Source organism: Nanorana parkeri, unplaced genomic scaffold, assembly GCF_000935625.1.
Source record: "Nanorana parkeri isolate BGI_ZX_2015 unplaced genomic scaffold, ASM93562v1 scaffold116, whole genome shotgun sequence".
NCBI lineage: Eukaryota > Metazoa > Chordata > Amphibia > Anura > Dicroglossidae > Nanorana > Nanorana parkeri.
In genome coordinates this window covers 957,291-1,021,429 of record NW_017306384.1, presented here as the reverse complement: position 1 = coordinate 1,021,429, position 64,139 = coordinate 957,291, and the positions used below count along the sequence as shown (strand labels likewise).

General features: G+C 41.1%; 2 protein-coding genes across 3 annotated transcripts in view; one reads left to right on the top strand and one right to left on the bottom strand.

The window, feature by feature from the left end:
• The first annotated feature begins 19,704 nt into the window (after positions 1-19,704).
• Positions 19,705-34,818, top strand: AVPR2 (arginine vasopressin receptor 2). 2 transcript variants are annotated; one of them, XM_018553310.1, is made up of 3 exons: positions 19,705-20,581; positions 27,830-27,838; positions 34,090-34,818. In XM_018553310.1, the coding sequence occupies exons 1-3, from the start codon at positions 19,705-19,707 to the stop codon at positions 34,287-34,289; spliced, it is 1,086 nt and encodes a 361-aa protein (XP_018408812.1). In that variant the 3' UTR covers positions 34,290-34,818. The 2 variants fall into 2 exon arrangements, with proteins under 2 accessions (XP_018408812.1, XP_018408813.1); XM_018553311.1 differs by lacking the exon at positions 27,830-27,838 and having other exon boundaries at positions 19,812-20,581.
• Positions 34,819-61,105: 26,287 nt separating this feature from the next.
• Positions 61,106-64,139, bottom strand: part of ZNF628 (zinc finger protein 628) — a 3,331-nt gene continuing 297 nt past the window's right edge. Inside the window, exon 1 of the mRNA XM_018553307.1 lies at positions 61,106-64,139. This exon is cut by the window's right edge and continues 297 nt beyond it. Within this exon, the coding sequence (XP_018408809.1) occupies positions 61,156-64,139 (2,984 nt within the window). The 3' untranslated portion in view covers positions 61,106-61,155.

Sequence of the window (64,139 nt, the reverse complement as noted above, 5' to 3'; positions counted from 1 at the left end):
TATATCAGTAAAAATTTATTTTTTAATTATGGAGCACAATACATAGTTATTGCAAAGACAGTTATTTTCATGACAACTGCCTCATAGTGCTTGTGAAGTGACCCCTTTAATGATGCAAGATCTATGCTACAGCATGCTCCTTGACATGTACCATTAAATGAATCAGCCTAACATCCCAGGTGCCACTTCATTGTATATACTGTTGGCAGTCTAATAGTTTTTGTGGTTCCCTTTTGAGTACTTTACATTATTCTGTCAACGCTGAGACAGATCCTGGATAGTAATGCCTCACAGAGGTTTGGAACTATGCAATGTCCTCTAGCAGCTGTGTATCACCCAGATGAGCCCCTCAGTTAAATTGGACTTTTTACATACTTACTTTAAAACGTGAGATATTCACTAGTACTAAACGTTTGCTAAACACCTAACAGTACCAACTATGTCTAATTAATACATCAATAATATCCAATAATAAAGATAATATTCATATTTTACTTGCTGATAACAGTGAGCAATAAGTAGCTATTAAAAAGTGAACTATTGCTGTATAGATAAAACCCCCCATGAAGAAAAAAGTGTTAAAAAAGTAATAAAACAAATCCATAAATCAATAACAATAAATGTAAAAGCCCCTCTACCCATTCATTTCTAGGTCCCAAAAAAATACACTGGGTGTTTAAATAAAATAGAAATCCCAAACCCATCAAAATGCTGCCTAAATTCTATCAATTTGGAAAACAGCCCATATTTCATAATAAGATCCAATTTTTGAGTCCAATCCTTCTTTTCCATTGTTTCAAGCCCTGAGGAAGGGGGTTGTGTCTGCCCCCAAAATGCGTTGGCTGTTTGGACTCTGGAGCTCTCCATTTCTGTCCAATCTTTGAGTTTCTTCTGGTATCCCCTCTTGAAGTGCCATTCAGCTGCTTAACCTTAAATGGAGCAAGATACCTCCAGACTCAGATCAAGTTTGGTCTATCATAAAGGAGAGCAAGAGACTCCTCCCAGTGCCTCTGAAAAATTCTCATGTTTAGAAACCCATTAAACTGACTGCCATGCTACTTCCTGTCCACCCAAACACATCACAAATCTATCATAACGCAAACAGATTATTTTTTTCCTGTCATGTGGAAATAGGAAAAAGCTTTTCTATTTTACTATGCTACGCAAGACAGGTACGTATATGTTGTCCCTTATTTAAATGATATTGTCTATGACATATTGGAATACCTGGGAATGCATGAATTAAATTTGTAACATTTGTCGGATAAAACGCATATTTTTTCATCCTGATTAAAACCTGCAACATAAAAATTTATGATTGCAAATCTGATACCTAATTAAGAATTATCTAAGTTGAAAGGTATGGAACTGACACATCTGGCTTTTAAAAGTGACACTACACTCAGGAGTTAAATCTTAAAAATACATTCAAGTACCCTAACTATTAACAAAAATGTACCTTATCTGTGTATCAATCAGCTGTAGATCCTCAAATCATTTCTGAATTGGTGCTGACACTGTCCTTCCTTCTGGAGGGAGGCTACTTTTGTTCCCCATGGTACCTGTGAGTGTTGTAAAGTAGGCACCGCTCCAAGCTCACTGCCATGATAGACTATAACTTCAATACAAATTAGTAAACTAAACATTAGATTGTACTCCATCATGCGAGTGAGCTTGGAGCGGTGGATACTTTACAATAAACACAGGAACCATGGTGAACCAAGGGGGCCTTCCAGAAGGAAGGGCATTGTCAGCACAAATTCAGAGATGATTTGAGGCTCTACAGCCGAGTGATACACAAATAATCCATATTTTTGTTAATAGTTAAGGGTCATTGAATGCATTTTTAAGATCTAACTCCTGAGTTTAGTGTCACTTTAACACCTTCATGCCGGCTGTACACATATATGTGTATATATAAGATATATATGTAGGCTTTAACACCAGTTTGTTGCATATATGCATACAGCCGGTGCTGATGTTCTGTGCTAGTGTCATTCAACCTAAAAGACTGAGGACTAAAGGTGCCCATACACTTTACGATTATCGTACGATTTTCGTATGCGATCGTCTTTTCAGCCGATAATCGTATGTGTGCATTGCAATGTCTGACCGACAGTACTGTACAATAGTACGACTTTTGACGGTCAAGCATGTTTGAAAACTTTGCTAGATCGTACGATTTTCGCAAGGTTGCTGGCGTTTCCGTCCTTCAAAAGTCGTACGATCTACACTGTGCTTGCGCTAACGAAAATATGGCAAGTCAATTACCGCATTTTGTCCAGGTGCTTTTTGTTAATTACGGCTAAATTAATCTTGCGATCATCGGGGCAGGATGGGGCTGCCGTACGAAAATCGTACAAATATTCGATCATCGGACAGAAAGTTTCGTCCGATAATCGTAAGGTGTATGGGCACCTTAACTGTGCAAGGTGTTATGGACCTGCCTCCCTAAAGGGTGTCAACAGAATACCCTACACTCACAGCGTAATGATACAGTTCTCGTTGAGAACCGACCACTGCTGGAGACTAGACAAAGAGGAAGAGGACCGTAATTGTCACACTTGCCACAAGCCAGAAGCTATCTGAAAAGGGTGAAAATACTGTGGTGGGGTCCTGCAGGGGAAAAACACTCTGGGAAGGGGGGAGCAGAGTTTGGATTTGGACTTTAAGAAAAAAGTGAAGAAGCTGCTTGTAGCTGTAAAAACTTTTACTTTACTCTCCTTTGTGGGTCTGAAATAGGGATATGCCTAATGAGTAATCCATCTCCGTGTACTTTAGTTTCCAAGCATAAAATAGGCAAGCTGCTCAGAGAAGCTGAAATAGGAAGCATTCCATAGGAGTTGGCCAATTGGCGAGGTCTTCCATGGCAAATTCTCTGTAGTTTCATAATAGTCCCTAAAGTTAAATCTTTTTCTTAAGTGGTGAAAAAAATTAACTCAATATTTTCTACTTGTATAAATGGTTTATATCATCTCTTTATCATAACCTTGTGGTCAGATGTGTTAAGAGAAAATTCTTTCCTTTTCCGGGTTATGTGCAATCACTGAGCATGTATTTCCACTTTCACAGCCAAATTGGAATAACACCTATTTTATAATTGTTACATGTTCCTATTTACATAATATAAGTTACAAATATTTAAAAATGCTTCTTGCAGTTTAAATTGCTTGTACTTGGGTTAGGATTTATTGGCTTCTTAATGGTTCAAATGTCTACTTGCTTCTCCTTCTTTGTAATGATAGGAGGGGCTGTGAGAGGCACAGGGTTTGTTCATTATAATTTGTAAAGTGGATCTAAACACTGCCTGTCCTAACAAAGGATTATAACCATGGCTTCTGCATTATATGTTAATGAAGATAATGGGAGAAACACAATCCTTAAATTTCAGTGCTAAGACTTTCTGTAAGGACAGATGACTGTGAAGGTGCACAGAAAAATCAGGATTTCAACTACCACCATTTTATTCTATAGGGTCTTGGCATTCAGAAAATATATAATGTTGGGGGGTTTTACGTCATTTTCAGGCCTAAAATGTGGAATATAACATGGGTGCAAAAATTGAAAAAAGGGCCTCAGTCCTTAAAAGGGTTAAAGTTGATTACTAAACCCGATTGCTAAATTCTCATAGAAGCTTTACCATTATAATGTAATTTCAAAAGTTGTTTCCAATTTCCTGCTATAAGTTGACAACCACCCCACAATTGTTTTCCTGTGTTTTTACCATGCCACATCTGTCCCTGTTGGTGACTACTGTACCAATGCACCTTGCACAGGCATGATTTACTGGTGCCATTATCAGGAAGCCAGTCTAGTGCAATGATATACAACTGAGGCTGGGGCATGTGCACATAGACAGGAAGTGACTGTAGGAGATCAGCAGCACTGAGATGCAAAAAAGAGTGAAACTGTATTTCACAAAAATAATTTGTCCAAAATTGTTTTTTTTTCCCGTTAAATACTGTTTCACTTTTTTTAATGTCATCCAGTCATGAAGCCGGTCCAGTGCAATGATGTACAGCTGAGGCTGGAGCATGTGCATGTAGACAGGAAGTGGCTGGAGGAGATTAGCAGCCTTGACATGTTTAGCGCTCCCCCTTCCCCAGTCAGCGCCATCCCAATATAGGATAACACTACTGGTGGCTCTGAAGGGGTGCTCTACAATAAGCTGAACTAACAGGTCTTCCTGTCTTTCCTCTATAAGAAACCTCTGCTATGGATCCACAGCACACCAGCACACCTTGAGTTGCTAAGGTCAATTGCTATGGGTTACTACAGCTCCGATTCTTGTCAAGCGGGGTTGTTGCTCACTTTGCCCATCAGCACTTATCGCCCTTTCGTTGAACGATTGAAGTGAGGTCCAGACTGTAGTTGTGATGCTTGAAACAATTATTAAAGAACTTCAAGGAGAGAGGTAGAGGAGGATTAGGATCATCCAGGCAGATGTAGACTCCATGGATTTTCAGAGAGACTGTGGTTACAGCTTCCATGCACCGCAGGCCCAAACACCTGACAGCATTACTTGAGGTAAGAGTTACTGATCTCTGTCTGTAGCAGCAGCAACCACTGAACCTGCTGCCACCAGGCTCTAGGGCAATTCCAAGGCAATTCCCCGGGATTTAAGGCCTGGTCAGCTCAGGCCGTGCAGCGCAGCCTCCCCGCAGGCAGGGTCTGGGGGAGGAAGAGAGAGCTCACATGGCTCACCCCAAGTATTTATCTCCTCTCCCAGCATGAAAGACTGGCTCCTTCAACAGTGATTGGCTGGGAAGGGATATCTACTCCTAGCAATCCCATTGGTTGCTCTGTTCTATCACCAGGGCTCACCCTACAGTACCTCTGGCAGTAGACAGATGGCAAGCAATGATAGATTGTTTAGGGGGAGAACCACATGAACCAAACTACCAATTAATAGCACCCTTTACACTAAGGCGCTACAGATGCAAAAAAAAGTTTTTTGTAAAAAAAAAAAAAAGGTGAAACAGTAAGGTCAATGAACTGGCTGTCCTGTTGGAAGAAGTGCCTAGATCACAAGACTGGCCTAATCAATATTACATTTTAGGGAAGATAGTTCACACATGTATTTGAATCCGGCATTTACAAAATAAAAAGTGAAAAATGTAGTGCTAATTTTTTTCCATAAAATACGGTTTTACATTTTTTAAATGTCATTCAGTTAAGATTTAAATATACTTTAATTATATATGCAACATATAATTAAATTCAATAAATTATATATTACCATTGCGACAACATGTTGGGTAATTTTAAATTGAATCTCATTGTAGATCTATTTCCAGCGTTTACATCCTGTTATGCAGCACTTTACAGAGTACAGAGATCCCTGCCCATAATCTAATGTCCTGAACACCCTCAACACATACAATGGACAGTTTGAGAGGAGGTCAGTTAGCCTACAGGTATGTTTTTGGATTGTAGGACAAAAACATGATGAAGGGACAGACGTCATGTGAATTAAGTCTCAGGTGGGATTTGTAGCCAGGACTTGGAACTGAAAGAAAAGAAATTCCAGGATAGGACAAATGTTTTATATTTTTTTTTTTATTGCAGCTATTAAATGGATACTAGTGTAGCCCCTTCATCCTAAGTGGCTCTTTAAATTTAGTGTTGCTGGAACTGGAACCGGTCTGGCTTCTTTGAAGTTTGTGATCAAGTGGTCATTCCTAGGTGTTCTGCTTTTTTCTGCACCTGCATGTAGTGGGGTGTGACCCTGCCGCAGAGTGGGGCAGCCAATGGGAGAACATTGGTGTTCTATGTCTCACCAGCCAATTACTAGGAGTTTCATGGCCAGTGGGGCATGCTGGGGAAGGGCATAAATACTAAGGAAGTGCCATGTGCTCTTGTTTGTCCGCCCCTGGGCCCCGACCTCAGTGTAGGGTGTACACAGTTGGAAAAGCTAATAAGGCCTGAAGTCTGCAGGAGGCCAGATGTGGACCCAGGTGGGGTCTGGAACGATCTGGGATGGAGAACCAGAGTAGCCATCCTATGGCATGGACCTTAGGAACAAGTCTGGTGTCTCTCCCAGGGAAGATCTCAAAGTTTTTTGTCCAGCTGTGATTCTATTATCATCCTCTGCTCAACAAAATATTCCTGCACTGTGAAGCTGGGAATCATTTGGTGAGACTGGAGTCTATATTGTCCACGGATGTCTGTAGCCCTATACCCTCTCTCCCAGTTTTGGCTGTTTTACAATAAAGCATTGAAAAAGTACTTAAAGTAACTGGCGCCCAATTTACTGTTCACATCCCACAACCCGACTAAGGATCCATCCCTGAGAGTGAAATGTCAGCCCTCCCTGCCACTGGGGGTCAGGGGGGCACTACACTAATTAATTAATTTTATTTTGACTTTTTGTCTTTATGATATATTTACTTTTCTAAGGATACCTACAAACAATCCCAGTTTTCATAGTGTTTGTCTAACCAGTTACCATTAGAATTAGAGAGGAGTTAGAAAACAATGTGTAGCAGTAACAGCAGAATGAGGTCAGTGATTAGTAAGAGGGATGGGAGGAGAAAAGGTTCTGTTCTGCCCTGTGACTCATATAAAGTCATTGACGGGTTAGAGAAGGACTTTCAATCTATCTTGAGCTCCAATTGAGAAATCACATTCAGGAAACTAGAGCACTGGGAATTTGTGGTAAAGCAAGGTAAGTCAGACAACTGTTTTTCCAAAAATAGCCTTTGAATGATAGAACAAAAACATAAAATAGTAGCTGATCTCTAGTTACATATACAGGGCATATATATGAAGGATGATTGCTTAGTTCGTACAAGCTTAAGCAATGTGTTCTCTAAAATGTTTTATTGGGGTAAGTACGTTCGCTAATTTTTGAAAGAGAAAATTGTAGCTTTTCAATTTGTTGCATTGGCAACCCTGAACAAGTATCTTTTTATATGCTTTTATAGTATATATAATTATACAAATACTTAAAGTGTATCTAAAATCAAACATTTTTTTGATAGAGCAATTAGAACTCTTTTTATTGCTTTTTATTGCGTATATAGAAATTGAGGGCTGGTTCATGCTCACTGAACTGGCTGGCTGCTGCTGGGAGGTAACAGTGCTAATGTGCCAATCCCAGCACATTGCACTGTTTACTTTTTTTAGAATTTTACTTAAATATCACAAGTGACATTTCATTAAGTTCTATAAGCCACAGAGCAGTGCAATGCGGTTGTTCTGTGTCACACCATGCTGCGCTGAAAAAAGAACTGCATGCAATACTTCATTTCAGCACACACCACCGCAGCATTGTAACATAAACTGAGCTGATTAAAAACAAGGCATATCGCCTTGTCTTTTGTTGAGGCTGCACGGGGCAAGGCTGGCAGTGCAGCCCCAATGCCCCTGGTGTGAACGGGCCCTGAAGGCAATAGGTGTTCCTTGATTCCAAAATACAGTAAAATTTAAATAGACCTTTTTTATCATATCTTCTACTACAATCACATTTTACAATTATTAAATATATTAACTGCTAAATTTAAAAGCCTTCACAGCTCTGGACTATCAAAATATCTGACTGTGTTAATATATAGATATACACAATATTTTATATATTTTATTACAGGTATTTATATAGCACCTACAATTTACGCAGCGGTTTACATCAGTCCCTGCCCTCAAGGAGCTTACAATCTAAGGTAACATGCAAACTCCATGCAGATAGTGTCCTGACTGGGATTCAAAGTGGGGACCCCCAGTGCTGCGAGGCAGAAGTGATAACCACTAAGCCACATTTTAATTATTTAATATTTAAACAAAAAGATCAAGTTATGATGGAATTGCATGCAATCTATAAATTATTGCTGAAATGACTCCATATAGACAATATAATGATAAGATCTCAAGTTGAACCTCCATGTTCAAGTATAAAGTACCACTTTAGCGCACAGTGCTTGATGCTTTAAAAAACTGGGTTCTCAGTGTTCAAAAGGGAAGTAGGAGAGGATGGGAGGAAAAAACAAACGGGATTAAAAAAAACTTTTATAATTTGTTTTTTTTTTTAAATAAAAGTAATCAAAAGGAATGGCATCAGTCAGACCCAGGAAATAATTGTCTATGAATCTATATTAGCATTTCCCAACCATTTTTCAGTGATATCACCCTTTAAAAGTATGCAAAAATCGAGCCAACCTAGTCTAAAATGTAATGCATTATAAAGGCTTTCTTTCACATTAAAATGCCCTTTTCACAAAAGAAGCCCCTCTTCACATCAGAAACCCCCTCTTTCACCTCACAAGCCCTACTCCTTCACATTAGGATCCCTCTTTACAGACAATAGGCATCCCTGAGCGCTATGGCATACCAGTTGAGAAAGACTGGTCACTAGTTGAGAAAGTAAGGTCTCTATACCCATCTACTCTCATGTTGCAGTAGTATTTTGTGGGTTATTATTAAGAACTTGGACAAAATCCTGCACCATGTCCAAAGTACCAGTCCAGAAGAAGAGTATGTCATCTATGTACCTGTGCCATGAAGTAATATGGCACAAGTAAAGAGGCAAGTCCTCACTTCCGAACAACTCTCTCCCCCACTTCCCTAGGAACAGGTTTGTGTAAGATGGGGCACACGTAGTTCCCATTGTTGTACCCTGCAACTGTAGGAAATAGGACCCTGCAAAGAAAACCCCATTATGAGTGAGCAAATAATCTAAATAACCTAGATAGAACCTCATCATGTCGCAGTCGTAATATCCCGCTCCTAAAAGAAGCATTAAACTGCCAACTGCCCCATGTAGAATTGAAGAATATAATGCCTCTTTATCCAAGGACACTAAAATTGTGTCCTTTGGTAGTATGACATCCTGAAGTATCCTAAACAAGTGTGGAGTATATTGAATATAAGAAATAGAAATGCTAATCTTCTCAGTATTATATTTTAATGCCATGATGAGAGAAATGTGCAGACTGTCAATGCTGACCTGTGCCTTTGAAAATACCATGTTCTATGCTGTTATGCTGATTTATTTTACTATTGTACAGACACTTTTGGTGCCATTGTCCCTACAGACTGCACCAAAAATGAATCAGAAAGGTAGGGGATATACAAGTTAAAGTGTATGTTAACCCTAACAACGAACTTCCCTATTTTTCTCTCTTTTGATCTGTTAAAATGTACCATTGAAAATGTTTTGTTTTATCTGTTCGATAAGTGCAAAAAAAAACCTGTGGATCCTACCAGAAATCTTATAAGCTGGTAACTTCTATATGTCTCCTAAAAACATGTCTCTAAAAAGTCTCTGACCATTTTCCTTTGGCATGTGCTCTCTGCCCATCTCCTGTTTGTCTACAGACTCTGATAGCTTTCTGTAGCATTGCATTCACTGAATATAATGTGTAGTCCTTTGGCTTCACTTGAGGCCCCTTTTTATCAAGTAAGATGACCTGAGACGATGGTTTTGAGGTTGAATAAAAGGCTTAGTGTTTTGTAACATATTTGAGAGCTCTAAACATTAAAACGAAAAGAGAAGCAAATGAGGAAAGAGAGGCAGAGGAACAAACCCTCCAAATGAGCGACAATTAGAAGCTATGTTTGATTTGTGTTTCAAATGCTGGAGAACAACACCCTTTCTACTCAGACGGTAAGCCCCAGCATTAGCCCCAGCCAATCAGGAGATGTACTTCCTCTCACCAATGTTAAGTGCGCGTCTAACAGTTTACAAGGTTACTTGTTCTCACAATGAATTGAATATAGAAATTAATGGAGGAACTGCCTCCTTAGGCCAAGCATGTGGATCACCTTTACATAAAAAACACTTGTTCTATATATGATATATGAGGTCTCCATGCCTTTATTAATTTTACTATTGCAGGTATTTATATCTTTATCATGTACAGACAATAATTAACAGAAATAGGAACTGTATGTGGCCAACCCTCTTAAAGCTGGCCAGCTTAGGCTTAAAGTGACAAAGTCTCATTTTCTTTTACATATGTCTACTGCTAGCAAGCAGTAGATATATGAAAACACATTTTAAGTAGGCAAAGAGCTAAAACTTAACTGTTTCTGCGCCACTCGCTCCCAGCTGTAGAATCCAGCTTCCCTAACGGCTATGCAGGAGGAAGCATGTGCGAGTGCATGCACAGACGATATCACTGGTGTGTAGAGAAGGAAAGACACAGTCTACGTGAATGCACGCAGTCGGGAGCATGCATGCCGGACAGACTCTGTGGGACACAAAAGACATAGAAGTCTGCGCTGAATAAGAGAGCGGCACTAGCACTAGAGGGACTGCTGGAAACGAGTGGAAGGAAGAAGATGTTTGCATTAAGAGGCATCACATAAGGTAAGACCTTAAAGCAGCATTGGGGGGACACAAAAATAATCATTTGTAGTGTCTAGATTGTTGGGAGTAACAAGCTTAAAGGCAAATGGGAATTTGCCTTTAAGCTTGTTACTCCCACCAATCCAGACACTACAAATGATTCTATCTGTCTAAGGAGATCAGCTCATTTATTGTATTAACCTCCCTTCCTCCTATTCTCAGACAATGGGAAAATTGTTGAAAATTGAAATAGCAAAATTGAAAATTGTTGATTATATTTAGACTTACAGTACGACTGGCTACTCAATTCCGTTAGAAACCTTTTAGAAGATTTTTACTTAGGCCAGAATTTTTCTGTAACTCTATTGCTGCATCTCCTGTACTCTATAAACTGGTTCACTAGCGCTTTCTGTAGAATCCCTCTTATATGTACATTGGGATTACAGCTATGCTTGCTCTCAGCTTTTACTAGCCCCACACTCCAGTAAATTTGGTATGAACACATCTATCCAGTGATTTAGAGTAAAGATTACCAAACCAGCATTTTGGGATCATTTAACAGACCAGACAGAAAGCTGTTACATAAATGGCCTTTAACTGCTTGAAGACCAGGTGTTTAGATCCCCTACCTGGCCAGGCCATTTTTCAGTGTTCAGCGCTGCGGTACTTTGACTGACATTTATTCTCCCGGCAGGCCGTGTATACACAGCGGCTGGCCGGGAGGTAGTTAAACTAAAAATATCTCCACCACTATATCATAAACCTAAGGGCATCAAGCTGGGTTTCTTCATATTTTGCTATAGGTTGTAGACATTTAAAATGTAGTATAGGGCTCGCTCACACCAGATGCTTTAGGCTGTGCTGGGTATGTATGGTCAGATCTAAAAAAAATCAGTACAACTCTGCAGTACATGTACATTTCCCTATGTTTTTTTAGCTTTAAAAACACTGCAAGTACAGAAAAATACCTACTAACTGCCTCCGGGTCGCGGAACACTGAAAAATGGCCTGGTCAGGAAGGGGGTCTAAACACCGGGTCTTGAAGTGGTTAATCTGACAGAAATCCTGTGAGGTCCAAACTTCCCATTTCAGCTGACAACAAAGTATATCTGCTGCACTGAAACCCCAAACAATGTTATCAGACCTGCCCAGTTTTTTGTCTCCACAAGATAAAGGGGGGGGAGGGGGTGTTTGTAGTCCAAGTGGAGAACTGAAAAGGCTGCTATCACTGCATCCAATCTTATTGCAGCAGAGGCAGGAGGTAAGTAGCTCACTGGATTTTTGCCAGAATCAACACCTATTTGAATGTACTTGCAGGGTTTTTAAAGAGAGAAAAAAACAGGGAAATGAGCATGTATTGCAGAGGTGTACTGCATGTTTGTACAACATGGGCACCCTGACCGGTCTGCGGCTACGCAGCCCCAAACACCATAACCTGTGATGCACTGCATGTTTAGACACCTCTCTATCGGAACCAGCATGTACTTTTCCAGCAATTTGAGCTACAGTGGCTCTTCTATCGGATCAGACTACATGGGCCAGGCTTCGCTCCCCATGAACATCAATGAGCCTTAGCAGCCCATGATTGTTGCCGGTTCACCAGTTTTTTTTCCTTGGACCACTTTTGATAGGTCCTGACCAGTGCAGACCGGGAACATTCCATAAGAACTGCAGTTTTGGAGTTCCTCTGACCCAGTCACCTAGCCATCATAATTCGGCCCTTTTCAAAGTCACTCAGATCCTTACACTTTCCCATTTTTTTTTTTTTTGCTTCCAGCACATCAACTTTAGGGACAAAATGTTCACTTGCTGTCTAATATAGCCCACTCTATTTCTAGATGCCATTGTAACAAAGTAATTAATGTTATTCACTTCATCTCTCAGCGGTCGTAATGTTATGGCTGATCGGAGCATAAATCCATTTCCTCCAACTATTCTGCCACATCTCACCCCTATATGCTTTTATTCTAAGTGGAAATACAGCTACCTGCCTGCAAAGTATTCCTGAAAATTTCATTTAAATACTGGCAACAGGTAATAATTATCATATCCAAATATAGAAATTAGTTCTGGGAACATGAAAGGTTCCACACTATGCACGCAATCAGATGAACTACGCCTGTTTCTCCTATACAGTTTTGGAAGCTCTCCACATAAATACATATATTTAATAATCACCTGTGCAGTTCTGATGAGGTGCTTAAAATAAATGCCTCATTCCTGCATAATTATACATTCAGCTAATTTCATCAGGTGAGATTCAAAATATTTGTTGCCACAACAATCTCTTATACAAAGCCAGTTAGGCCAAAATGGCCTCTCTATTGTATATTGTCTATATGTAATATTGCTCTAGAGGCCAATTTAGCATGCCATACTAGTTATCGCAATTTGATGAAACAGGGTTTTTTAAAATAAATTATACAATATTTACTGTAACATGTAAAAGTGAGAGCTGCACTGTGTATATCTGAGAGTTACAATCTCACTAAGGAGGCAATATTATTCTGCTGAAAGACAGATTCCTTCTTTCTTTACTCTGACGTTCAGACAGTTAAGCGTATATCTGGGCACAATGAATAAATATCAATGCATCTCTGCAATACATGCACATTTCTCCATGGTTTGTCTTTTTAACTGCTTCCCGTCCGGCCGTTGTATATCAACAGCCGGACAGGAGCTTCTTGAATACGGCGTTTTAAAACGTCCTTGTGCCCGCGCCCGCTCGCCATCGCACGCACATGAGTAGGAAATTGTCATTATTTAAAACAGCCGGTGGTGGCTGTTTACATACAAGCGTTCAGGCAGCTGTAGAGCCGCCTGATCACTTGTATGTGGTGCCGCTCGGTGCACCCCCCTCCACCGCCGCAGATCCCAAGCACGGCGGCTCTGTGATCGGAGATCAGCACACAATCTATCTCTGACCTCATCACCAGTCTCTGAATGCAGGAAGTGATGTATATTACATCACTTCCGCATTCAGCTGTCACTCTCTGGCTGCAGAAGCCCTCTCTGCTTCATCAGCTATTTTAGGGGTCCCTAAGTGACATTGGGGGTCTTAGAGACCCCTGATGTCTCCATAAAGAGGACCTGTCACTGGATATTTATTATCAAATAGGGGGATTGTTAGCCCCTATGTTATAACAGTAAAGTTAAGTGTAAGAAAAAAATTAAAGTTAAAAAAAAAGAAAAATTTGAAAGTCCCCCACCCCCACATACACATGCAAACATGCGTCGGGTGCACCCATGTGCGAAAACGACAATTGTGCTCATTACGCCACACATGTCACATATCACCACAAACGTCAGAGTGTGAGTAATAATATTAGGGTCATCAATCACAGATAAAACTAAACTGATGAGCGTTTAAAGCTTTTAAAGCATCACCTATGGCCAGGGCTTGAAAAATCCACTCGTCCGTGACGAGAGGACGATGGAGCCCGACGAGCAGCATCCCGCCCGGCCGGGAGCTTAACACAGTCAAGCGATCGAGCGTCTCTAGAGCGATCGAGCGTCTCTAGAGACGCTCGATCGCCTGTATTAGCAGCTGCCGTCACTGCCGTTGCCGGCAGATCCGCTGTGTTGACTGGTGACATTTTTGACTGACTGGTGAGACAACGTCAAATTTTTCAAGCCCTGCCTATGGCCAATTTTGGTTATGGTAGTTTTTTGCAATTGCGCAGGCGCGTGCACTTTTAAGGCTTGACATGTTTGGTGTTTATTTAACTGACATGACCCCATCTGTTATATTTTACCAAAAAAATTAGTAAAAATAAATGTTTTCCAACAACATAATATAGAAAAAAATAAATTCTTCATATAGTAAAAAATAAAAACCCCAGTGGTGATTATATACCACCAAAAGAGATCTCTATCTGCCCCCAAAAAATGGTTTAAAATAATTTCAGCACAACTTTGCATGACGGAATAAATGTCAGTCAAAGTATTGCAGAGCTGAATGCTGAAAAATGGCCTGGACAGGAAGGGGGTTTAACAAGTTCAGCAAGTGGTTAATAGATTACTATGGCCTAACCCTTTTTGACCATAGTTCTCTTCAGAGTCACAGAAGGGCATATACTAATGTCCCCTGGTGACCCGAAGCTCAGTATACAGCAGGCTATTGCCCGCTATATGCTGAGAACGCAGAGCCGCACCACAGCCGGGACGGATCACAATAATCCTGTCGAGATCTACCCCACTGGCTGATTGACCGCTGGCTCTGCCTCTCCAGAAGCATAGCCAGCTGTGCCCCCCACCCCATTCCTCCAGTCAGCGCTAGAGAAACACTGCAGGGAGCGGAGACTGACAGTGGAGACTCTCTCCAGGGAGATGATCGCAAACTGAGAATTCAGCTGTTCTCCATCAAAAACAATGCAAGTACAGAAAATTACCTATTGATCTGCCATAAATCCAGTAAGTTCCTAACTTCCTGTACACTGCACTAAAATCACAAGCAGTGTTAACAGTCCTGCTTCTTCATAGACACAGTACTGTGAGTGAATGTTGTCACCCTAGAACAGCGTGTTACTTGCAGGAACCTTACATGAAAATAAAGGAAAGAAGGCTGAAAAAAGAAAACTAATGTAGCCGAAACATGCAACGACTGGTAACCTGTTATATATTACAATATTGTTGATGGCTTATGTTCTCTTTGGAGGTTTAGGAGACTAAGGGGGGGCATGATTTTCCTGTATAAACTATTCAAGGGCGACAGCAACATCATTAACAAACTGCTTACGGTTAGCTCCGTAACAAAGACCCGAGGGCACAACCAAAAATTGGTGGAAAACAATTTCAACACACAGGGCGCAAGGGGTTCTTCACAGTTAGCGCGGTTAAGGTCTGCAACTCGCTGCCGCAGGAAGTGATTTCAGCTAAGAGTGTGGAATCCTGGGCGAGTTCCTCGGAGACCATAATATACAGGGGTACAGGTACGCCTAAGAGCAAAATCACACATGGACTAATACACACACACCTGCTCAAATATAAATGCATACACACAATAGGTTGGACTTGATGGACTTATGTCTTTATTCAACCTCAAATACTATGTAACTATGCTTTAGATATACTTAAAGCTGCTGATACATTTTAAAGGAAGATGGGACTTGCAGGTGGGATGTGATCATCTAAAGATGGTTCTCCAACCTCAGGCATAAACATTAATGTTCTGATTGCCCCACGGGGCATATTTATCATATGAAACAAGAAAGGATTCATATGATAAATATGAATGAATGAAATATGTAAAGCAAATATGTTGCGCTCGGTCTATGTGAACCAACTACACACTAAAGTGTTAATAAACAAATCTGTGTAAAATTACGACAATCTGTGTGAAAAATTATTGATACAAGTGGATTATTTACATACGACTAGAAGGTTCAACGCACAAACAAAATAAGAATAATAAAAATCAACACTGGAACCTTCAGAATTAGTGCCAGTGATCAACCTCATTGGTTCGGCATGTATATCTCAAACATGTTTGCAAGGTCCCCCTTGCAAACAATAAATCTCCCAGGTTTGCAAGGGGCTGAGTGATGGTACGCTGTTTGTGGTGGAAGACCACACATTTCTATTGTGATAGGCATACACCAGTTAGGCCTACTATCACTTAACAAAACTGTCATTCTGCTGGCCAGTTTTTCACTACTGTATCATCTGCGGTCTCTTAATACCTTTAGTAAAACTCCTGCCTCTACTCTGTGGAGGGGAATTTATCAAAAATGGAGCAGACAGAATCTGGGGCAGTTCCCCTTGCAAACCAATCAGCATCTCTCTTCAGTTTGAGACAGAGAAGCGGATTGATTGCAGGGCAAGTCTGCTCCAGATTTTGTCTGCTCCAGTTTTTATAAATTCCCCCCTTTGTCTTTAGTACATTTTGTCCTATTATCCCTGATTACATATGTCCTGCTGCTGGCAAATTTGTATCTGTTGTTTCATCTGTGGTCTCTTAATTCCTAATGAGAGCTTAAGGGAAATTGGCCAGTGACAGGACTGGACAGGACAAATTGGGCCTATTACTGTTTAAAAAAGCATGTTGCTGCTGAAGCTACCTGAAAATAGCCAAGCTAATTGTAATTAAAAAAAGTCAATAATCCACAGTCAAACATGCGCTGCCAGTGAACGCTGTTGTAGAGTCTGTTTTGAAAATCGCACCACATGCAGCTTTAAGGCATCCCCTAAGCATGTTATTTAATGGATTTGTGCATTTTCAACGTCACCCTCAAAGCCACATTAAAAGTCCCTCTTCCTGCTGTACGTTATTTTTTTCACAGTAGTTTGCCTATTAGCTCTAAAAATCTAGAAATCTAACAACAAAATATGCCTGAACTATGAAAAAAGATTTGCTTAACCCGAGGAGATTTGCCCAACACTACTGAACAGTCTGATAGTTCACTTCTCTGACCCCTGTGGTTTTGTGTGTAGAAGTCACCTCACTCTATCACTGTACACAGGTTTTTTGTTAACAGAATAGTAACCTTAGACAACCACCTGCTGGCTGGATAAAAGACAAGTATTAACATTTTACATACAACCCCAATTCCCAAAAAGTTGGGTGTGTAAAATCGACATAAAAACCGAATGCAATGATTTGCATATCTCATAAACCCATATTTTATTCACAACAAATAGAAAAAATATCTAATGTTTAAACTGAGAAATGTACAATTTTAACCCCTTCGTGACAGGAGACGTAAACTGTACATCCCACCACGAAGTGCCTAAATGACTATTCTCGTACACTGTACGTGATCAGCTATTTGGGGCTCTGTAATGCTGGTGAGAATCAGCAGTTACCGTTCATTAATAGATGCCTCAATATTGCTTTTTCAGACACCCGATCCCTTTCAGGAATCGGGTGTCTGACAGTGAGAGCAGAGCAACATATACAGCTCTTGCCGCCACCGACAGCTTGTATAGATCGGGAAATCCCGATATATAACGGCTTTTTCTTTTTTAAACTTCCAGCAATAGAAACATTTATCTACATGAAACAATATTGCTGATCGTTGTGGGAACTAACAGAAACCTTTAGGCTGGGTTCACACCTGTGACTACTTTTTTTCTGCTCGTTTTTCTGTGCGTTTTTAGCGTGTTTTTTCGTTCAGTGAAACAAGCGTTTGTATACCTCCCTGGCGGTATGATTTTTATTTTTCCTTTTATTTTCTCTATCTTTTTTCTGTTTTTGTTTTTTTTTACTTTTCAAACTTCCCGCCGGTTCCGCACCCCTGCGACGCGGACGCTCGCATGGGACGGAAGACGGCAGCGGCCGGACGACACAGCGGGCATCACGGACAAGGTAAGACCCACACCGCCCCCCAGCCTCCTGTGACAGCGTGTCAGGATTGAGAGCTGGTACAAACACTCAGCGATCAGTGATCGCTGAGTGTTTGTAAATAATTGAGGACATATTATGTTTACTGTGTCCTCAATTATGAATGAATGGGAAGTGATCTACATCACTTCCTATTCATTCATGATTGTGGCTATAGTAAACATACTACCTCCACAAGTTATGAATGAACAGGAACACTCAGTATAGATGATTCCTGTTCATTTATAACAGGGGCTGCAGAAAAAAGAGATTGAGGACTCTGTGTCCTCAATATCTTTCTATTTTAAAAGGAAAATTTTAGGGGTCTAGACCCCTAATATTTCCCCGATGCCCCTAAAAGTAAAAGCAAAAAATAAAAAATAAAAATAAAATATTAACATTTAAAAGTTTATTAAAAATAAAATATTTTAAACACATTTTAAAAAGTTAGAATAAAAAACATTTTCTGTTTTGGCCTGACTTTTTTTTTCATTTCGGTTTTGTTCGGTTTTAAAATTTTCATTTCGGTGCACCTCTATTTTTAAAAACACTACAGATGTGTACCTTTGTACTGTGCTAATGAGTGAAGTGTTCCGTTGCAGTGTGCTACTGAGGTGCATGTCACACAGCAGCACTCCAAGGGAACAGTCTCTCTACAGCTTGTAGTCAGTGGTGGAGCACCAGGGCCCAGTACAACTGTGACCGCTGTGACCCTGGTAGTTCTGCCACTGACTCCAACCTGTAAAGGAACTAATCTCAGCAATACATTATACAACAATGCAGAATACCGCCAACTATAGAGTACTACAATTCCCAACAATACATTATACAGCAACGCAGAATACCACAAGCTATAGAGGACTACATATCCCAGCAATACATTATACAGTAATGCAGAATATCACCAACTATTGAGGACTACAAATCCCAACAATACATTATACAACAATGCAGAATATTACAAACTATAGAGGACTACATATCCCAGCAATATAATATGCAGCAATGCAGAATACCACCAACTATAGAGGACAAGAAATCCGTGATCCAAGCCGGTCACAATCAGGCAGCGGCGGCCTCTAAACAGGCATATTAGATGGCTGCATGCCATAGGTTCACCACCACTGGTCTATAATGCTGTAAATGGAGAGGTTCTTTCTTCAGCTCCATCTTATGGCCGATTTTGATATGGCAGGTAAGCCTATAATTTTTGCCTGTTGAAGGCAGAACACTTTTTTAATTTCCATTCATCGCAAGGAAACACAATTAATGAATGCTGGTCAAGGTAACTGAGGGTACACGTTTACTGAGTGCCACTTAAGAACTTGTTTCTATATGAGGCAAAGGGAAGGGAAAGTTATATAGGGGAATATTAATATTTATAAGGCAAAATTGTAAAAAATACATTTTGTCTTTTTTAATCAAAATGCATCTAATGAAAAGAATGTTTTTTTTTTATTTTTGCCTTCCTGTTCCTGCAACCCTCCACCCGAGTTCCTTCTTTCTTGTCTTGGTGTCATAGGGGTGTCACTGGGACAAAAGGGGTATATTTTCTGAATGAAGTGACAGATGGAAGTAAAAATTTACCGAAGGCTCTAACCTTTCTATTTTATCCAAAACTAAAGAAAACGTTTTGGCTGGAGTTGGTCTTCAATAAATGCTACTACATTGTTGGTGATCTTTTCTTTCTTCTGTCTTTTTGTATGAGAGAGATCTAAAACAGGAAAGGAAATCTCAATAGTTTCTTTCACAGCAGGTCCTGTAATATGTAAGAGGTTTGCCTGTGCTAAAGTGCTTCTATAGTTTCTTTCCTCTGCAACTATTCGTGAGCTTGCATGTGTTCCTATTACTACATTTCAAGACTTCTAGCTGATCTGTGAAGAGCTTTTTATAGACCGGAATGCAATGCAGGAAATAATGGTGCCACCTGTGGGGCTAGGGGTATGTGGATCACAAGACTTTATATAAACGGTATATCTATTTTCTTAACCATTGCTCTCTCTGAATTTTAACACCTGAATACACAGTTGCAGTTTAACTACCTTGCAGATATATTTTTTGCTTTTAATAATTCCTTTTCATATTTTTTATTTTACAGATGCCTGAGACCCAAAGCCCCCTTGCTAGTATCAGTACCAACATCACTGGTGAAGATGTGGACACGCAAAATCCTTACATCACGCAATGGAGCATTGCTCTTCTAACTATCATCCTATGTCTTGCCACATTTGGAAACGCTCTGGTTCTATTTACCCTCCTTAGGCGGCGGAAGCACAATGCCCTCATGCACACATTTATGATCCATCTTTGCCTGGCAGACTTGGTGGTGGCTTTCTTCCAAGTTTTACCGCAGCTTATCTGGGACATCATTGACCGATTTCCAGGTCCAGATTTTCTTTGCCGCTCAGTAAGATATCTTCAGGTTGTTGGGATGTTCATATCTTCTTACATGATTGTTGCCATGACTTTTGACAGGCATCAAGCCATTTGTCGGCCTATGATGACATTTAAAAAGGGTTCAGCTCGGTGGAATATCCCTGTCTGCTTGGCATGGGTGGCGTCCGCAGTTCTTAGCCTTCCACAGATTTTTATTTTCTCCAGAACAGAAGTTCACCCAGGAGTCTATGATTGCTGGGCAAATTTTGTGCAGCCATGGGGTCTTAAAGCATATGTGACATGGATAACTTTGGCTGTCCTTATCCTGCCAGCTTTGTTTATCACAACATGCCAAGTCCTGATTTTTAGAGAGATTCACTACAGTCTGCACTTGGGGACAGAGCGTTCACCGGGGTCAAGACGGAAAGGAAAACTGGTTAGTGGGACGAATGGCTTACCATCAATTTCAGATTCTGGCGTGACAAAGGCCATGTCCAAGACTGTGCGAATGACTTTGGCCATTGTTCTCATATATGTGATATGCTGGGCTCCATTCTTTATTGCTCAGCTGTGGAACGTATGGAATGAAGGTGCCAATGGTAAGTTATTGCTTTATCTTAACTTATTCTTACTGTAGATACAACGTAATTAGAGAACCTATTTATATATTATATATTAACAGTTCAGTTGCACTTGTATGTGCCACCGCCCGCTACACTCTATGACCAGCTTTAGCCTGAATGCAAATAAATATATATATATAATATATACACAGTATATATTATGTAAATGGGTACGCCGTATAAGTCCAGTAGACAAGATGTAAAAAAAACAAAAAACAGAGTATTGCAGTATGCAATGATACCTTTCTTATTGGACTAACATCATATTCAATAGACAAGCTTTTGAGAGTTAACCGCTCTTCTTCAGCCTCTTCTTGCTTCAGCCCTGAAGAAGAGATGTTAACTCTCGAAAGCTTGTCTTTTGAATATTATGTTAGTCCAATAAGAAAGGTATAATTGCACACTGCAATAGGTTATTGTTTATTTTGACATCCTATATAAAATTTAATAGGGATGTCCCAATATACTTGCCGATACCAATTACCGATATTAGACTTTTTGTAAAACAACACAGACTGATGACAGGCTGAACACATGTCCCCACAGCAGAACACATGTCCCCACAGCAGAACACATGTCCCTACAGCAGAACACATGTCCCCACAGCAGAACACATGTCCCCACAGCAGAACACATGTCCCCACAGCAGAACACATGTCCTCACAGCAGAACACATGTCCTCACAGCAGAACACATGTCCTCACAGCAGAACACATGTCCCCAATGCCAAACACATGTCACCACAGCAGAACACATGTCCCCAAAGCATAACGCATGTCCCCCACAGCAGAACTCATGTTCCCACAGCAGAATACATGTCGACAAAGCCAAACACAAGTCCCCAAAACAGAACACATGTCCCTAAGCCAGAATAGTATTCTGTTTTGGGGACATGTATTTTGAGAATACATGTCCCTAAAGCAGAACACATATCCCCAAAGCAGAACACATATCCCCAAAGCGGAACACATGTCCCTAAGGCAGAATAGTATTCTGCTTTGGAGACATGAATTCTGAGAATACATGTCCCCAAAGCAGAACACATATCCCCAGAGCAGAACACATATCCCCAAAGCGGAACACATGTCCCTAAGGCAGAATAGTATTCTGCTTTGGAGACATGAATTCTGAGAATACATGTCCCCAAACCAGGATACATGTCCCCAAAGCAGAACACATGTCTTTAAGGCAGAATAGTATTCTGCTTTAGGGACATATATTCTGCTACGGGGACATGTATTACATGTCCCCAAAGCAGAATTCCTCTCACCAGGCTGCGTGTCGATCTCACCCGGGCAACATATTAACATCTGCAGTGGCTCTGCGGCCACTCCACCTCACCAGTGATGCTGTAACTCTGCCTCCTCCACGTTCGGTCCAGCGATGCTGGGACCCGGCCTCCTCTACATCCGGACCGGCGCTGCTGGGCCCCACCCTCCTCCCCTGTCAGAAGGCAGTGGGAATGCCCCACTTCTAGCCCTGGTGCGGCCACTCCGGCTGCACCGCCGATACTTCCACCCCTGGGGCTGTCCATGGCTGTGCCTGCGCCGGGAAGGAGGAGATAAAGAACCGGACAGGCACTGCCATGGACAGCTATCTGCAGGTTCCCAGCAAGCTTCTGCTGTTTAAAAATTTAAAGGGCCGTTTCAGCCTTAAGAATCGGGGCAAGTACTCGTGAAAATGCCTGGTATTGGGACATCCCTAATATATGTATATTTACTCTTTGTATAAAAATTATATAAATTAACATGCTGATTTTCAGCTGTAGCATGCTTCAGGGATCATTTGATCCAGCTGTAGATCCTGCCTTATCAATCTGTAACCAGATCATGTGATCACCGCCATTAATAAATATACCTGGGTTCAGTTCAGGTTTTTCAAACCCATTGTGAAGTCCAAAAATTGTGAACTTAAAACCAAACCCCATTAAGGGGGGCAGATCTTGGAAATTAATTCTGGCCATTTTCAAGACCAATAAGCAAGGGATTGTCAAAAAAGGATCATGGGGAGCTGGACAGTGAGATGAGGGACATATACCAATGAAAAAAAAGTTTTAATAAACACAGTATAACTGGGTTAGGGTCCACCTTTCAAGCCGACTTCAAGGGTCACATGGATGAAACACCAATCCTTTGAATTACATGCGTGGGAGATGCCTTAAAGCTGTACATGGTGTTATGGAAGTATGATGCTCACAGACACTGCATTTGCATTTTTTTTTACTGTTACATTATTGCCTGGGTTAAAAGATATGTGCATTTTAAAACAAAGTGCATGGGGCAAGTGGTGTATTTTGGTTTTGTGCTGCCCTAGGCAAGAATAAACTCTGGCACCCCCCAATCTAAATTAGCTCTGGTTCAGGAGGTAGGCAGATGATATGGCCAGTAAATAGAGAAGTGATCAGTCCAGCTGGCAGGCAGAAGACATAGTCAGTGAAGCAGGTAGAAGTCGGTCCAGGTAGCAGTCAGAAGACAAGATCAATAACAGACAGAGTTGGCTTTGAGCAGCAGGCAGATGAGTTTACAGGTACAGGCAGCTAGTGACGCATGTGAGGAAACCTATTACAGGCCCTGGGTCCTAGCCTTGGCACCAACCAAATGCAGGCTCAATGGGTGGTGAGAAGGGAGGAGTACGCTGCCTGGAAACAGGATGTCATGAGTCTGGGCCACGGCCACATTGCAACAGAATGCTGAGTGGCACAGCCTCTAGAGTTAGCAGTGGTGAGCCAGGAAGCGGGGTGCAACAGAGGAGTTCCGGAAAGAGATCCAGGCAAGGTAAGTCTTTACAAGGACATTTCAAAGGAGTTGCAAGTCTCACTCAAGAAACCCAATGAGAGAAAACATGAAATGATATTTAGCACATACAAAAAAGTTGTCAGTCAGTTGTTGTGGACAGATATTAGTCCTTAAAAAGGATTTTTGGGTGCACTGATCTGTGTACACAGACAGGACATATAAGAAAATGTACCCCAGCATTGCAATTCAGAGAACTCAAGCATCATCGTTAATGTAAAAATTAGGGATGTAGTCGTACTCGCCCAAATGCTTCGATGTCTAGCCCGATACCTGAGCTTCCGGTATCAGGAAGCCGTATAGCGAGTCATTACACGCTACCCACCTTCCTGATTTGCTGGGAAGCCGGCTCCATGCTATGAGGGATCATGGAGCAGGCTTCCTGGCCAATCAGGAAGCCGGGCAGAGTGTAATGACTCACCGCCTAGCTTCCTGATTGGTCGGAAAGCTGGCCAATCAGGAAGCCGGAGGGCGACTCACTACCTGCCCCCTGGCTTTCTGATTGACCAGAAAGCTGGCTTTATTCTCACCTGGTGACGAGGGAGCATGGAGCCGGCCTGCCGGCCAGTCAAGAAGCCGGGATTGTGTAATGACTCATTGCCCAGCTTCTTGATTGGCCAGCTTCTCGACCAATCAGGAAGCCGGACAAAGAGTCATTACATGGCGCCCGGCTCCCTGATTGGATAGAAAGCCGGCTCCACGCTTCCTTGTCACCTTGTGATGAGGTAGCATGGAGACGGCTTCCCTGCTAATTGGGATGCCAGGTGGCGAGTCTTTACACGCCGCCTGGCTTCCTTAATGGGACTTCCGGTATCGATATTCAGTATCATGTGATCATGTGATTTAACAAGATAAGCAGCGCTAGGAGTTCAATTAGCTGTATATCACACAGGTGGCAGTGATTTAAACCAAAATAGTGTTTACTTAACACATTACTTATATTAAATACTGCAAAGTCAATCCGATGAATTTTTTGTTTATCGTGTCAACACATCAAATGAATAAATATTGTGATGTAAAATGCAAGCTGCTGTATTAAAGACCGCTAGGTCTGAGGATGTTTAAACCAAACAGCGCTAGTAGGTGAATCAAAAAAACATATAATCGTGTTTGTGAACTACAAATCATAAGAAAACCACATAAATGCAAGTGCCGTTAGTCAATAAAAAGCACGGCACTGTAATGGTTAATAAACATGTGTACGATTAGGAGGTGATTTTTAACCAGGTGCTTCTAGGTGTCTCAGTGTATAAAAATAAAGTGGATCAGTCTATACACATTAAAAAAGTCCCCACTTCTTTATACCTTCATGTGCATTAATACCATTAAGTGACAAATCATATGCGTGAAAAAATTCAGGTGGGTAAGCAAAAATACAAACGAAAATAATTGTGAATGACAATTAATTGTGCTGACAAAAAATGTATATAAACAAATAAAGTCTCTGTAGTATACAGCTCTGCTTCAAAGCCAAATAGCAGAGCCTTCCAATGTTCGGTAGAGTAGTGCTTTCCTGGGGTTTGTATTAAGATCAATACATCCCCCTAATAGAGTGCGTACTCACCCCAAACTTTCGGCTGTAACAGACAGCCCCAAACGCTTTGTCTGATGGGACACCGTTACTGCGGCGTCTTTCGTATCTCGTTCTTTACCATCAGTTCTCAGTGTAAAGTATGTTTCGTCACCACCGACGTCCTCAGGGGAATTGTAGGTTTTTCAATTGATAGGGTGTGTACTCACCCCAAACGTTCGGCTGTAACAGACAGCCCCAAACGCTTTGTCTGATGGGTATATAAACCGGAAGCATGGCAGGGGTATGTCCTTGGCTAAATACATTATGTTGGAAGGTCCCTCTTTCTCATCTAAAAAAGTTGGGAGATATGCACAAACTACCTGTTGCTTCTTGCTAAAAATGTAGTGTCCTTGTCACTTCCAGTGAGCTGCACTGAAGACAAGCAAGCATTATCTTTTTAGGTAAACTTACTACTCCTATTAGCCCCAATGTAATGGAGATGAATAAAGGCAAACATTTTAGTAGTCCAGCCTGTGTGACAACCATGGCTCCCTACATATATTCAGTGGAGAAATTAGCACATCTTCCCCAGGACTGAAAGTGTGTTATTTGTATGTTATTTTGTTATTTGAAAGTATTAAAAGAGCATGGGAAATGAAAAATAATGCAGCCACCACATCTAGGAACTGGTAAGCTGCAATATATTACATTTTAGCGTTTGGGTTTTGATTGCTTTTACTATCCAGTGTATCCTTACTCTGGGTGTGGTTGGCTGCTGACCATGTGCTGCTGGCATGAACAGGAAATCATTGCTCAAAAAGTTGGATTGAGTATCTGTCATCTCATGCCTATAGTCAGTTAAAATCAGTTGTAATACCCTGTATCTCATGTGTGAAATGCTAGATTGGTGTTAGGATTGGAGTTTTTATGACCACGTATAGCTTTGTATCGATCAGTCAATATTACAACCTGGTGGAATATTTTCTCAGAACAATGAGAAAACTAAGGATAAAATTAGTAATAGAAATGGACGCACAAAAGGACAGTCACATAGTGGGATGGAAACATTGGAAGCATGCTATAACTTTTGAGATAACCTTTTGTCGCTCTTAATATTTCACTTCCTAAAGCTCTCTGTCCTTCGCTGTCCTCTGGGAACCTCTAATAGCAGTTGTGACAGGAATAAAGCGCAGAAAAAAGAAACTTTACAAAAGACATACATTTAATTTTTTATTAGAGTTAAAAGAAGAGAACTATGGGGTAACATTTTTATCCCATAGTTCTCTTTAGGGTCATGGGAGGATATATACTAACATCCACCCGTGACCCAAAGCTCAGTATATAGCGAGCTATATAGTGAGAGCGCCGCAGCCGGGACGGATCCTGACAATACTGTTGGGATCCACCTAGCTGGCTGATTGACAGCGGGCTCTGCCTATCTAGAGACAGAGCCAGCTGTGCCCGTCCCCTTCCTCCATCCGTTCCCCCAGTCAGCACTGGAGGATCGGAGAGGGGAGGGGGGGAATCCCTGCGGGGAGTGGTGACTGATAGTCACCACTCGCTGCAGGGAGATGATCGCCAAGTGAGCGTGTTGTGTAGCGGGATCCACCTATTGATTCCTGCGGTGGTCGCGTGCTGGTCTGCGTGCATTTCACGTGTTTCAGCTGTGCGGCATGCGGCATCTATCAACTCTTTGTTGCCTTGACTACTTTGTAGTGGCTCAGATCACCTGGAATAATTTGAACACAGGGCTCTCAAGGTACTCAAGGCCTCGGGCAAAATCTCAGCACATCGCCCCTTCATGGCGGAGCCCACCTCTGAGAGCAACCTGTGCCTGGCCTGACCAGTATTGCCGTGATCTCTCCCGACATTCCTTTACATCATTACAGCAGCAGTGCAGCCCACCACAAGTTTGCTTAGTAGAGAAAACCCCCATCTTAGAGGTTAGCGCACATACATGAAGACATGCGTTTTGATTGGCAGCTCATAAACCATTGTGGGCAATGGAAGAGCGCGTATAAACGCTCAAGAAAATGTGCAAAATGCTTCTGTTGCGTGTTTTGGGGATTTCCAATGAAGTCTATGGGGAGGAAAAGCGCTTTTAATTGCTGTATCTTTTTAGGCGTCTGGCGTTTTCCTGCTAGGTGTTTTTCTGCTCAGGTGTGAACCAGGGCCATTGAAAATCATGGGATTTCTTGTGTTGGGCAGTTAAAAGTGCTTTTTGAACTGCTCAAACACCCAGGTGTTAACCAGGGCAAAAGGCAGGTGAATTGTGCATCCACTTGTGTGGTGAAAAAGTTCAACAAGTGTATCCATCCCTGAAAAGCATCCAGAGTAGCCTCTCACCTTCTAAAAAGGTCATGCACACTTTACCCTGTTTGTGTCCAGGAGGGGTTAACTTGCCGTTAAGGATCCACACACTCAATCTCCAGCAATGAACCAACTGCTATTTCTGTTCACATGAGAGACTCCGCTCATCAAATCCAAGATGAAAGCAGAAAATAATTAATTGTGCAGACCATATCTACATTACAACGCTTTATTTATAAAAAAAATACTCACAATGGCAAAACACAGAATGTAAGTTACGGCTCCCACACTTCCAGGCACGTCCACAGTATTTTAAACTCCACCCCGCAACAGCAAACCCCACCCGACGTACGTTTTGTCTCTGACGACTTTGTCTAGGGCACGGGGAAGCTGCCGTAGGGCTGCATGATAAACCCCATAGATTACCTTGGAACCGAGGATGCTTTTATAATTTAAAGGGACCAGCAGTCAAAATCCCAACGACTAGTGATCTGTATGGAGCCCCACAAATAAATACTGATCTGGTGCCTGGGTGTGTGATGTAATCACATAAATAGTAAAATCAGCACCTATAACGAAATTCTATAAGTGCACAATATAGTAAAACAGACTCACACTGTATATAAGATGTACATATACTGTATACGCATTTTAGAATTGCAGGTATTATTGAACTTATACACAGATCCAGACACATAAATATTAGTAGTATACAATGAGACAATCTGATGAAACCAATATCTATGGCAATAAACATATAAACACAGATAATATAAATAGTATAAAGTAGTATAAGCTCATCACGCCATCTAATCCATATATAATTAGGCAGCGGTGCCCATAAGGTCAATCGCAATCTACTTGTCGATCGGTTTTAGAGGCTGCAGAAAAAGAGATTGAGGACTTTGTGTCCTCAATTTCTTTTTCTATTTCAAAAGGAAAATAACAGGAGGCTGTTTAGACCCCTAATATTTCCCCGAAGCCCACCAGGTGCTGGCTACGGCTATGCTCCCGCGGTGCTTGTGCGGCTGCCGGCTGAATGTGTCAGACGCTGCAGGTGGAAAGGGGCGGGACAACTCTCCCCATGTGCAAGAAAAAAAATGTGCACCACGGGAGGACAGGACGCCGGGGGCCTCTAGGACACACTGGAACGCAAGCCGGGCGACTGCCTGTGTTCAGGGGCGGGAGGGGGTGTGGGGTTGTATTGAAGTCAATGGCACCACAGCCATGCCCCCTGCCCACAGTGAAATCGCCCGAACCCGGAACGCAGGCACATTAGTGCCTGCATTCTTTTCCAGTGCGATCTGCAAAAATAGTGCTCGCAGCATTTTTGCGGATCGCACTGGACTGGAACGCAGGCGCTAATGTGCCTTGGTTCCGCGTGCAGGCGATCGCACTGTGGGCGAGGGGCCTGCCTGCGATGCCTGGCTTCGGTGCCATCGACTTCAATGCACTGCCATGCCCCCTCCCGCCCCTGAATGCAGGTGTTTTTTCGTTGGTAGATCTCAATGAGCTCGTCATTTGAAAAGTAGATCTCCAGATGAGAAATTGTGGGCGCCCCTTTAATAAGGCATAAAAGGCATATATGCTGGAAGATATGCCATAAAATCACTAAAATAATGGTCTCAATAATCTTCATAATTACAAATCGCTAATATAGCAATTTAAATCAAAATCTGCATTGAAACCACCCGGAATTAAAGTGCCCATCCTATGAATCCATTTTGTTTCCTTTTGTTACCAATTCCCTTCTCAGATTCCCTCCTCGCCAATGGTTTTTAACATGTTCAACTCCCCAGAATCTCAACCCCTTTGGGTCCCTGTTATGAAAACCTCTGAAATGTTTGGATACTGAATGATCTTTGAATCCTCTTTTTATGTTGTACACATGCTCTTTAATCCTAATGCCAAGTTTTCGCATTGTGTGTCCCACATATTGCAGTCCACACGGACATTGTGGTACATAGATAAGGGCTGCAGCCAACGATTATTTTCATAATCGATTAGTTAGCCGATTATTAACTTTGATTAATCGATTAATTGGATAAAATTTAAATAATGTAATTTATTTAAAATAAAATACACAAATACAGTGTTAGACATAAAGTTTACTTCAGAATAACGGAATGCACATTTTTTTAAATCGTACTGCAGTGGAATGCAGGGCATTACAGTACCACACGTTCCAGTGTGGTCGGGCGATCACACTGTGAACGGGAGGTGCATTGGGGATCCATTGAAATTAATGGCACCGCAACGCACCTCCTGGAACAAAATTTGTCAGGCCGAAACTAAAAATGACTTGTTCCCACTATATATATATTTTTTTTTCTTTTTTTTTAAATAAAATTGTATGTATTATATTAGACATTTTAATTAGTTTCATGGATTAAAAATAATATGAATTGTAAAACTCTAAGCCGATATAATAAAATAACCAAACTTTTATTTAAAATAACATACAACAATAATATTTAACCACTTGCTGACCGGGATGTTTATACCCTTTTCCTGTCCAGGCCATTTTTCAGTATTCAGCGCTGCGGTACTTTGACTGACATTTATTCCGTCATGCAACGCTGTACTGAAATTAATTTTATACCATTTTTTGGGGACAGACAGAGCTTTCTTTTGGTGGTATTTATTCACCACTGGGGTTTTTATTTTTTACTATATAAGAAAAAAGCTTCATCAGCTTCTCTGGGGGTCCCTAGAGGACCTGTTAAAGAGGACATGTTATGTGAATTGGCTATCACAGGGTTTCTTAGCCCCTTATGTGATAGCAATAAAGTTAAGTGTAAAAAACAAAAAAGTTTAAAAAGATGAAAGCATAAAAAAAATAAAGAAGCTTAAAAAAAAAAAAGAGACAAATAAAAATGTTTTTTAAATAACAATTTTTTTTTTTTTTAAAGTCCCCTGCCCCCACATATACACGCAAACATTCGTCGGGTGCGCCTATGTGCGAAAACGATGATTGCGCCCATTATGCCACACATATTACATATCGCCGCGAACGTCGGAGTGAGAGCAATAATTCTTGGGCCATTAATTACTGATAACACTAAACTGATGAGTGGTAAAAGCGTTTAAAGTGTCGCCTATAGCCAATTTTGGGAGTGGTCTTTTTCTGCGGTTTCGATGGTGCGTACAATTTTTACGGCTTGACATGTTTGGTGTTTATTTACCTGACATGACCCCGTATTTTATATTCTACCAAAAAATTGGGGTGATAATGTTTGATAACATTTCATAAGGAAACCGTTTTTGTTTTCAAAATTTAGGGTACTTTTTTTGTTGTATAGTAAAAAACAAAGTGATTAAATACCACCAAAAGAAATCTCTATCTGTCCCCAAAAAATGGTATAAAATTTGTTTCAGTACAGCGTTGCATGACTAAATAAATGTCAGTCAAAGTACCGCAGCGCTGAATACTGAAAAATGGCCTGGATGGGAAGGGGGTTTAACACCCTGGTCTTCAAGTGGTTAAGGTACTTAAATACATTTTTTATATTTAATTCCTGAGTTTGTCACTTTAATCTCTGTACTATACTGTTCAGAGTATATGCTCATGGGGCCTGTTAAGAGCTCAAGACGGACATTGTCAGGTTTTTTTTCTCATCTTCCAGTCGATTCATTACCATCATGGTTCTTTGGTGCAAACAAAGCTCTAGGTTTTATGTACACATATCCAAATGGTGTCTCGTAAATCTTTCCAGTCCAAAGATGCCAAGCTTTGTATCCTCTATTTTTCCTTATGGGAAAACCAGGAGAGTTAAAGACTAGTCTTGGTTTTGAACACTTTAAACAGATGAATCAGGATCCAGATCTTTCATATGGAATCTCTGTATTCAATCACTTAAGCAATCAACCGGCTATAGGATGTTGTACCTGACAGATGTGTATTCACGTTCCTGTGCACCTATACTTCCTCAAATGTTTTGCTTACCATTCTGAAGTTCCACTTTCAGTTTGTTTATCTGCCCTTTGGCCTCGTCACAGTCCTAGGTTTTCTTCCGAAGTAAACTTTATGTTTGTAACACCGCATTAGTGTATTTTATTTTAAATTAAGGATGGTATTTATTTAATCTTTTTATCTGATTAAACAAAAAAATGTGCCCAACAAATTAATTATGAAAATAATCATTAGTTGCAGCCCTAAATTAAAGCCCTACTTGTTACAGAAAAAATCATCTAAATGGTGTCTCGTAATCTTTCTAGTCCACAGATGCCAAGCTTTTTATCCTCCTATTTTTCCTTATGGGAAAACCATATGGAGCTGGGGTCTGTATTAAGGGCCCATTCACACCACATCCAGATCATCTCCAGACCAGATCAGATTGTTTCTGGACCCATAATGTGTTTCTGGACCCAAAACGCATCCTAATGTATCCCTATGCTCTTTCTGGCCTCTGTTCACACCAGCGCAGTCCATGGCAGACCAGACCAGACCAGAAAAATACTGCACGTCTCATTTTGCCTGGTCCTAAATGCACTGGAACTGCGGGCAGGTTCACACCATTTTCTGGACCAGATCGAGTCTGGAAAATGGTGCGAACCTGCCCTAAAACCTACATAGTCCCTGTGCTTAGGATAAATAAAAGAAAATCATTTAGTGAAAATAATTGAAATAGCATTAATTAAACAATTAAAATATTACAATTACACCATAAACAAACTGACATTTTCACACTTATTGTAAAAACTATTCTCAAACACCAAATTAAGGTCCTATATGTGCTAAAATGAAGGATTGCATGAAGGTCACATCAGATTAAAATACTCACCTACAACGGGGTTTTAGCCACCACCACTCCTCATCATCCGTCAATGTGGCTCTTTTCATTTATCTGTGCTGAAAAGGTCAGTTTCATAAAGAGGTTGTATACAGCAATGCCATAGCAGAACACACACCTGTGGGAATAAAAGCCCAGTAAACATGCATGTCCTTTGCCAAACATTTAGCATGTGTTCCACTTGGATTGGGCTTCAGATGCAATCTAACACTAGCCCACAATTACAGCTCCCTCAAAATATTCATTATGTTCTGTTACTATAAAGCTCACCAGCTCAGTCAATGATGTTACACTGAGTCTAATACAATAATCAGCCCAGTAGTTATTCTTCTAAATAGTCAGTTTGTAAATTTCCAAAGGGTTATTGCAGGATTCCTGGTCATGGTCCAGAACAGATTATAAGGATGTTTGTAAAGGGACTGATAATATCCCATGTAGTGTGGGATTGTGAGAAGATGGTCGTTGCCAGGGCATTTCCAGAGGACAATGTCAAATTTATGAGATGTCACAGAGAAAAAACAGCATGAGTGATAAGATTTTTTTGAACTGGGCAGAACTCCAACAGAAATTCTCTTTGAGAAGAATATTTGGTGTTCACTAATAAACTACTAATGAGCTTAAATGTATATGTAAAAGCCTGTGCGTGGTCATATGTCTCATAAAATGAAAGCATTAACATTTGGTGCTCATACATTCTTAGTTATGTCTTCATTTTATAATCGTTATATTCCATAAAGCCTCACAGGAACCAGCAAACTCTGATGCTCCAATGTCTTTCTCTACTTAGCAAGAGAAAAATTAGATGTACTTTAGGGTGCTTCCCGATGTGAGACAAACAGGAAAATATTGGGTATGCAGGATACTTATGATGTTCACACATAGTCCTGTTTTTGTTCTACACCAACAAATCCTATGGGCTTCTTTACAACATTAGAAAACCTAATCAAAGTCCCTTCATTTTGGTCAGTACTAAGTTTAGCCATCTCCCACTATATACAGGGCTCAATAGCCAGGAGAATGTCCCAAGACTCCCTATACCTCTCAGGCAGCTTGTTCCAAATCGCTATTGCTTGCTTCAGCAGAACACTTACTCTGGACTTCTTAGAACCACCTACAAACACCTCTTAAATGACCCTTACAATTCTCAGAGCCTGAACAAAGGGCATATTGGTTGAAATCTGTTATATAATGCTACATTGGTGCCAACCTAGTTTTATTTAGAAATTGCTATTGCTGATATGCTGTCAGACAAAGGAGAACACAGAATTGCTTTATCTTTTGCCTCTGTACTAGCTTGCTGCTGGGTGCACTCCTTTTCATGGGATTTAGCTAGTCATGTACATTACAGTGAGCGCAGGGAAGGCTGCACAGTGGTAGAAGAGTGCAAATACCCCCTGATCCACTTTTGTTTTGACAGGTTAGCTGTATAAATACTGTTACATATTCCTCAATTACTGTGGTGTGTTTGAAACAGCAGCCAACGATCAAAGGCTGATGGCGAGAAACAGCATTAGAAATGCTGAGAGTACTGAATCTTCAAAGTGGGAACCCTAACAAAGCTGATAGCATGTGTCGAACTGAGGACGGCCTTTAAACATCTTGTCAATATATTCTTTTTTTTTAATTTATTTACAAATAAAATGCACTGGTAATGTTTTCTCTACTATTCAAATGAGATTAAAGTGTATATAAAGCCAAAACCCTTTTTAGTAAGAGATTGAGTGGAGAATGGTAAAAACCCTTCTCATTTTTTTTTTGTCAGGACTTCCTGTCTTGGAGACCCATCAGGAAGGGAAAGGAAACAGATGTCCCCATTTGAAGATTTTGTCCTCATTTGCTTTTCAAATGACAGTGGTCAGTAAAGCAAATAGGTAGGAGAGGACCGAGACAACAATATAGGCTGGATGGTGGTTCTAACTCTTATCCACTCTATCCAACAAATTGCTCTAGATATAATCTATAAAAGCATCTACATCTCTTCAATGCATTGTGGAACTTGGTAAATGAAAAATAATGATAACCATGAGCAATAACATAATAATACAGTATAATAATCCATTCTATTTTTTTTTACAGTTTCTCTCAGAATTTTGATGATCTTAGCTAGCCTGAACAGTTGCACCAACCCATGGATCTACACCATCTTCAGCAGCAGTGTATCCAAAGATATCCAAGCCATCCTGTGCCGTTGCTGTAAAAAAAGACCACGCAAAAACTCTCTGCCTGAAGACTCTTGTTTTACTGGTTCCACCTCATTACCCAAGGAGTCCCTGTAGTGAGCGCAAAGTGGAAGATATACAAGGAGATGGAGGCACCACAGTGCCTCTAGTCAGAGGTCCCATGGAAAAAAAAGACAGGCAGAAGATTTATGGCAATAATTGAGGAACAAAAAGGTGGAAAACTCAGATCTGCTTGCCAGTGATTTGACCATGTCACTTAAATATCTAAGATACAGTAAATTAGGAATAAGCCACTATGTGTATAAGAACAAGCTTCTTTTTTTTCAGATTCTTCGATCAAACTGCACCTTATGAAGTCAAGAAAAAAGACAATGATGCATTTGTTGTGAAATGCTGTAGGCACCTATAAGGGTGCTTCCTAAGGATGTATACTTGTTGCCAACAACACTTGTCTCATATAGGACATCAATGGACCTATTTCAAATTATAAAGCAACAGTTATTTTGAAGAAGAGCTTGTTGGACGCTAATCATCATTTTTAGAGTTGAAGGGCACAGCAAATCACCTAAATGACATCTGAAGAATGTTATTACTCTATTTTCCAAGACCAGAATTAAAATCTTCACCCATTTTCTATTTTCATGAACTATGCGTTCCTAAGTCCTGTCTTCAGGAGATGAGTTAAAAAGGCTCATTGAACGGTCTACTACCTGTTGGACTTGCTTGTAATGTGAAAAGCTAAATTTGCTTAAATATTTCTGTAATATAAGAGAATATGAATGTATATCTGATTTCTGTCTGTTTGCAGTAAGATTGTGTTTATAGTCACTCACTCATCAAAATATAAAATGTATCTTTTAGTTTTGAGAAAGCCTTAAGAAAAGGACATAGGAAAGATTTTAAATGTGTTGTCTCATATACTCTATTGAGGCTTCACCATTTTAGTATGTGTCAATTGTAAAGAGACTAGACTCTGGAAGTATGTGTTGTCACATAGTCATATGCTGATATATAGAGGAGACATGATATGACAGAGGAGTTTGTCAATTCTTCCACAGCTTAGACAACCACAAAGGAGGGAAGGCTTTTAATTGTCACATCCAAAAGCTAAATTTTAATGCAGGCCTTTCAGTAAAAAATTACCGAATCCCTATCTATTAGACCCCACCTCCCCATCTAAAATCCTTAGGTGAAACGTAAGAAAAAAAGAAACCATAGGAGGTTTTATTAAGGTAACTTGTGCCAAGGCAAGTGGGCTGGAAGTCTGTGGAATTTTGTCCTTTTTTCTTTCAATGTCTTTCCTTGTGGGGTGGCATTGTTACTCTTCTAGTCCCTCTAGGCTGCATTATGAAGCATGCATGCACATGTATAAGATCTGCACCCCTTCCCTCATCTCCCTGCATAGCCTTTTAGGTAGCAACGGAGAAGAAGTGTAGGGGATATATTACAGGCTGTCACTTGAGTGAGTGAGTCTGCTGGGACGGCTAACATCACATGCAAGATAGCAGCGCCCATCAGAAGCTTCAAGGCTTTTAGATGTCTACACAAGGGGGCTTTTAGTAAATAACATCCCTAAAAAAATGTTAAATACATATAATTGTATGGAAAGCTTGTTGTTTAAATTATTTGTGTGACCACGGGTCTCTTTAAAGTTAACAACAACTGCGGACTGCCTATGGCCATTTAGGTATTTACATATTACATAGTTACATAGTATTTGAGGTTGAATAAAGACATTAGTCCATCAAGTCCAACCTATTAGGATCTCATTCTAGGAGTACCTGTACCCCTGTATATTACGGTCCCTTAAGAAATCGTCCAAAAGTTTCTTGAACAATTCCACATTATTTGCTGAAATCACCGCCTGTGGCAGTGAGTTCCAGACCCTAACTGATCTTACTGTGAAGAACCCCCTTCGCCCCTTGTGCTGGAATTTTTTTTCCACCAATTTTAGGTGGTGGCCTCTAGTTTTTGTAATGGAGTTAATTTTAAACAGTTTAATCGCTAATGTTGCTACCACCATTGAACATTTTGTACATGGAGATCATATCCCCCCTTAATCTCCTCACCTCCAATGTGAACATGTTGCCACTGGTTGCCCTCCGCTGGACTTTTTCCAACTCAAGGACATCTTTTCTTAGTACTGGTGACCAGAACTGGACCGCGTACTCCAGATGAGGTTGAACCAATGATCTATAAAGTGGCAAAATTATAGACTTGTCCCTGCAATACATCCCCTTTTTAATACAGGACAAAACACTGCTAGCTTTGTTTACAGCAGCCTGGCACTGCAAGCTACCTTTCAGTTTGTGGTCTACAATGACCCCCAAATCCTTCTCCATTTCTGACTTCCCTAGCGGCATACCCATAATTGTATAACCCATTTCTTATTCTTATTCTTATTCAGCAGTAAATAAGCTTTACAACAAGCCTCCACTGACCTCTGTAGTTGCAGGGACTGTGGAGCAATGCAATACTCAAATTTGTCTGCAGAACTACTGAAGTAGTTCATGTTGTTCTCATAGAAACAACATAGGATTTTTTTCCCCCTGTTGGAGCAAATTGAACCATGCTTTATAGGGGGTTTTTTTGCCTTCCTCTGGATCAACATTGGGTAATTGTGGGCATAGCGTTCTGTTTAGGCTTTTCTTCTTTTTTTTTTTCTTATCTCTATAGGTTGGACTCGATGGACTTGTGTCTTTTTTCAACCTGACTAACTATGTAACTAAGAAAATGAACTAAATGTGCTCCGCATTCCCAACAATGACCCGATAGCTCAGCTTTCCCTGCTACCTCTCCCAGCAGTGACTCAGCAGCTTTCCAGTCTTCTTAATCTATATTGTAACCATAGAGTAGATGATCTGGGATAGGGAGCTGAGATGCAGACTTGAACAACTTCAGTGTTTCTGCAGTCTAAATTTTGAGGATTGCACATTGTCTGCAAGGGGTTGTTTTAAAGATTATTTACTGCTTCCTAGAATATGCAAATACTTTCAAGTCCATAGTTTGGCCACAGGTTTACTTTAAGTTCTATTGAGAGGGAAGAAGTCCCTTTGACATTTGTAGATTTTGATTTGTTTAATTAAAAAAATTTACTAATAATTGTGCAAGATAAGGTCCCTCATTCACATGATTTTCAGTCAGGTAGACCCAGCTTTAAAACAGCAACCGCACCTTCTCCACAATTGTTAAGTTATCAGATATTTATGTAACTTCCATGTGCTGCCCATAAGATGTAATTGGGGTCAAAAAAAGAAAATATGGTTTCCCACTATGCTACTATGATTATTGTTTATGTAGAATGGTCATTTAATTAATTTCCTTTGAGCTATTTAAGTGCAGAGACTTGTAGAAATGTGAAGTTAGCAACCATTATGTGTGTATTCGTGCCTCTTTCCAATCAGAAAAACATTTTAGGTAAATATTACATTTTGGCCATGCACTGGTTTGGAGATGAAAGGTCTCAGCTCAGATCTTAGCTCTCTGACCATTGTCAATAGTGGACATGTCATTTTTTTCTTACAATTAAACATCAATGCATAGAAATATTAATGCTGCCATTGCTAAGTTGCTGCTGAATGTTCATGCTTCAGTGCAGTTTCTTTTTACCCTTGTTTCACTTATTATTATTATTATATAGGATTTATATAGTGCCAACAAAATGTTGGAGACAGTACAGGTACAATACAATTTCAGTACAATAGGGTTACGAGGGCTCCGCTTGTGAGAGCTAACAATCTAGTAGGTAGGTTTCCTGCACCTCTGATAAACACAAGCTTTATCCAGTTCACTGACTTTCAAAGTAGTAAAGCAAAAATACAGATGACAGCCCTGAAGCATTTACCTTCAATAGATCAGCAGCAGCAATACCAATTTTTCTCCCCTGACAGTAGCTAGTAGTGACTATTCAGAATACCCATCAGAATTTAATATGTGTCTTTTTCCTCAATGACACATTTTTTCCTCGCTACCTGCCCTGATGATGAACATCTAAGGAACAGGAAGTGGGGGAAATCTCCCCAGTGTGGATTTGGAAAGCATTAGAAACTTGACAGAGGTTCTAACTCTTCCCATTCTAAAACAATTTAAAGTTTTCAATGTAGTTGGATTTTATTTTACGTGAACAAGCAGTAAAATCTCTTTAAATCAAGTCTTTACTCACCTCTGTATATATAATAATTGTGGAGAAAAGAATTGTCAAGAGTCAAAGATTTTTTTAATTAGAACAGATCTTGGCAGGCTGCCAACCATGTATTGTAATCAACCAGCAGGTATATTAAGATGTTAGAAAATTATTAAACCTGACTAAAAAGTCTTTGTTGTGATCTTATTATTATTTGGCAGAATAAATAACATCACATTAAATCAGCTAGAGGGGTGAGACTTGTTTTAAAGCTTCTTTACTGCTTGCTAAGAATGTGTAAATAGTTTAATATCCATAGTCTGGGCACAGGTGCACTTTAAACCTAAAGGTAAAATAGAATGTTGGATCTAGGAAAATTATACTCTCAGTGTATGCCCAGAACACATGCACTTTATAAATAACTGTTACTGATTGGAGCATGAATGGTATCCACAAATTTTTATTTATTCACAAATGATTAATACAACAATACAGAATAACGAATGTAATCTGTATAATGTAATCTCAATGCAGCACCCATCATGTTCAAAATAAATTGCTTTTGATTAAATTCTATTGATTATTGCTGGTTGTCAGTATGGCTTGTTTTGTAGTTGGAAAATGTATGCATAACAATATGACACATAGAATTGTTATGCTAGTCCTGAATTTGCAGGTTTCTTTGTGCCTATTTCCAGGCAAAGTAATTGTTAAAGGTTAGAAAAATAAAAAAAATCACTGGGAGGTACGGATTTCTGGCAGAAGAGGCATGCAAAGTCTTGTCTGCCAAAAAACAACTTCTCTCCCCCAGCGAGTTTTATTTTCCATGTACACTGTACAGCGCACTGCGACATGGAGAGTACACTCTTTGCTCATTCACAGCATCTCTAAGATGATGCTAATGAGCCTGGTGCTGGCGAGAATGCATTATTGCATTATCAGTGGCCACCCAATGGCTGAAAAGGATGGCTGGAAACCCGAAAGTAGCGGTCACAGAGATGGCAGCAGTTGGGGGCATAGCGGGGGACAGACAATTCATCACACAATATGGCAAGTGTGGCATAATGTTCAAGTATGCTGTGCATACTTACACATTATGGCAAAAACTCACCCAGCATGCAGTGGTTTACTTACTCTTTAATATATATGTACGTAGGTAACCCTTGTTTTCCGCTCTATCCAAAACAAAATATTTTTCTGGAACTGGGCTTGAAGCTGACTGAGTTGCCCATGTGGCTATAAATGTTAGGTTATGTTCTGACACTAATTTGAACTGAGTTTGGATGAGTGGTAAAATGTCTTCACTATAATAAGTCCAGTTCTCTTTGGCAAATAAAAATGAACTGGACCTATTAAAGCTCCCGGCACTGCATGAGTTATCTGCTTGTTCAACATAGGGATGCAGGAATAAGGCATGATACTTGACTTATTCCTCACTCGAACAGACTCCCTCCCTCCATCCCTGCAACCGCTCCCACAAAGCCTCCTCTCTAGGGTGCTCTGGCAGTGGTCACACATTTCATTGTATGTGATGATGCATAGGGACTATTTACAGCCCAGAGCTTCAGGGAGAAGAGGAGAGCTCCGGAGACTGCCAAAGTGGAAGGTAAATGTAATGTCCTTGCCTGCCGCGAGCCGTATGCGTTCCAGCGTGGAACGCATCGGCCGCATCACGGAGGCCACTTCCCTCTTGGAGGGGGAGCTTCTCTGCTCTCCACCATGGAACGCGGAAGGGACATCACGGCCGTGTCACTTCCGGGTTCGCGGACTATTTAAAGGTACTGTGGACGCTATGGAAGCGTTCCACTATTGTGCTCGATGCCCTACACAAGCCAGGAGCTCCACGAACCACACACACCTCTGGACCTTGATCTACCTGACAACTAACTACTAGGAACCGCAAGTATTGGTAACAAGTGGGGGATTTGTACTTGCCCAGTTGAACTGTCTAACTACTAAAACCCTTGGCTAAAGAACCAGTACAGTATACTGTGACAATCTGCTCGCTTGTTCATTCCTGCTTGAACGTGTGTATATACCTTTATTCTGGATCAAGACTGTTACATAACCTCTGATTCTAACTCTCTGTGTACTGACCCGTTTAGTGCTGAGTTGTGTACACAATACTTTGTTCAAACTTCCCCACCTCACTTGTGGCAAATGATGCAAGAACCCCTCACTCTCCGTTAAGATTGAGAGAGACGCCTGGGGTTCAAGCCTGATTGCCATACCCAGCCTTCAATCACCTTCTCAAGTCCGCAGCTGTGATCCATTGCCCCGTCCCAGCAACAGGTGCATTACAGTAAAGTAAGTAATATCTCCTCCTTCTTCTACCGCATAGACCTAACAAGCTTGCTGTGCAGGGGGGCACTGCATGGGTTTATTTGTCTTGTGCCCGAAGTCAGGCTTTAGGCTCAGTTGGCGTTCTCAGATCTTGACCATCTTTTTAGCATAAGTACTCTTAGCTGTAAAATATCATCTCCTACAACAACACAATTTCCTATTATATTTTCTGGATATATTGAACTTGCAGCAAAAAGGTACACATCAAAATGTCTTGGTTATACTTCTTATTGTTGCCAAGTGCCAGGCAAAAAAATCTATGGCACTGGCAGCTTGCTCTGTGTGAGAGCACTGACCTCTTTGCAGTGTTCTAATATGCCCACTGCAGAGTTAGAGCTTAAAGGCCAAGTTTACGGGTCACATCGACAACCCCACCTCTGTTCCGCCCAATGACTTACCTGAATCGTGGGGTTCTTCCACCTGCAGGTTCCTATCATTATTTGAATTTGGTGTTACAGTGTGTAGCTCTGTCCACACAGCCGTGTCATCCATTCACAGGTCCTTTGGCCGGATCTGTGAATGGAGAGACTACAAGTCCAGCAGAGGGATGTGTAGTTCTCAATGGAGTACAAGTGTAGTGACATCAACACACTTGTAGTCTATTCATACTCTGGAGGCACATTTTTTCTTTTATTAATGTGTGTGCATTTATTATATTTTATTTTCGCAAAGTCAGACTGTAGCTTTAAGATCTAAAATCAGTTTGGAGTTTAAGCTTTGCTGATTGGAGAGCCCTAGCTCTTATTAAGCAGGGGGCATGTCAGAACTGCTGCAGAGAGACTGCTACTCTAACAGCTCTCTCTCTCTTTCTGAAGCATACTGTCTGTGCCTTGAATTTTTGGCTGGTGTTAGAAGGCAATTAAATGTATAACTGCAGGAAAACATTTAGCATGCCTGCCAACTGTCCCTTATTTAAAAGGGACTGTCCCTCCTTTGGAACCAAAATTCCTCTGCTCCTCTTTCCTCCTCAGTTGTCCCTCTTTTTGGTCTGATGTACACATATCTTCGAAAAGGTTCTATTTAAAGAAAAACTATGAGGTGAGTGATTTTCACTCATCCTCATAGTTAGAGCCGACGTGTGACAATGAAACTGTCACACGTTGGCTCTATAGATCGGGAAGTGAGCGAACACATACCGTCACTTGCTCAACTTTCCGATCATCTCTCTGCAGAGATTCCCCCCTCCCCTCTCCGATCCTCCCGTGCTGACTGGAGGAACAGACAGTGGAGGGGACAGGCACAGCTGGCTCAGCCTCTAGGTAGGCAGAGCCCACTGTCAATCAGCTAGCTGGGTGGATCTCAACAGTATTATCACATTATATAGCGGGCTATAGCTATAGAATTTCTATCTGCATGAATTGTCAGTAGTGCAGTTGGGTTTCTAGGAATGTGCAATAGCAACATTATGAATGATTTCTAGTACCAGGCTGACAAAATCAGTCACTTGTCTTAAGGGATCTCATGAGAACTCCTTTCTACAAACATTCTCCTCCAATGCTAACATCATCTATGGGCTGGCTTGAATCCAGAAAGAACAGGCATGCTGATGATGATGTCTAAGGATGAGGCTGAGGGTGTCGTGTCTGGAGACAGAGCAGCCACAGAATCTTGTTAGTGCTAATAAACTAAAAATATACTCTTACTATAATAGCATGCTTTAGACCTCATGCATATGGGCACATGAACATAAATTGCAGGCATAGTTCGGCCCCAGGATAACCGGCTGTAGCTGGGTGTACACTGCTACTTGCCTAAGCCCATGTACCGCCTCCTACACCCAATCACTACTATGTTCCATTATCCCAGGCGTGAAAATAAGCCAGCAATTTACGTTTGATGGCCTCAGGTGCCTGGACTTTACCAGCTTTTATGAAGGTATCACTGGTTGCAGACATCATAGCTGTGTGGCTGGCTGACATGGAGACAAGCAGGCCAGATGGACTTTGTCAGCATAGCACACCAACATCCTTTTTTCACCAGCTGATGGTTAAATATGGACAACATCTCTTCATTCGGTGTGATCTGACACGGCTGCAATTGCTGCCCATAGCAACTTTATATATATATATTTATTTATTATCATTATCATTATTATTTCTTTTATATTCTGACGGCGGCCACTGTAAAAAAAAACCAGAAAGGGCACTTCCCTGAAATAAGGTTTTGCAGGTTGGGATGTCTGCAATGTTCTTCCATTTTTCCATTGCTGACGTTCTAAAACAAGGCCCAAGCCCGACATATCACTACCATTCACCACATGCGATTCCATTTAGATTGTATAATTTATGGAACTTACAGAAGGAGTTTTTACAACAGTGACACACAGTAACCTCTCAATCCACTTTTTTTCCACTTCTGTATATATCAAACATATAACATTTCTAAAATTTCTCTTATCTGAAAGTGCAGGGTTTCGCTTACTCGTCACAGCAACCATTTGGTGATTGCTCAGGGGGGAATTGATCAAAACTGGATGAGACAGAATCTGGAGCAGCTGTGCATGGCAACCAATCAGCTTCTAGCTTTCATTTTCGACGCTTAACTGAACAAACTGAAGATAAAAGCTGATTGTTTATTATGGGCGACTACTCCAGATTCTGTCTGCTCCAGTTTTGATATTACCCCTATATCATTTTTGATCAATGAATACAATCTGATTGGATGAGGGGTGGGGAAATCACAAAGAGCCCCTCATCCATACAGAAAACATCTTGTATATATTGATAAAAATATTAGGCGTTCTCTGAATGGTGAGTGACTCTCTTTGTTTTCAGAGCAGAGGGGAAGCCACTCAGCACAGCACCATACAGGACCTGGTAGGTCACTGTCAGCACTGTAGTAGCTCAGTCTACAACAGTACTTTACAGGATCCCTGTGGGCCAACCAGGTATATCATATGCATACTTACATTTGGGCAAGCTGTACTAATATAAGTATGCATAATGCTTTATACCTGGAGTTCATCTTTAAATACTTCTGAGGAGATGCAGACACTGCAACTTTCCTCATTAGAAAGGGCACCTGGTGGTTAAAAGGTGTCAGCGGGTTGGAGGCTGGAGTCTATATGCGAGGTAGCCACCTGTACTAAGGTGCTCCTATCGAAGTAGCAGGAACGTTTTACGCTCTTCTTAGAATAGGGTCAACCAGGACAGATCGGCAGGGTATCCAAATTGGCAGGCAAGTTCGTAGTCTCTACGTAATAGTGAAGGCAGCAATACTATCAAGGTTGAGTAACAAGGCCAGGGGTCAAAATACCAGGATGTCAGGCAAAAGGTAAGTAACCAAGCTCCATTTTGTGGAGGAAGTTGTTAGTTTTAGGTACTGGTGCCTCTGTGACGTCACTGGAGGAGGAGGAGGAGGCATTGGTTTCACTATTATGCAATGTTTTTTCTAGAGCTTACACAGTGTGTGCACATTTCCCTAACAATATACTGTTGTCAGCAGCAGGGGGCGCCAGAGGGACTACAGGATCTACTGAGCTCAGCTGAGCCTCCACAGCAGCTGAGCTCACAACAGGAAGATCCCTGCTATCATGCTCCCTGCTCAATGCCTGACGGCTGGGACCCGAAGAAGCGGCGGGCTCATGGACATGACATGCAGGCTGTGCCCTCGGCCCGCAGCAGATAAGTCCTTGCAAAAGGCATAGTCCTTGCAAAAAGCATAATCCACCTCCTGCAAAAATGTAGTAAATGCAGCAACACTGATATAAGAAAAAAGTGCATTTTCTAAATGTTTGGATTGAGGCCTGCAGATCGTTGCAACCATGATTAGTGCATCGCGGGTGCAATACACAGGCTCTATTAATGTCTACCCTTAGCCTGGGGTCCATAAGGAGGGAAGGACCTGGCTGGAGGAAGTGCTGTTGAACTACAGAGTGATGAGGGATGAAGGATAGCGGCATGCTCTCTACGAGTCCCACCTGCTGTGGTGGCAGATGGAACTTGTAGTCATTGTTTCTAAACAATTCCTGGCCTGAATGATGCAGCCATGAGTGGAGCCACGCTAGATTAAAAGATAAAGCAGGATTCTTCCATAAAATACACCCTGCAAATTTGGAGATGTGTTTTGGAGGTGTTTTATACCATATTTCATATTACACACAAAATATAAGTGTAATGTAAAATATGTAAAAATGTGTACTGCTTGTACTGCTTTAAACTAGTTCTAGGCTATTGACCAAACTAATTTATCAGCTTGATAGCTTCTGCAATGTCCCTTTATCTTCTATATGGTCAAGGATACTCCAGACATGACTGTAAAACAGGGTAGAAAGTGCATAGAGTATACAATTCAAAGAGCGTCCTAGTCACCCTGTAAAACTTTTCCTCTGATGTTTTACTCTTTCCTGCATGCAAAAAGTGCAAACAGCTTCCAAATGGTGACTATGGATGAGAATTCCTAAATCATTAGGGAAGAGATAAGGGATTATCTTTCTCCAAACCACATCCAGACTCCATTTTGCCACATCGAAGATCAAAGTGTTCTCACATATAGCAGCTAATCAGCATTTATACCTTTCATCTTTCTAATTACTCTGAACTTATGAAAAGTGAACTCTAATCAGTTACTTCGGATTAACTATCTTTCGCACACATACGCCTGAGCGTTTGTTTATATGTATGTATTCAACATATGTGTACATCTTTATGTACTAGCACATTTCACCAGACTCAGGAGTAAGGTTCCATTCACACTGGAGCTGCTGAATACGCGCAGAGCCGCTCTAAAGAGAAAAAAAAAATGCACTTTAATGTGCATTGCTCAGACTATTGCAGGGAACTCACAGTACAAAACTGTGTGGCCCCACAATAGTGCAAGCGCGATAATAGGGTGGATTCCGCACATGCGGCTATATAATAGCCAGAAATGAGGGGAATCCATGCAGTTGTTTCACATATAGCATTTGCGTCCTGTGCAGTCTTGCGCACGGAAAACTGCGCGGAAACGCAAACGCTATATGTGAATGGAGCCTTAGACTCTTCACCTCTGAATGTATGTATTATTGGAACCAAAATCCAAGATGATTGGAACACGCTGGAAAAGGATGTGAAGGCAAAATGGAAATAAGGGCTCACTAGTTGGGGTCTCCCATAGACCCACCAAGGTCTTTTTACGTGTGCATTTCCAGACGCACCATTTCCTCATTATAATCAGGACCTCATCCCTCTTTACACAGTCCTCCTCGGTCTCTACCCAGATTGTCCAAGTCACCCGGGTACCAGTCTCTCGATTGTCAAACCTATGGCAATGGTCATTATCCTCTTCTTGGCAGTCTCTTGCTACTCTAACCCCGATCACTTTGGGGTCCCTAGCAGTCTTCCCATTGACCCATTCAGTCACCTCACTCCACTTTGGACGCAAGTTCTTGGACGCAAGTTCTTGTCAGTAGGGAATTTTCTGGTCACCCCTTCCAGATTACTAAACCAATAATTTCTAGTGTTTTTGCTCCCAGCAACCAACCCCTCTTGCATTATTACAGTTACACTTTTGTCAGCTTGTACATGAATCACATTCATCATTGCCATTACATCAGCACCTTCTGGCATTTTCCCCATATCCTTTTTAACCCCTCCCTGGGTTACAGGTGACATTTCCACTGGCCTTCGTTTCCGTCTTGGCCCTTCAGACTCTAGAGGGAAACCTGCTACAACACACATCCCCTGGTCCGAAAAGTGATGAGCAGCCCCTTTGTCTAGGCCAGTGGATATGTTTACCCCTGCACAGTCTAACACAGAAACCTCTTGTTCCAATGATACAGCACTTCTCCACTCTGACTCCTGGGTGGAGCTTTCCTGTCTCCCAGGTGGAGTCTTGAACCCTTCCCAACAACTTTAATTTAAAGGCTGTGCACACCTGTGCCATCAGCATGCGCTGGCCACTCAGATTCTGGACACAGGAATGGAGATAACGCAGTGGCATTGCCATGCACTGCCACAGGGCACAAAGAAGGTCCAAGGTTGGTATTTATTTATATTGTTTACTCATCATCCTCCGCTCCCCCTTCCAATAGACATGTGCACTGCCAAAAAATTTGTTTAGTTTCGTTTTAAATTCGGATTTGTGTTATTTCGTTTTTCGGGATTCGGGTGTGAAAGTCAATTCGGATTCGGAATTCGGATTCGGACGAAATTCGGTAGCGGTAGGTCGAACGTTCGTTTCGTTTTCTGTTCTTATTCGTTTCTTATTCGTTTCGTTCGTTCGTAGCAAAGTGACATTTGAGGGGGAAAAATATTTTTCTCCTTCTCTAATGTCACTTTGCTCCAACAAACGAAACGAATAAGAAACGAATAACAACAGAAAACGAAACGAACGTTCGAACTACCGCTACCGAATTTCGGAAATGGAAATTCGGATTCGTTTGCATTCGTTATGTCTGTAATTCGGAATTCGGATACATCCGAATGTCCGAATTTCCGAAAATTCGTCCGAATTTCGATTCGGAACGAAACGAATCGCACATGTCTACCTGCCAACATCTTCCATGGCCCACCAAGGCCATCCTGGGCTGCATAGGGGCAGCAGAGCTAGGATACATGGTGGTGGACTTCTAGTAGAAAGCCTGGAGTCAGCGGAACAACTGTAAACTGACTCCCGGCTACTATAGTTTACAGCTCTGTGATTCCATGGATGTAGTACTTATGTCTGTGGCAGGGAAAGGGCTAGTGTTAGTTCAGTCAAAACCTTTTTCTGGTATTTGATAGAGTGAGGAATGATAAGAACGTGCTTCAAGCTTTTACTGCTATTCTGAGCTTGATTAGAGAGCTTTCCCCTCATTTACTGTCAAGGTGACAACAGTTTCACCAGACAAGAAGTGAGGCAAAATCTGCAAAAGGGACACAGACAGCAAAAAAAAAAAAGCTAATGTGAGGTCATTCTTGATCTTTCAGGGGGAGATGTAAACATTAATATTGAGTAATCGGCACTGGCTAATAGGTCCCTGTACAGTGTACAGATATCAACATTGGCACAAGTGTTACATGCATATAGTGTACGGACAAATTTTCACACAATATCTTGCTCCCAGCAATATCCCACATAAAAACAATACGACTATATGCATGAGCCCTTAGGTAGGGCTAGAGTAGGGAATGGTTAATGTCTTTGTCAAGTTTGTTTTCCCTGTCTGTCCCATTGTTTCAGTCTTAATACACAAGAGGAAGTAAGAGGAGAGCTCGCCAAAGTAAGAGCACTGTCACTGAACAACAGTCCTCACTGAAAGTTTAGCCATCTATTTCTGGCCTGGTGACAGTTCAAAACTTTAGATTTACCCTCACTTTCAATCTCAGTAACAATGGTTACCAGGACAGAAAGGGTGAATATCTCCAGCATGGACCCCGACAGCAAAAGCAACCTGAAAGGCTGTCCTTCCTTCCTTCCCACTCTATCTAAAATTGCCACTTGAGATACATTTTAATGCTATTAACAGACTGCAGCATATGCCATTTTTTATTTTGCACATAGCGCTACCTTAAAGGGTTAGTTCAACTTTGGGCAGATTTCCCAAAAAATCCCCTATGCATTGCAGCATGCTGTGCAGATTACAAATCACTTTATAAAATGCTCCTTTTGCATTTCATGTCATGCAGTAGGGCCATGCCCAGCCTGGCTGCAATAACTGCCTAGCAGGTGATCTCCCTCCATCACTGTAAACTGCAGGACGTGGAGAGAGTCCATAGACAGAGCAATCTCCAATATGTCTCCCATTTCTGAGACTACTCAGGTCAGATCTCAGTCTCCAACCCGCAGTGTAGACTCTTTCCTTCCACAATCTCCCTCTATGGACTCTCTCCACATGGGACAACACTCTCACGAATCAGATATTGGTGAGGTTGATGAAGACCTCTATTCATACATCTGCTCTCTGCTGACGAGGTCTGACCTCAAGAGGTATGTTTCCAATATTGAGGAGTCATATAAATCTGAAATGGAATGGTGGCTCAAATTGGTGCTCACCTCCAGGAGGTGAAAAATACCAAAGATCACTTGATTGACAGGATAAATACTCATTACCAAGTCCTCAACAACCCCATTGTACAACTCTAAGACCTAATTTACCAATTAGACGATCAGGAGAATGGCTCCTAGCACAATAATATCAGCGTGCATGAAGTCCCTGAGTCTGTAGAGCAGAAAGACCTGATCTCTATGCTTCGACTGTTCTTTAACCAACTCCAAAAAAAAAAAAAAAAAAAAAGGAGGCTGCATTAGAGACTGACTTAGCACACAAAGATCTGGGACAGAGCATCAATCCAGGTAGGCCTTGAGATATAATCTACTGCATGCATTTTTATTTATTAAAACAATCTATGATGCATGAACTTCTGATGCAATCATGTTAGATGGCTTTCCTATACTTTTGGACTGAGCACTCAAATTGCTCCTGGAAGCCCTTTAAACACATGGGGTTCAGTAGCTATAGGGATATACCCCCTCTATCTTATAGCTACCAAGGAAGGTAAAACTGCATCCTTTCGTCAGCTGGGAGATCCTAAATTCTGGGCATATTTCAAATCCCGCAGGTGCAACTTGCTGACTGGCCCTTCAGATGTCTCATGCTGGGTTTTCCAACCACTTACTAGTTCTTGTTGGTGATGTTCAAGCCACTTGGTTTTCTAAGAGGTCTATTTAATATGATCCAGGAAGGACCTCGCATCTATGGACTTCAGTCCAGTGGTAGCGCCAGAAACTTTCTGTCCTAGAAACATTCCACTATTATCACTATTATTTGTATAGCTTCCAGCTATACAAATATTCTAAACCACAGTAAGACCTTCAGGACAAATTTAAGGATACCAATATGCAGGGCTTGAAAAATTTGGCGGTGTCTCACCAGTCAGTCAAAAATTTCACCAGTCAGCATGACCTGACTATAGCCTTGCAATATATGTTAAAAATTTTTGGGGACAGATAGAGCTTTCTTTTGTGACCCCACGGGGGGTTATTTTTTTCTACTATATAATGAAAAAAGTACCATAAATGTAAAAAAAAAAAAGTTTCCCTATGTTATAAAACATTTATTCTTACCCATATTTTTAGTAAAACATAAAAGTCGGGGTCACGTCGGGTAAATAGACACCAAACATGTCAAGCCTTAAAATTGCGTGTGCCCGCAAAATCGCAAAAAACGCCCATACGCGACGATTAAAATGCTTTTACTGCTCATCAATTTAGTGTTATCAGTGATTAATGGCTCTAGAATTATTGCTCTCACTCCGACATTTGCGGCGATATGTAACATGTGCGGCACAATAGGCGCAATCGTCGTTTTCGCACGTAGGCACACCCGACGCATATCTACGTGTGTATGTGGGGGGCGGGGACTTAAATTTTTTTTTATTTTTTAATTTTTTTTATGCTTCTTTCTTTTTTTAATTTGCTGCTCGCCAGGCTCCACCGTCCTCTCGTCACAGACGAGTGGACGAGTGGATTTTTCGAGCTCTGCCAATATGCTTCTTCACTGTTAATTATTTGATCTTGTCCATCTCTGAAATAAGACTTGATGATGTTGACCTTCACTTATTATACAGGATTTATACACTTATCCTATGATTGACCACCCCCCATATTACATAGTGGTACGATGTCTAACAGATCAGATAACTGGCACCCCTCCCCTTCCTGCCCACCCTATACTCCTACCCCCTCTTCCTTTTTCAAACTACCCTTCCTTCCTATACATCCCCTCCTTCTCCCATTCCCTTATTATACCCGTCACTCTCTTCTTTCCTCATACCCTATTACCCCTGCCCCCCTTCTTTCCTCGTACCCTATTACACCCACCTCTTCAGTGGTTGTCGGTATTCACACACTGAATACCTTCAAAAAGAACTCCTCTCACCCAAAGTTAAAAAGGCTTATTAAAAGAGAACTATGTAAAATCCAATAAAGATTTATTGAATAAAAAAAAAGAGAACTATGGCCCAACCTTTTTTTGTCATATCTGTAAAAAATAAGTCAAGGCAACTGGACTTGCTGTATTTTTCTTGGAGACGTTTCACTGGTCATCCAACCAGCTTTCTCAATTCAAAATGTACAAAAATTCTCTAGGAATAAATATGGTGAATGTTGCTCCAATCCACATAATCTGTTAGTTGCAAAGCTGGTTGGATGACCAGTGAAACGTCTCCAAGAAAAATACAGCAAGTCCAGTTGCCTTGACTTATTTTTTACAGATATGACAAAAAAAGGTTGGGCCATAGTTCTCTTTAGGGTCACAGGAGAACATATACTAATATCCTCCTGTGACCTAAAATTCAGCATATAGTGGGCTATTGCCCGCTCTTTGCTGACAGTGCAGAGCCACGCTGCACCCGGGAAAGATCCCAACAATATTGTCGGAATCCACCCCACTGCCTGATTGACAGCTAGCTCTACCTCTCTAGAAGCAGAGTCAGCTGTGCTCTTCCCCCGTCCATTCCTTCAGTCAGCGCTGGAGAAATAGAGAGAGGGGAGGGGGGAATCCATGCGGGGAGCGGTGACTGACAGTCACCGCTCTCTGCAGGGAGATCAGGAACTCAGCGATATGTGATTATGTATGTGTGATAGCGGTTTGTGTGTTCCCAATCAAGAGCCAACATGTGATAGCTTCAGTGTCACACGTCGGCTCTAATTATGGGGATGAGTGTATTTCACTCTCCCCATAACTCTCCTTTGAATTCTCCAGGGGAACCAGTGCACATAATACATTTCCCCATTAAAATCTGTGCAGTAGTTTGAAAATAACATGCAATTTTTATTTCTGTGAGTGCTGGCTGTAGCTCCACCACAGACTGAAGCCCAAATTATGGGCGTTCCTTGATGGGATGTACAGCCAGCACTGGAGGTTGAGGGTTTAGTCTTTTCTCAATGCCCGTCATGATCCCTCTCCTCTGTGTGCTGTCAATCAGAACTGCTGTTTTTCTTTGTCCATCATGGTCGAATAGAGGGGAAGGTGAGCTATCCAACCACGCTGCTCAGCGACCCCTGCACAAATTTCAGCGAGAACAAGTGCTATGTGCACTGGGTCCCCTGGGAGATTTATCAAGCCTTTTTAACGTCTGGTGAGACTTCTTTACATGTGAATGTTTTTATGGTTCTGTTCATATAATATCTTATTGTATGCCATTGTTCGCTAAATTTAGCTATGGCTTCTCTATTACCTCCTTGCTGGATCGACATCTGCTTCACTCTTGGAGACATTTTCAATCAGTCTTTATCGGAAGTTACTTTCAGAGACATTTTCTCTTTCATTTTTTAATATATAATGCCCCAGTCCAGCAGAGTATATAATAGAATGAAATTTGTCTGAGGTAGAGATAAGGATATTCTTGTTATTTATTTATCCGTCTTGAAATTTGTGCATATTACGGATTGAGTGGGCCGTCCAGGTGACTGCACACCATGCTCCAGTATTTTATTCATCTTGCTAAATTGCTTTTTCCATTTCTTAATTATACTCACCTTGGATATGCAAAAATATTTTTGGCACTCGGACGACCCACTCAACTTGGTTTGAGGATTCTGACACGTCTCAAGGTTCATCCATGCATGTAGCTAGCATATTATATAGCTTTGATTTTCCTTATATATATATAGTTACATATATTGCAGATATATAACTATTCTTTGTTAACATACATGGAAGGGGTCTGCTGCATGCACCCTATATATTTATCTGTACTCTTACCTTTGATTTATGCTTTCTCCATTTCTGCATTGGCCATGCTCAGGTCTAAGGCCTAGTCTCTGGTGCTATCACCAATATTTCTTATGCACAGCAATTCATTTCGTATTTGTCATTCATTTCATCTTGGGGAATTCTTCCGAAATAGTCTTAGGCTGGGTTCACACCTAGGCGTATTGAATATGCGCGACAAACGCGCGTTTCTGTGGGCTACTTGGCAGTATCCCAATGGAAACGTGAGACCAAAACGCCCCAAAGAAGTACATGTACTTCTTTGGCCATAGGCCGTTTTGTATCGCGTTCGGACGGGCGGAAATACGGCAAGGTGTGAACCAGACCCATTGAATACAATGGGATTTAGATGTTTGAGCGTTTTGTAGAGCGTTCGTCGAGCGTTGAAAACGTTCAGGTGTGAACCAGGCCTTATTGTTTATCCCCCCAGGTCAGATGCCTTTATTTTACCTGGAGTTTGCACAGATTACCCTGCTTGTGCTACTTTGTCCTAGACCTCCCACAATTCTCGCAACGTGGGATTTAGCTGTTTGGCTTTACCATTAGATATTGGATGATGCCTCTGGAGCTGCCTTTAGTGGTGCTCCAGGTACAGTAGCTTTGTCCCTTTACCTACTGAACCCTGCCTGTCTCTCCCTCCCTTGACCATCCCATTGTTCTTCCCTTCTTGGAATCCCGCACCTGCAATAAATTTGGTCATATCACCACCCATATTTTGTCACTTGATGTTAGATAAATTACCAACCAAATCGAGGTTGGATGAGAACCTTCTTTTAAACATATTGTGTGTTGCAGACATTAAACAAACCATCTATAATTTTATCTCCGACTACAATTCTGATGAGACCTCCCCTACTTTTAATATGTTTTACAAGGAATTTTCACAATACATGGGGGAAGACTCAATCTAGACCCCAGCAAAATCTCTATTGCAAAAAATGAGCTGGAAATTCTACATCAGAAACAGGAGGAGGACTCCATTAACTTTCTTAAAGGAGAACTATGGGGTTCTATCTTTTTTTTTATTAACGGGGCTAAGCGCCGCAATAAGAAGACATCCCGACGTATCTGACGGGATCCTCCCCACTGATGACTGACAGTGATTCTTGAGAGCTGCTGCGCGTCCACGAATATATGGACATGCGCAGCAGCTCTCTCCTTACCTGCACGTCCCCGTGTGCCAGCTCCTTCCCCCCTCTCTCTCTCTCTCCCTGCTGACACTGACATACCAAAATGATCGTGGATCGTTGATGACAGAGGGGAAGGAGCTCTCTCTCTCTCTCTCTCTCTCTTCAGCATTTACTACAAATGGGAAAGTCCATATATGGTAAATGATGTCACTGGAGATCCCTGCTGATCGGATCCGCTGATCGGATCAGCTGGAGATCCCTGCTGATCGGATCCGATCAGCAGGGATCCCCAGTGACATCATTTACCATATATGGACTTTCCCATTTGTAGTAAGTGCTGGAGAGAGAGAGCTCCTTCCCCTCTGTCATCAGCGATCCACGATCATTTTGGTATGTCAGTGTCAGCAGGGAGAGAGAGAGGGGGGGAAGGAGCTGGCACACGGGGATGTGCAGGTAAGGAGAGAGCTGCTGCGCATGTCCATATATTTGTGGACGCGCAGCAGCTCTCAAGAATCAGTCAGTAATCAGTGGGGAGGATCCCGTCAGATACGTCGGGATGTCTTCTCATTGCGGCGCTTAGCCCCGCCCACCACCTTAAATAAGGTTTTACAGCCTTACTGCATTTTGGCTAATTAGAGTAAATTACATTATTTACTTATTTAGCCTAAGGAATGCATTAATAAAAAAAAGATAGAACCCCATAGTTCTCCTTTAACACCTTTTTCCAACTTCTAGATGAAACTTCCCTGTATGCCAGAGATTGATGGCAGAGGTTTGCTTTTAGCCCACACCCTCTGCCCTCAGTCTCAAAGTATTAAGTATACCATTTCAGACATCCTACAAACCTTTCACAATTGCGAATCATCCTTGTATAATTTAAAACAAGGCCCTTCCTTTCTGAATTTGTAACGTACTTGATAATCCAGCATTTCTAGTTGGTCTTTGCTCTCCTTTGGTCTTAGGGTGGAATAGGGCCGACAACGTTATTCATAATAATTTCTTACTCTTTGGCTGAATTAAAATCTCATCATTCACACACTAAGGGCCTATAGATGGCCTACACACAGCTCAATAGTTTTTATTTAATCACAAAAACATTGTAAATTGTGTAAGCTTACACATATAATATTTGAATCTGCTTTCTTATTTAGCTTTAGTGGGATACATAACGGAGAGCAATATTTATCTCATTGTTTGGTATTCCGGTAACTGGCTGAAAGGTGGCATAGTAAGAAAATAGATGCTACCTGTCTGGTTGTGCAGTGCCTGGGGTGTGAAACTTAAAGGATCAGAACAGAATTGCATATTTTTTGATAAGCAAGACTGTGTACATAACACAGACTGTTTTATACTCTTTGCCTGGAGTTTTACTTTAACTATAGGGCTCTGATTTTTATGGCTGCACTGCTGCTGGTGTGCGTGGACAATGCTGATGCACTGCACTGCCAGCACTGCTGCTGATGTGTGTGGACAATGCTGATGCGCTCGATCAAACTGTATTGCACTGTTACTTTCTTTTTTTTCGTAGAACTTTATTGAAATTACACAAATGACATTTCATTAAGTTCTATGGGCTCACCGCCCATCTGTGGTGATGCATGGCTCCCAAGCTAGAATCACACCCAGCCAAACTAAAGCTAAATAAGGGGTAATTATAAATCCTTTTTACCAGGCAAGCACAGTTATAATAACGTTATACTAGTTATGCAGATTCTTGCATAAGCCCAATCATGAAAGGTTCTCTATAAATGTGTAGCTCATTAATTTTATAGTACTAGAACTCTAATTGCTAAATGTAGTCTGCCAAAATATTCAACACAATATTTTAATAGTAGTAACTAAATAAAACATGTTACTTTGTGCACTACAACCTTACACAATCTCACCAAATCTTTACAGCATACTGTTAAATACATTTCAAAAAATTATTTTTTTAACATGTTGTTCTACTGACATTACATCAGTAAGTCTTTGTGACCAGAGATACATGACTGAAATGCACTTTATTAAACCAAAACAAATTGTAACAATAACTGATCCAATTTGAAAAGGCATCCTGACAAATGTATTTATACAGAAACTATCGCATATCTGGGTATCAGATAATTGAAATTGGTTTATAATCTTGTTGACATAGACCCAGTGTGCCAGCAGCCACTTGTAAGCTGAACCAAGGTCAATGAGGAACATCCTGTTAATATAGTAAGAGGCAATGCCATTGCTCAAGCAAAGTAAACCAAAAAGTGTAAATTTACCAAAACAAGGGCATAAAAAACATGCATCCTTACATAGAATTCATTTTTTTTTAAACTATCTGTATTTAAGTGTGCCAAACACCAATATTCTGCCCTGTGTCTGCACTCCAGCTCTTATAAGGCTATTAAAGAAAACTTGTATGGAGAGATTACAGAGGCTTCTATTTTTTGACTGATACATCTGAAAGTATAACAAGCTTGTGGTTTGTACTGGCTTCAATATTTTCTGATGCACTAACCCCAAATAAGTATGGAGATTAAAAGACTTAATTCCTTCTAATCTGCAGGTTTGTTCCGAGTTAGTGACTTGGAAAGTACTGAAGCCAGAAACAGACAGGTAGGCTCAACTCCAGCTTTTGGAAATAACTTTTTTCAATTTCTGCAGACCTTCTAAAATAAACAAATTTAGCTTTTGCTGCATTCACCTTCTCTACAGCAATGTCCCCCACAGACATCATCAGTCCTCTTCTGCTGAGCACAGGTCATCATAGACATAGACCCTGGGGGAAAGGGAGGAGTGTGTCATCAGTCTGGCCTAGGCTGCTGGCCTGGGCTGCTAAGAATGCTGTAGAGAATGGTATTCAATCGTAGTAAAAGTCTGGTAAACCGCAAGCTTTCCTATTGCCGCATATAAATGTGATGAGGTGGCAATAATTTTTGAATGGCACCCTAACACTGTTGCAGTGCCAGGCAATGCACCTGCACTGCAGGGCATCATCACGCACACACCATTCATTAAAAAAAAGTGGTGAGGTGCATTTTTTACTGTGGCTCTTCAGTATTTTTTTGCCACAGATTCAAATTTAATATGGTTGAATTTAATTTAAGGTGCACTGCCTGCCCAATGAAAATCAATAGATTGCCTAAAAGCCCAACTCTGGGCAGCAGAAATAATTTCACCCTTACAGAAAGTAAACTGCAAGGGCTAAATGCTTGTTTAGTCTTGTGGGTGATGACAAACATTGCCACATACAAAAATATAGCCTACAATACGGCCATACTTTCTCTGCTGGGAGTGACAGCTGCAGCATGCACCCGCCGCCAATCAACCTGGATAAATCAATGTCAGAGAGCCAAGTCTGAGTGGCTACAGCCATACAGGGCCATATGCGTCTCCCCAAACACAGACCGTCTACGTTCAAGGAGATGCCTACAGCTCTGTACACATGTATATACAGTATGCATGCAGCTGCCTCCTCCCGTCTGTGTTTACTGCCATCTGCACAAGCCCTTAGACATAGATAGTATCTGCAAATGTCTACTATGGACATTCAGGTATTCATATAAATATGCTAAGCGTGTTATATGCTATGCTGCTTAGGAGCATATCCATTCTTCATTACATTTTAACATCTGATCATCACAATTTAGTAAGCGATCCCGCTTGTTCACTGTATCTTACCATTGGATCTAATCTTTTTCTGATTTAACATCCTTGCAACTAGCATTTTTAAAAAAAAACATCAATGGCAGCCTCCATACTTTTCTCATGACAAGGTCACTTTAAATACAGTTTTCCTACCTTTAATTTTAATATACAAGACCCAGTGCAGCCGATTAAACAAGAAAATAAGCAAGAATGTATATTTAATCACAGATTGGCCTGTAGTAACCAGAATTATAATTGGTTACTAAGGTTAACACATTTCCTACATCATAAATACTATGTGCACTACTACACTTTAATTCTGTTTCATTCCTAAAGTGTTAGTTACAATTGGTTCAGCAAACAAGATGGCTGCCTACACCATATATAGGCGACATATACACTCTTTCGAACCCATAAAGCACTCCTCAGTGTCACATCATACTGTATCAAAAGTGCATTGAAAATGTCACTTTTCCCACTGGGAAAATTCAAATCAGACCTGGAAACTGCAATATATATCTGTCAGTGCAAACAATATTCATTGTTCCAATGTGGTCAGCATTTTTCTAGATCTTGCTTAACTTTCTTAGTGCTGCCATTTATTTTTCAAAAGCTGGAAGTAAATTCACTTCCATATTTACAGAAAGGTGCATGCATGAGCGGTCATATTAGATGACATCGGGGAATAGATGAAATTTCGACCATTAGACCTCCCCTAGGAAAGTGCTAAAAAATAATTTTTTTTGCTAAATACTCAAAATGTATCACAGTAGTATCTAAGAGAATTTTGCTAAGCATGACAGCCTTATTACATATTTTATTCACACTATATTAAATGTTTAGGCATTGGTGGAGCAAACCAAAATATCTTCACATTCCTAACAGTAGCGGTTACTAAAATTAGTTTTAAATAGCGAATGTACCGTACCATCAAACATTGCTACACTGAAGAGGGATTGTTGCCTGAACTGCCTCCTGAAATCAATGCGTCCGCGAGTGTTGAACTGCTGGGCCTCCGCCACAGCAATGGTTCAGACCTTGAAATCACTAGTGTCCTGTGGTGAAGTTTTTAGAAGTGTCAGTTACAGAAGAAACCTCAGGCAGCAATTCCTCTTCACGGCACGAAGCATGGCAATGCAGAGTAATTATGTACTCTTTTCTTTACAGGAACATTTGATATTAACAATGTGACAGGGTTGTTTTAAACATTGCTATGCTCCTAGTAAACCCATCACAAGCATCAGCAATTAAACTGAGCATCAAATGAAAAAATTATAGTCAAAAGATTACTATTAGCTAAAAGCTAAATGATCAGAAGATCCAGAAGTGCAGGTACCTGAATATATGTACAATTGTCCTGTAAATTCTGGGTTTTACACCTCCCACCCCACTGCTCAGAGAAGTCAACCATTACTAGGATGGGCAAGAGAAAGGTTTGGAAAGCAGGAATAGGCCCAAGGTCAACTTTTACTGAAGAGCTAAGATAAAGTCTGTTTTTTTAGATCTATGATCATAGGGTTTTCACTGAAGGTATCCTCTGCGTCTGCACTTTGCTCAGTTTGATCTTTAAAGGACCAGTAAACCTAAAATACAACCTACCTTTATGTAAAATACCATGTGTGTAACCATGAACTTCAGTCTTGCTGAAAGCTGATGGCAACAGTAATGAGGTGATGGTACAATGTAATTTTATATGCAGTTAGTTTAGTGGAGTTGTTTAGTTGCAACCTCTGAGGACAGACATATGGGAGCTGCCTTGTTTGTAAGTGTGCAGGCTTTGGGCTGTTATTTTGGCTTTACTACCTAAAAAGTGAGCCATTTGGAGGAAGTACACAGGATGGGAGTTCAGACTTTCCTACCTTCATGCAAGTTTCAGGTCAGTGATTCACTGGGTAGCAGAGCTAGGATTAGGATGCCAACTCTGCAGTTCGCACCTTTGAAAATGAAGTACGCAGTTGCAGCCCCCATATTATTATCCTCACAGATTTACTTTAAGATATTTAAAATACATTTACATTTGCTAAGGGGTATCTATAATAACAAAGGGAAAATTAGGCATGTGCCCATTGAAACAAACTCCTCCATATGGTCTTTTTTTTATAAAAATAAGAGCTGGAATTTGATTGATTGCTAAAGACAACACTTTCATTGTTCCCCACTACGAGCTATTCCCCCTGCCCTCCCACAACTCGATTCTCTGTGCCTGACAGGCTAATCGTGAGGTTTAAGCATGGTCAAGCAGGGGCGGGACCTAATGCCTACCAGTGTGACCTCACAACAAAGTTCAAATCCCATTCGCACTGCCACGGTCTCAAAACCACAAGGTATATGTGGTGCCCAGGTGACCACACGGATGGCGCCGTGCAAAACACTAATAGCAAATAAAAGTAAATCACCGGCACACACTTGAAGGGTTTTTAAAGAATTGATGTTTATTCAATACCCAATGTCACATACTGTCATACGGTGCTAAAGTTTCGGGTCCGCACAGGGATCCTTCATCAGAGCGTCACTGTCGCTGTGATGAAGGATCCCTGTGCGGACCCGAAACGTTAGCACCGTATAACTGTATGTGACATTGGGTATTGAATAAACATATCAATACTTTAAAAATCCTTCAAGTGTGTGCCGGTGATTACTTTTATTTACCAGTGTGACCTGACATTTTGATAAAGCAGTGATTCGGTCATTCACTGCAGGTGAATCTTCCAGGTGCATGTGTTTTAAATAAGTGATTCATCACCAGTGAATTTTTTTATGAAAGTCACATTTACTGCTTTATAAACAAGCCCCTTAGTGTATGGTTTGTATTTGTGTTGAACTGCAATGGAGATCAAGATTGCAGGCCATGGATTAGTAAAGGTAAGTTAAGGCCTAAGATCATTTTTTGTTAAAGATCTCTATTATGACACTTTAAGATAAGAGCAGTCATTCCTAATTATCTGGATTACTGCATTCATGCCCGATTTTAAAGAAGCACAAAGACTACATAAACTTTTTTTCTTTTGATTCTTGCTGTTCCAGAATTGAAAGGTAAAGATGTAAATGTATGCCTGAACCCAAGAACAAACATGTAATATATTGCAGCTTACCAGTGGCAGCATTTGTTTTATACATTTTCTGCAAGTACAGAAAAATCCTGATAGAAATCCAGTATCCTTGTTGCCTGTGTACTGAACTGAACTCTCAAAGAATGTGATCGGCTTTCCAAGCTATTACACAACCCCTCCTCCTTATGTATTAGCGATGAGTAAAGAGGGAGATGTGTGTAATCCTGCCATGGGGTGACAACATGCTCCTATAGTACAGTGAGACAGAAAGTGTGTTAAAAGAGAACTATAGCCAAACCTTTTTTGGCTATAGTTCTTTTGGGTCACAGGAGTACATTTATTATTGTACTTCTGTAACCCCAAACTCAGCATACAGCGGGCTACTGCCTGCTATATACTGACAGCGCAGAGCCATGCTGAAGTAGGGAAAGATCCCGACCTCTAGAGTTACAGCCAGCTGTGCCCATCACCTCCTCTTCTTTGTCCCTCCAATAAGCACTGGAGGAACGGAGAGAGGAATCCATGCAGGGAGTGGTGATTGACAGTCACGGCTCTCTGCAGGAAGAAGCCGTAAGCGGAACGATCAGCGGTTTGTGATCACTCAGTTCTCGAGCTATAGAGCCAGCATGTGACAGCTGTAGTGTCACATGTTGGTTCGAATTATTGGGAAGAGTACATTTTACTTTCCCAATACTTCTCCTTTAAAAGCTGGATGGCAGGATAAAAAAGGAAAACAAAGCTTAAAAAAATGAAAACTAATGCAGCCACCACATCTAAGGACTGGTAAACGGAAATATATTAAATTTTTCTGTTTGGGTTTAGATATGCTTTAAGTTTTAAATTTACTGGCTCTTTATAATGAAAATGTTCTGTGCTTCTAAAAAAGAAACTGATAATGTTGTGATACAAATGATACCATAACAAAGATGCCCTAATTTCAATATCTGTAGCTGATAAGATTTCTCAATAAAGCAAGTAACTTGTAGAACAGATACTGCTGTCATTCTGAAAAGCTACATTAAAATGTATGGACAAGCTGTACTTTTGGTGCAGCCTGGACAATCCGAATAAATGGCAATACATGCTGTAATCCCTGAACAGAATTCTTTTGGACTAGCTGGATTGTCTGAATGTTCTGGTTTCCAGCGGTTTGTATATTCTGGAGACCCTGAATCTTTTGAACAGTTTGTAGGCCATGACTAGTTGGTATGGCCCTCAGCTGCACATTTTGTGGAAGCTGGACAGTGTTGTGGCTCTGAATGCTAGGTAACAATTGAAGGTGATTCTGGCCAGTCTGCAAACCTTGGATATTTTCAACCAAGTGCAGATTCTGATCATTTTGGAAGTTATCTACTACTTGCAGAGTCTGTTCTCCTTGAGAACTCTGGATAATAAAGACCTTTTGACATTCTGGAGCAATGTTGGCAGGTTCTTGTATATTAGACATGGTTTGAATTTGGACATTAGAAACATCTTGTAGGCCCTGAATATTTTCCACTCCTTGCACACACAATCGTGTCTGCTCTCCATCAGCATTTTGCAAGACAAGGACATTCTGCAAACCTTCTTCTGTCTGAAGGGTTTCAAAGTGGACATCCTGAACTTCCTCCATTGATTGCAAGTTTTCTACGGTCTCCGTAGAGCTTAAGAGTTCCTCTCCTGGAGAATTCTGCACAACAATCAAGTTTTGACTTTCCTGCAAACTAGAGACATTCTGCGGCTCTGGAAGTGCTTGTATGTGAATATCTGAAAGATGAGATGCGTTTGGACTTGTCTGAAGGTGCACATTTGATAGTTCTTGATGGATATGGACATTAGCAATATTTTGAGAGTTTGATACAGTTTGCATACCGGGCATGTCTTCTGGTTTCAGTCGAATGTTTGACACTTCCTGAGCACCAGACAAACTCTGAATAGTTATGTCTTGTGTACTGGGTAATTGTTGGATTTGTATATTTGCAGTCTTCGGTGCGGATGGAATAGCATTAATTTGCATTGTTGGGAACTGCAGATGACTCTGATCGGTCACATTCTGTAAGAAAATAATATTTTGACCCACAGGAAGTGTCTGAGCTCGGGGAAAGCTTTGAATAGTCTGTATTTGAAGAGGCTGCATGTTAGGAACCGTTTGGCTTGTGTTGGGCATAATAAGAATGTTTTTGTTAGGACTAGTAAAATTACCAACAGTATTCAAAGTTTTTTGCTTGGGCTTCTTTCGCAAAGCCTTACTCTGTGGAGATTTTTGACGTGCATTGCTTTGTACTGTAACTAAATTGGAAGTACTGGGTGCGACAGGAAACTTCTGCTGAGGCTGCAATACTTGCGAAGAAGGCACAAGTATAAACTTATGAGTGTTTTGTTGTGGCACTTGTACCAGGAAAAAAGTCTGTGAATTTAAGGTACTTGGTTGGTTGCAGACTTCAACATTTAGCATGGTTGGCATGTCGGGCAAATATTGAACTTTATGAGTAGCAGGCACAGCTTGCCCGTTTTGGGTAGCTAGTGTAGTTAGTGCGGCCGAGTCGCCATTTCCGCCACTGTTTACAGAATGGGTGCGCAGATGTCTCTGAAGATAAGAAGACATGACAAAACCTTTGCCACAAATTGTGCACCTGTAAGGTCGGTCGCTGGAGTGTGTGCGTTGATGTAACTGCAAATTTGAAGAGTGTGTGAATGTTTTGTCACATTTTTCACATTTATAAGGCTTTTCTCCTGTGTGGGTCCTTTCATGCTGACGTAGATTAGAAGTCTGAGTGAAGGTCTTGCCACACATAACACAGGCAAATGGCCGTTCCCCTGTGTGAAGCTGCCTGTGGCGACGTAGGCAAGAAGTATTTTTGAAGGACTTTCCACATTCTGTACAAATGTAAGGCCTTTCCCCTGTATGAAGCCGTAAATGGTACTGATAATGTGAGGACCATTTAAATGTAAGGCCACACTCAGCACACTTGAATGCTCTGACACCTGTGTGAACCCGTTGGTGTATAGACAAAAGGGAAGAGCGCTTAAAAGCTTTTCCACATTCTGAACACTTGTAAGGGCGCTCTCCAGTATGGTCTCTCATGTGGTAGCGCAAGCCTGAGGATCCTTTGAAGGCTTTATTACATTCTGTACATTTGTATGGCCGTTCAACAGTCTCAGCAGGAGTGGCAGTGGTAAAGGGAGGAATGATCTCAATGGTCTGTGGGCAGGTCACCTCTGCTTCTGTCTGAATAAGCTGTTGTTCTTCTGTGTGTGTTCGCTGGTGCATCAAAAGGTTAGAGAGCTGCACAAATGTCTTTTCACAGATTGAGCATTTATAAGGCCTCTCGTTAGAGTGTGTATATTGATGGCGAGACAACCCTGAGGCATTTTTAAAAGTCTTGTCGCATAATGTACAAGAATAGCTCTGATCATCAGCATGGCTCTGCTGGTGTTCAAGAAGCATCTCCTCGCTCCTAAAGGTTAATTCGCATGTGCCACACTTATAAAGCATCTCCACCGTTTCAATTTCGCTAGATGTTGTAAGGAAAACTTCAGCATCTGTTTGAACAAACGTCTGTTCAATTGCATGAGATTGCAGGTGCTTCTGCAGGAAATCATCTGAAATAAACACCTTGCCGCACAAGTCACATTTGTGCGTGGGCCCGTCGTTGTGTGTACGCTGGTGAAGCAGCAAGTTAGAGGAATGGGTGAAGGATTTGCCACATTCAGTGCACTTGTAAGGCCGTTCCCCTGTGTGAATCCGCTCATGTTGTTTTAAGTTGGTTGACTGTGTAAATGCTTTGCCACATTCTGTACACACGTAAGGTCGCTCTCCTGTGTGAATGTTTCTGTGGCGTCTCAAGCTTGAGGAATTCTTAAACGCTTTGTCACAGGTGTTGCATTTATAAGGCCGCTCTCCTGTATGTTGTCTCATGTGATACTGATAATGGGAGGACCACTTAAATGCCATTCCGCACACATTGCATTTAAATGAGCGAAATCCTGTGTGCACACTCTGGTGGATCTGCAGCAGAGAGG

Coding starts and splice junctions, on each gene's coding strand:
- AVPR2 (XM_018553310.1), top strand. CDS start 19,705: ATGCCTGAGACCCAAAGCCCCCTTGCTAGTATCAGTACCAACATCACT.